Raw genomic sequence first — 66,054 nt, 5'->3', positions numbered from 1 at the left:
TTGTCGAAACTTTCGAACCAAATAAATTACCAAAAACCAAATAAAGAAGATAGAAGTCGTCGTGGCCTAACGGATAAGACGTCCGATGCATTCGTGTTGAGCGATGCACCGGTGTTCGAATCTCAGGCGGGTACCTATTTTTCTAATGAAATACGTACTCAACAAATGTTCACGATTGACTTCCACGGTGAAGGAATAACATCGTGTAATTAAAAATGAAACCTGCAAAATTATAATTTACGTAATTACTGGTGGTAGGACCTCTTGTAAGTCCGCGCGGGTGGGTACCACCGCCCTGCCTATTTCTGTCGTGAAGCAATAATTCGTTTCGGTTTGAAGGGTGGGACAGCCGTTGTAACTATACTGAGACCTTAGAACTTATATCTCAAGGTGTGTGGCGCATTTACGTTGTGGATGTCTATGGGCTCCAGTAACCACTTAACACCAGGTGGGCTGTGAGCTCGTCCACCCATGTAAACAATAAAAATAAAAAAACTGCAAGGTACAATTCAATTGGGTCAAACCCAATTGGGTTGACATAAACACTGGACTACAGTTTATGTGTCTTTAATAAAAATAATAATAATGCCCTTGTAGACTAACATACGGCCCACCTGATTGTGTGTGGTTACCGTTGCTCATGGACGTCAGCAATGCCAAGGGCAGACCCAAACCGCTGCCTACTTTTATGCCTGCCTGCCTACTTTTATTGTAATCTGATGATAATCATCGATATCTACACATCTATATATTTATATAAAAATGAATTGCTGTTCGTTAGTCTCGCTAAAACTCGAGAACGGCTGGACCGATTTGGCTAATTTTGGTCTTGTATTACTTGTGGAAGTCCAGAGAAGGTTTAAAAGATATATTAATATGAAAATGCTGGGAATTAAACAAAAATAACAATTTTTATTTCCCTTTGATGTGTTCCCCGTCGGACGGATTCCTTTTATTTGTTTTATGTTTATTTTATACAAAAGTTTAGGTCTTTTATTTATCGATTGAGGCACTACGAAGTCTGTCGGGTCAGCTAGTTTAGAATATTTTTATGTTCAAAATTTTCTCTTTTGCTTTATTGACACATTTTTAAGAGTGAAAAAAAGAACTCTTTCTAAAAAAAAATTGATAATGCTCCTTAATAGCTGGTGAACAAAACGAAAAAATCTCTTGAGAAGCCAGTACAGAAAAAGGTACTAAACTGTTTTAACTTTGCCTATTGATGTATGGATGTATTAAATTGATTCTGTTGTACGAACTATATACTATCCGTCTGTATCTGTATATAACTATATAACTTGTATATAACTATATAGAGATACAGACGATACAGACTAAGACATGCAGGTCATATTGACGAATACTTAATATGCTGCACGGTGATCGCTATTGCAGATTCTAGCGATTAAAAAAATCCCATGTTTATATCCAACATGATTGGAATAAGAATATTTGACTTAATCGCATTTGTGCTGGCACTGCTGAATTTAAAAAAATTGATGGTGAATCTGTTTAAATAAAATTATTTTTGCTTGTATATGCACCGCTTGAGCGCGACTGAATTGAGACGACTTTTAAAAATGTTAATAATAGACCAAATAAAGGTTTGAAGTAAAGAAAATAATAGCATTGACAAAACCTGTCCCTTTGTTTTATTTTGTTTTGTATAATAATAATGTCTGACCTATCAGCTGTTAGTATAGATATACCTTATATACACCTACTTTATATTAAGCGGTAGGCAGCGGTTTGACTTTGTCCCTGGCATTGCTGAAGTCCATTGGTGACGGTAACCACTCATCATCAGGTGAGCCGTATGCTTGTCTGCCTACAGGGGCAGTAAAAAATTAAATACCACGCTTCCAAGACGAACAAAATATATTTTACGTCTTCATTTTCTTTCCCCAAATTTTCTTGTATCATAATAAAACTCCATGTAGGTAATTTCTGGAAAGGCACAGAGACAGTCTCACAGCCCTGATATATTTAATTACTAGTAATATAATATTACATTACTATTACTAGTGTGTGGAAAACTATGCTCAATAGGCGGATAAAAAGTAACCTTTATTCTTTTGCAGGTTTCAAAGTATTTTCATGCCGTGTTACGTCAAAATCAATTCAATGGCTCGGGCGTGTAAAAGCAATAAACATAGCTATACTCGTATTCATAATATTGATGTGGATTATATATTATACCTGAAATTAATTCTTCTGCCAATCTTGGGAGTCTCGGCTTAATTGAAAAAACAGCTATTAAACTCTTCAGCGCAGAAAACGGAATTGAATGACTCTACGGCTACTAAATCTACGGCTCCTATTAAGGAAGTCAGTCAATCTCTCGGCGTATCTAAGCTAATGAGTATTCTCGAATGTATCGAATTTGATTGCAATATTAAAATTAGATTTGCAGTTGCTTAAATATAATTTTGCCTTCAAGAATAGTGAATTATACTTAATAGAAGATATACTTTTAGAAGTATTGTCTTCATGTCGATATATTTTATCCAAAAAGAGAATAATTCAATTCAGTAAACATTTCACATATAGGTAGATTTATTTCTTTTAATATTTGATAAGACACACAGACAATGCAAATACAGACACGAACAAAATGTTATTTTTATCATTCAGATGTTTTTCGAAGAACACTCGCTCCGATGTTCTTTGTCAGTTGTCTTTTTGCATTCTCCTCAAATAACCTTCTTCATAAATATTACGATAGCCGTTTTCAACAAAAACAGTGAATTTTGTATTATTTATTTTACACTTTTATTAACTAATCTATTATGATTGAATCCTGTTTATTGTAAATCCGCACGGGTAGGTACCTACCACCACCTATTTCTACCGTAAAGCAGCAATGCGCTTCGATTTGAAGGGTGGGGTAACCGTTGTAACTATACTGAGACCTTAGAACTTGTATCTCAAGGTGGGTGGCGCATTTACGTTGTAGATGTCTAGGGGCTCCAGTGACCACGCTCCAGTACCTACTTAACTCCAGGTGGGCTGTGAGCTCTTCCACCAATCTAAGCAATAAATAAAATAAAAAAATCCGAACGTGTAGCTATACGAGTCAGTAATAAATATATAAAGACTCTGGTTAATAATATTTTCAATAAAGATACTAACTCCAAACTATGTATAATCGACCTTGGATTCCGTGGTACAGTCAGGACTACTGTGGGTTTCCTTTATGGCAGCAGGCCGCTGCTTGGTTTTCTTATTGTAATATTAGGTGGATTTATGCTATCTGTATACCGTTGTAATACCATATATTTAAATACAGTCAGAAGTAATTATAAAAAAAAAACAATTATGTACGTTGTAACTATACTGAGACCTTAGAACTCATATCTCAAGGTGGGTGGCGGCATTTACCTTGTAGATGTCTATGGGCTCCGGTAATTTAACACCAGGTGGGCTCTGAGCTCGTCCACCCATCCATGCAATAAAAAATAAAAAAACGTTCTAGTATCGGTAGAGTGTATAAGTATTTTACCTATTTCTGTCGCGAAGAACTCAAGTGTATCATTTTGAAGAGTGCGACAAGTGTTATACATGCAATGCAATTGAAATTCCGATCTCAAGGTGGGTAGCAGCAATCGCGTTATGAAGTACACAGGCTCCGATAACAATGTAACACCAGATTGGTCGTCAGTTCGTTCACCCCTTGCATTAAAAAATGCACGATAACACCGACACGTCTTTGCTTACAACACACCCAAACACTAGGAAATAGTTATTTTTTTGTAATTTTATGGGTTTCATTTTAATAAAATAATGTTACTGCTTCCGTGTGCAATTTCATTACGGAACCCCAAAGTAACCAAATGCTGACATGCTGATCAAAATCACTGTTGTATTCCATTGGACATTCAGTACCTATCTACTTCGGTCTGTATTGATCTATCGATTTGTTACGTTTTTTTATATAGAAAAAAAATACATTACCTATTCGTTTCCGTTTAGTCCATCATAGATCGAGATACGCTAGTTAAATTACCAGTGTTTTTATAAATTTTATATTACACATAAAACAAATCCCGACGTCACTGTTGTGATTTTTTTTATTTTTTTTTTATTGCTTAGACGTGTGGACGAGCTCACAGCCCACCTGGTGTTAAGTGGTTCCTGAAGCCCATAGACATCTACAACGTAAATGCGCCACACACCTTGAGATATAAGTTCTAAGGTCTCAGTATAGTCACAACGGCTGCTCCACCCTTCAAAGCGAAACGCATTACTGCTTCACGGCAGAAATAAACGGGGCGGTGGTACCTATCCGTGCGGACTCACAAGAGGTCCTACCACCAGTATTAAAATCAGCTATTTCCGCTGAAAACAATATATAATATATTAAAGCAAGAAGTTGTTTTTAACGCATTTATTAGCTTAGTATGTACTTATGTTTGTTTACATGTCTGTCGAATCTTCGAATGTCATTTTCTTGAAGATTCGAACTGCAATAATTCTGTAACTTCGCTCTAGTTTTTTTTTTTTTTTATGATTGAAGGATTACTGGTGGCCCGGAGGCCTTTCCAGTTTCACTAGGACAGGTGGGCGAGCAAAGGCTCAGCCAGGAGGAGTGGGATTTGCTAACAGCTGCCCGAGCGCCTCCGAAGGAGACCTAACAACTCAAGAGTAGCTGCTTCGCGAATGAATCTACTACCGGATCGGAATCGCGACCCGCTGAAAAGATCCGGCGAGAAACTCAGCGAGCTGATTCATGGGTTAGGTTGCACGGCGAACTCTTTGTCGAGTTCGACGAGTACGGTTACCGAGGTCCCTAAGCCTGCTCCTAGAGCTGAAGGCGTCTAGTGTAAAGGTTATTGGATCTGATGGATCCGTAAGGACGTGTCTAGGGCGTCGACGGTGACTGGCTCCTGCATGATCAGGATTCGGGGAGTAGTCAGCGGCGGCTACGATAAGGCGATTATCATGACGCATAGCCTTATCGAAGTACCGTTCCGACGCTGATTTCATGTATTTCTGTATAGATTCGAGGCCCAGGTCGTCGTGTAGGTCAACGCTCCTCACGAACCACGGAGCTCCGACGGCTAATCTGCAAAAGCGGGATTGTAGAGATTGAAGGGTGTCTATGTGTGTGCGGGCCGCGTGAGCGAACACCACACTCGCGTAAGTCATGACGGGCCTTATGCAAGTTTTGTAAAGTGTCACCTTGTTCCGAAGGGACATTTTACTCCGCTTACAGATCATGGGGTAGAGTCTACCGAGAATAAACGCGGCACTGTCACGGACTGATTTTATATGCGGGCGGAATGTCATCGATGCATCCAGGGTAACGCCCAGGTACTTGACCTTCCTGGCCCAGGGTATGGATTGACTAAAGAGAGTAATCGGGGGTGTGAGATTCCTCCTCCTAATACGGGAGGAAATCCGTGTGGAGCTTCCCCTCTGAAATAGCACCGCAGGACTTTTCGCTGGGTTGATGTCTATGCGCCATTTTCGGAACCACTGTCCTAGGGCTAGGGCTGCGCTCTGAAGCTTCTTCGCGATTAGGGACTTGTTTCTACTGGAATAGTAAACAGTCGTGTCGTCGGCGAATAAAGCTAAATGGGTCGGCGGCGACCGGGGAATATCGTTAACGAATAAGCTAAATAGGAGGGGTGAAAGAATAGAGCCTTGCGGGACTCCAGCTGTGAGAGGTCGTGGGGAGGAGCGGGTTCCCTCGACTCGATATCGAAAAGAGCGGTTCGACAAGAAGTCCCGTATGATGAGCACGAGACTATCCGGCACACCCATGTTGAATAGTTTGAAAATCAAACCGTTGTGCCAGACTTTGTCGAACGCTTTTGCGACGTCGAAGAAGAGAGCTCCCGTGTATAACGGTTTTGGTCGATTAAGCCCCACAAGAATGTGCTCCGTGAGGCGGTGCACCTGTTGAACGCATGAGTGATTTGTACGGAATCCGAATTGTTCATCGATGAGAATGCCCTTGGATGAGACGAAGTCTCTGAGGCGTTTGTAGAGCAGACGCTCATACAGTTTGCCTAGAGACATGAGGAGGCTAATCGGGCGGTAGCTCGTCGGATGATTTTTTGGTTTACCGGGTTTATGTATGCCGATAACGTCCGCTTCTTTCCACACCGCGGGAAAGATACAGTTCGCCATAGCGGCATTGAAAATAGATGCCAACATCACGATGAGTTGGACGGGTAGAAGTTTAATAACGCGGTTAGATATACCGTCGGAACCGGGAGCCTTGCGAGGACGTAGGTCTTTGATCAAGTCTTTAACTTCCATCGGGGTGACGGGTGGTAACGCATCCGAGGGTGGCAAGGAGACTCTGCGTTCTACCTCACTGTCTACTAATTCTACATGAACAGGGTCCACGGATTGAGTGCTGGGCGTGCACTGGGTTTGCAAGGTAGTAAGACCTTTGAGAGGGCGCGAATCTTTCTAAGAAATCAGACCATCTGGCATCTCGGACTTCGGCGATGCGAGACTTTACGTCGCGTTGTAGGGCACGCATTCGAATTCGATTTTCCGCGGTAGGATACCTGTCGTAGGCGCGTATCGAGGCGTTCTTAGCTCTAAGGAGTTCCCTAATATCGTCGGACAATTTGAAGCGGTGAAGGAAGTCCTCCGCTACAACTTGCTTAGATGACCTATCTAATGTCGAGGTGATGTGTGACGTTAAGATGTCTATGGCTTCAGCGGTATCCTGAGGAGACGGGGTAGAGTCCGGGCTAAACGGGAGCGATGGTGGATCAGATTCAGCCAGGCTGATGCCCAGCGTGTGCCAATCCACCACAGTCCTCGTGACGGGAACGGAATCGGGAGCGCGACCGAGCTTCATAACGACGGGACGGTGGTCTGAATCTAACTCTGAAACTACTTCGATCGAGTGTAAGCGCAGAGTTACGTTTTTTAATAACGCTATGTCGAGTATATCCGGGCGATGCGCGATATTTAGCGGGTAGTGAGTCGGGGTTAGCGGAGCGACGATATCGAAGGCGAGATCATCGACTAACGCGTCAAGCCGCCTGCCATTCGGGGTTGTGGTGTGTGAGTTCCACCTGATGTGTTTACAATTTAGGTCGCCCGCCAGAATGACAGAGCTCCCCATGCCGAGCAGCGCCTCGATATCACTGCTTAGAACGATCTTATCCGGTGGAAGATAAACGGACGCGATAACGATCGGCGCGTGTCCCGTCAGTGAGATTCGGCACACTGATGCTTCGATATTACCGAGCGCGGGAGGATCGAGCGGAACGCAATGCAGGGCTCTTCTATAGTAAATGACGGTACCACCACCACGAGCAGAGAGCCTGTCGTTCCTAACCATGTTATAGTTCGCGATTTTAGGGTCACGGCGCGCGGGCTTAAGTAGGGTCTCCTGCACTAAAAAGATATCAATTTGATGGTCACGCAAAAAGTCAGAAACCTGATCACGTTGATTTGCGAGACCGTAAGCGTTAAAAAATCCTATCGTTACGGATAGGGGCTTTATTCTACTTGTATACGCCATTGATTACCGGCGGAGTGAGGGGAGGACGTACGTATTTAATGACGCGTATACGTCGGCGTATTCTTGCACAACGGCGATAAAGTGTTGTGCAGTGGAGGCAGCGCGAATGGCGTCGCCCAAAGCGTTAACGCGCTCAAAGTTGATCGACTGAAAGAAGTCGATCGCTAAAGCGAGATTGTCGGACGCGGTCGGAGGGCAAGTCGCGGGAGAGGGACGAGTCGCGGGGGCGGGACGAATTGCGGAGGAGGGAGTTGTAGCCGTGTTCGTGTACGGCAGCGGTTTCGCCCAGGCCGAGACACTGGGCACCGGCGCCGGAACGAACGCTGGCTTAGCCTGCGACACAGAGGGTGCCGAGGCTTTGATGTCTGGGCCGGAAGCTCGGAGGCGGTTTTGGCGGGCGACGCGTCTATTTATTTTAGGAGCTCGGGGGCATCCGCGGTAATTTGCGGGGTGACCCTGTGTTCGACACAGGACGCAGCTAGGCGGTTCCGTCGCGGTTTTTTGATCGCGAGTGCATAGGGCCGTGGCGTGATCGCCTAAGCACTTGACGCATCGGGGGCGCGCGTGACAGTTACGGGAAGAATGCCCGTATAATTGGCAGTTATGGCACTGGCTAGGTGTGCCTTTCTTGTGTGGGGTTTCGACTGCGATTCCGGAAAGGCTACAGACCGTTCGGATGTTGAATATTTGCTTACCCTCGGGGGTAGGCTGGAGGGCGACGAGAACCATATTATATGGCTCCCTTCCGCGGCCTGTATGCATGCGGTTTACGGAGTTAACCGGTAGGCCTTGTTCGAGAAGGTCGGCCTTAACGAGCTCGGCATCCAACTCTTTAGGGATGCCACGTATAACGGCACGGAGTTCGCGCTCCTCCTGGAGCGTATACGTGTGGAAACTTATACGCTCCTTACGGAGGTAAGAAGAGAGGGCCCTATGGTCGTCGGGTGTTCGAACCTTAATTTGAATGCCGTTCGCGAGGTTACGGGCATTCGTGAAATTGATATTTTTGGCCTTAAGGGCCAGGGAAACTCGTTCCCAAGCTGCCTTCTCTTGAAGGATTACCGGGGGAGGGGTCTGGGTTTTATTTTGTGCCACCGGACGCGGCGACGGAGTGGCACGGGCTGGAGGCGCAACAGGAGTCTGAGGGCGGGGGCGCGACGCGTTCGCGGCTTTGCTAATTTTAGCGGCCGCGGGAGCTCGAGACTCCGCGGCACGCTTCTTACCCTTTTGCACCAGGGTGAATCCATCCGTCGATGAGGCGGGGGCGAGGTCGACCTCCATCTCCGAGTCAGAGTCGGAGGACGAGGAGGCGGACGCAGGTGACCTACGAGTAGGTGTTTTGGAGGGTGCGACGGAGGCCGCGGATGATCGCGCTGCTGGAACGGTGACCACGGCGGACGACGCAGCAGTTTTACTCGCCAGTATAGGCGACGCGGGAACGGCAGGCACGACGGAGGCTGCGGTGCTCGATGCAGAAGCTTTGCACGCAGGTACAGGCGACGCAGGAGCAGCGAGCTCGGCGGAGTCCACGAGAGGGCTCGCGGTGTGATCGGCCTTGAAGGCCTGAAACTCGGAAGTGAGCTTTGGGTAGCGAAGCCGGAGAAATTCCGCAAATACAGCGTCCATGATGGCTACGTGCCCAGGTGGGGCTACCCTGGGTCTTAGAAAACACTCGCCTTGCGGCGAGGCCCCAACTTCTCGGACCTGAGCGGTTCTATTGAACACAGGTGGCGATGCGGCACGATTACTACAGGACAAAGAAAAAAAAAACACAACAAAACGGAAATAACAAAAAGAAACAAAACAATTAAACACTTCCAGGAAGACAGTTTGTCGGCAGATGTACCACGAACACAGAAATAACAAAAGGAAACAAAACAATTAAAAACTTCCAGAAAAAACACTTGGTCGGCAGATGTACCACGAACACAGGCCGCGCGAACAATGGCCGGGCTAACAAAAGCCGGGCGAACAAAGGCCGGGCAATCGAGTGGTCGATGAGCACGTCCGCACGTGACGGGTGCCTCTATCGGAATGTGATGCCACGACTCTGTCCACGTACCGCCATTTTATACTGTGGCGTTACGGAGTGTACCCTTCATTTTGTGATATTTATCAAAACAACATTTCATCATTTAAAATAATAATCAAAACCACCGTCTTAATATTACTAAAAGTCGTTATCCACGACATATATAACTATATATTTTTACGTAAATAATATTTTACAATAGCCAAATAGAGACTTATTGATCGTCGTTAACTTGACGACAATTTATTGTTCACGTTCAAGACCCCGTTTTGGATAAATCAACACACAATTCATCTGAGACATGAATTAAAAACGGCATTGTACTATACAATCGAAATACGAAATAAAATACTTAAATATGTGGCAAATTGAATATTTAGTTTGCATAGTCGGTTCTAGTGTAGGCCTGGTTGACCATATGGAGGATTAGGTCTCATAAAATTATTATTAATCAAAAGTTATCGAAGAGTCGAGAATCTGAGAAAAAGACAAAAAAAAATGTCACACGAATCCCCTTTAAAGCGTTTTGGTACGACCAATAATAACATAAAAACAGCCAAACAGATGTAGGTACCTGTGAGCCCAGCGTTACACAATACAACCAAGCCAAGAGCGTATTATGTATAAGTTTATCAATAAGGAAAATAACACGGAAAAACCCAGCCCTCCTTAATTCAAAGCACAATTCGTAACACGCTTGTTTTATTTAAGGCGTGATCTGATGAGACCTTTTGTCAAATAATTTGACAGAGTTCCGTCGCCCAGTTTAACCTATTAACCGATCTCCTGTCTTTGAACAATCCGAGTCCTAGCCTTTGAAGGGACGTTACCCTTAAGGTCTTACGGTTGGCGGGCTATCAGGTCGGGTTTTACAAGGCATGAGCAGAGCAACATACACTTTTCTTTCTAGGCTTTCTAATGCCATTCCCCAAATCGGCATAAGGAGGAGAGGCCCGAAACACAATAAAGGGGTCAGGAAATCAGAGAAAGAGAAAAGAAGAAAATCTTTATCTCTCATGCCCTGTCCCATACCACCTGCTCGGGCAAGATGGTGCTTTTGCACAAGTTGAACAATTTCCGCCACCACCACTTTTATGCAGTTCAGATTATTAGTACGTGCTCCATCGCATCCAAGTCGTATCCAGCATGAAAGCATCCAACCGCTGATCTAGTACAGGGTCTTTGAAGCAACCGTGCTCAGTCAGCAGTTTGTCCAGCAGCTTGTGCAGTTGGTCCTCGGTCCATGAATGAATCATGCCTCCAATACGGAACACTGATTATAGTTTCAGAGCTCGGATAACACTAGGACAGAGACGCACCAGCTAGGCATTAAGGTCAGCTCATTACTGGTAATCAGCAGTGTGCGCTTCCGTCTTCAGGATTCAACTCGGCGTCCTCATCAGGAACTAACCCCATACGGGAGTACCGTACAGGACTAGTGACCATTCCCAACAGGCTAGGGGCCAGGTCAACGAGGGAGTGCGAAAGTTTTAATGACTCTCCCGACTAAAGTCAACTCTAGCCTAAAAGTAAACAAAAACAATTACTTGCAAATTCATTCGGACCTAATTTTGTTTAGGGACTAAGGGATACTACCGTAATTAGGTAGCATGTGCTAATATAATCTAAAGTATATTTGACCGTTAATGCTCTTGGGAAATATTCACAAAACTGTTTTGGAGTTCACTTACGTTTTACCTTTATTTACCTAACAATTGCGTGTTGCTGTAGAAATTTTAATGAGGCTACAATGGTTTTGATGAGCTTTAAACGATATCAGGCAACTACCAAATATATATTCAGGTTTGACAGAAATATTGTATTTTATTAACCGGCTGCTTATATGATAAAACTAAAACTCTGCTAAGAGTGCGATGCGTTTCTCAAAACCTGACTTCAAAAACGCAACCCTTTAGGCCGCTAACAACTGCCCGAGCGCCTCCGAAGGAGACCTAACAACTCAAGAGCAATTGTTTCGCGAATGAATCTACTACCGGATCGGAATCGCGACCTGCTGAGAAGATCCGGCGAGAAACTCAGCGGGCTGATGCATGGGTTAGGTTGCACGTCGACCTCTTTGTCGAGTTCGACGAGTACGGTTACCGGGGTCCCTAAGCCTGCCCCTAGTATTAGAGCTGAAGGCATCTAATGCAAAGGTTATTGGATCTGATGGATCCGTAAGGACGTGTCTAGGGCGTCGACGGTGACTGGCTCCTGCATGATCAGGATTCGGGGAGTAGTCAGCGGCGGCAACGATAAGGCGATTATCATGACGCATAGCCTTATCGAAGTATCGTTCCGACGCTGACTTCATGTATTTCCGAATTGATTCGAGGCCCAGGTCGTCGTGTAGGTCAACGTTCCTCACGAACCACGGAGCCCCGACAGCTAACCTGCAAAAGCGGGATTGTAGGGATTGGAGGGTGTCTATGTGTGTGCGGGCCGCGTGAGCGAACACCACACTCGCGTAAGTCATGACGGGCCTTATGCAAGTTTTGTAAAGTGTCACCTTGTTCCGAAGGGACATTTTACTCCGCTTACAGATCATGGGGTAGAGTCTACCGAGAATAAACGCGGCACGGTCACGGACTGATTTTATATGCGGGCGGAATGTCATCGATGCATCCAGGGTAACGCCCAGGTACTTGACCTTCCTGGCCCAGGGTATGGGTTGTCTAAAGAGAGTAATCGGGGGTGTGAGATTCCTCCTCCTAATCCGGGAGGAAATCCGTGTGGAGCTTCCCCTCTGAAATAGCACCGCAGTACTTTTCGCTGGGTTGATGTCTATGCGCCATTTTCGGAACCACTGTCCTAGGGCTAGGGCTGCGCTCTGAAGCTTCTTCGCGATTAGGGACTTATTTCTACTAGAATAGTAAACAGTCGTGTCGTCGGCGAATAAAGCTAAATGGGTCGGCGGCGACCGGGGAATATCGTTGACGAATAAGCTAAATAGGAGGGGTGAGAGGACAGAGCCTTGCGGGACTCCAGCTGTGAGAGGTCGTGGGGAGGAGCGGGTTCCCTCGACTCGATATCGAAAAGAGCGGTTCGACAAGAAGTCCCGTATGATGAGCACGAGACTATCCGGCACGCCCATGTTGAATAGTTTGAAAATCAAACCATTGTGCCAGACTTTGTCGAACGCTTTTGCGACGTCGAAGAAGAGAGCTCCCGTGTATAACGGTTTTGGTCGATTAAGCCCCACAAGAATGTGCTCCGTGAGGCGGTGCACCTGTTGAACGCATGAGTGATTTGTACGGAATCCGAATTGTTCATCGATGAGAATGCCCTTGGATGAGACGAAGTCTCTGAGGCGTTTGTAGAGCAGACGCTCATACAGTTTGCCTAGAGACATGAGGAGGCTAATCGGGCGGTAGCTCGTCGGATGATTTTTTGGTTTACCGGGTTTATGTATGCCGATAACGTCCGCTTCTTTCCACACCGCGGGAAAGATACAGTTCGCCATAGCGGCATTGAAAATAGATGCCAACATCACGATGAGTTGGACGGGTAGAAGTTTAATAACGCGGTTAGATATACCGTCGGAACCGGGAGCCTTGCGAGGACGTAGGTCTTTGATCAAGTCTTTAACTTCCATCGGGGTGACGGGTGGTAACGCATCCGATGGTGGCAAGGAGGCTCTGCGTTCTACCTCACTGTCTACTAATTCTACATGAACAGGGTCCACGGATTGAGTGCTGGGCGTGCACTGGGTTTGCAATGTATCGGCCAGCAGCTCTGCTTTTTCGTCATCATCGAACGCCGCGAGTCGGCCTGAGGGGCCTACAAGGGGGGGCATAGTTACTACCGTATCCGATTTGAGAGTACGAGCTAAGCGGTAGTAAGACCTTTGGGAGGGCGCGAGTCCTTCTAAGAAATCAGACCATCTGGCATCTCGGACTTCGGCGATGCGAGACTTTACGTCGCGTTGTAGGGCACGCATTCGAATACGATTTTCCGCGGTAGGATACCTGTCGTAGGCGCGTATCGAGGCGTTCTTAGCTCTAAGGAGTTCCCTAATATCGTCGGACAATTTGAAGCGGTGAAGGAAGTCCTCCGCTACAACTTGTTTCGATGACCTATCTAATGTCGAGGTGATGTGTGACGTTAAGATGTCTATGGCTTCAGCGGTATCCTGAGGAGACGGGATAGAATCCGGGTTAAACGGGAGCGATGGTGGATCAGATTCAGCCAGGCTGATGCCCAGCGTGTGCCAATCCACCACAGTCCTCGTGACGGGAACGGAATCGGGAGCGCGACCGAGCTTCATAACGACGGGACGGTGGTCTGAATCTAACTCTGAAACTACTTCGATCGAGTGTAAGCGCAGAGTTACGTTTTTTAATAACGCTATGTCGAGTATATCCGGGCGATGCGCGATATTTAGCGGGTAGTGAGTCGGGGTTAGCGGAGCGACGATATCGAAGGCGAGATCATCGATTAACGCGTCAAGCCGCCTGCCATTCGGGGTTGTGGTGTGTGAGTTCCACCTGATGTGTTTACAATTTAGGTCGCCCGCCAGAATGACAGAGCTCCCCATACCGAGCAGCGCCTCGATATCACTGCTTAGAACGATCTTATCCGGTGGAAGATAAACGGACGCGATAACGATCGGCGCATGTCCCGTCAGTGAGATTCGGCACACTGATGCTTCGATATTAGCGAGCGCGGGAGGATCGAGCGGGACGCAATGCAGGGCTCTTCTATAGTAAATGACGGTACCACCACCACGGGCAGAGAGCCTGTCGTTCCTGACCATGTTATAGTTCGCGATTTTAGGGTCACGGCGCGCGGGCTTAAGTAGGGTCTCCTGCACTAAAAATATATCAATTTGATGGTCACGCAAAAAGTCAGAAACCTGATCACGTTGATTTGCGAGACCGTAAGCGTTAAAAAATCCTATCGTTACGGATAGGGGCTTTATTCTACTTATATACGCCATTGATTACCGGCGGAGTGAGGGGAGGACGTACGTATTTAATGACGCGTATACGTCGGCGTATTCTTGCACAACGGCGATAAAGTGTTGTGCAGTGGAGGCAGCGCGAATGGCGTCGCCCAAAGCGTTAACGCGCTCAAAGTTGATCGACTGAAAGAAGTCGATCGCTAAAGCGAGATTTTCGGACGCGGTCGGAGGGCAAGTCGCGGGAGAGGGACGAGTCGCGGGGGCGGGACGAATCGCGGAGGAGGGAGTTGTAGCCGTGTTCGTGTACGGCAGCGGTTTTGCCCAGGCCGAGACACTGGGCACCGCCGCCGGAACGAACGCTGGCTTAGCCTGCGACACAGAGGGTGCCGAGGCTTTGATGTCTGGGCCGGAAGCTCGGAGGCGGTTTTGGCGGGCGACGCGTCTATTTATTTTAGGAGCTCGGGGGCACCCGCGGTAATTTGCGGGGTGACCCTGTGTTCGACACAGGACGCAGCTAGGCGGTTCCGTCGCGGTTTTTTGATCGCGAGTGCATAGGGCCGTGGCGTGATCGCCTAAGCACTTGACGCATCGGGGGCGCGCGTGACAGTTACGGGAAGAATGCCCGTATAATTGACAGTTATGGCACTGGCTAGGAGTGCCTTTTTTATGGGGGGCTTCGATGGCGATACCAGAGAGCCTACAGACGGTCTGTGTGTTGAAGATTTTCTTACCCTCGGGGGTAGGCTGGAGGGTGACTAGAACCATATTATATGGCTCCCTACCGCGACCGGTGTGCATACGGTGCACAGAATTCACTGGAAAGCCCTGTTCTAACAGATCGGCCTTGACGAGCTCTACATCTAACTCTTTAGGGATTCCGCGTATTACAACACGGAGTTCGCGCTCCTCCTGGAGCGTATAAGTATGGAAACTTATACGTTCCTTACGGAGGTAAGAAGAGAGGGCCCTATGGTCGTCGGGTGTTTGAACCTTAATTTGAATGCCGTTCGCGAGGTTACGGGCATTCGTGAAATTTATATTTTTGGCCTTAAGGGCCAGGCAAACTCGATCCCAAGCTGCCTTCTCCTGAAGGATAACCGGGGGAGGGGTCTGGGTTTTATTTTGTGCCACCGGACGCGGCGACGGAGTGGCACGGGCTGGGGGCGCAACGGGAGTCTGAGGGCGGGGGCGCGACGCGTTCACGGCTTTGCTAATTTTAGCGGCCGCGGGAGCTCGAGACTCCGCGGCACGCTTCTTACCCTTCTGTGCCAGGGTGAATCCATCCGTCGATGAGGCGGGGGCGAGGTCGACCTCCATGTCCGAGTCAGAGTCGGAGCACGAGGAGGCGGGTGCAGGCGACCTACGAGCAAGTGTAGGTGTTTTAGAGGGCACGACGGAGGCCGCGGATGATCGCTCAGCTGAAACGATGGTCACGGCGGACGACGCAGCAGCTTTTTTCGCCAGTATAGGCGACACGGGAGCGGCAGGCACGACAGAGGCTGCGGTGCTCAATGCAGAAGCTCTGCACGCAGGTACAGGCGACGCAGGAGCAGCGAGCGCGGCGGAGTCCTCGAGAGGGCTCGCAGTGTGATTGGCCTTGAAGGCCAGAAACTCTGAGGCGAGCTGTGGGTGGCGAAGTCGGAGGAATTCCGCGAATACAGCGTCCATGATCGCTGAGTACCCAGGTGGGGCGGCCCCGGGTCTTGAAACACTCGCCTTGCGGCGAGGCCCCAACTTCTCGGACCTGAGCGGTTCTATTGAACACAGGTGGCAATGCGGCGCGATTACTACAGGACAAAGAAAAAGCACAACAAAACAGAAATTACAAAAAGAAACAAAACAAATAAATACTTGCAGGAAAACACTTTGTCGGCAAATGTTCCACGAACACAAAAATAACTAAAACAAAACAAATAAAAGCTTCCAGGAAACACACTTGGTCGGCAGATGTATCACGAACACAGGCCGCGCGAACAATGGCCGGGCTAACAAAAGCCGGGCGAACAAAGACCGGGCGATCGAGTGGACGATGAGCACGTCCGCACGTGACGGGTGCCTCTATCGGAATGGAGCCAGATCTCTAGATCCTCGCGTCTAGGAGTCTAAAGTCTGTCCCGGCTGGACAGTGACAAATTAACTCGGTGAGAGAAGAGCCTTCCTTTCACACTCCATCGCTCCTTTATGCGAGACGATAAACTCGCAAAATTTAATTATCGTCTTCCAGGAATCGACGCAGCCGAGCATCGTAGATATGACGTTTGGCAGCGACAAGTCACACTTGAGCTATGAATATTCGATGCTACTCCTCCCAGATGGAGCCAGTTGCGGCCGTATGTTACGCCGTCTCGTCGTGTCTCGTACGATGGTGATACTCTATCTTCGGTTGTTACTTCGATCGCCTACTACTTACAATAATCAATCGATCACAAGAATCTGTTAAAGGCAAAATCAAATCGTTGACTGCCGTGTTCTGTTCAAACCTTATTCCGGCAACACAGTACAAGATATCTAGTTTTGTACCCTGATGATGGTTACATTAAAACAAAACAATGACAAATCATGGTTACTGACTATAATATATCTCCGTTAATTTCTGAAATGGAATAATTCTTATCATTGCCAGAAGAGGTTTAAATTAAATAACTCTGCGTATGGAGAAAACTAGATGAAAAGAGACAAAAACAAAAAAAACAACATTCGGCCTTGGACGACCGTTGGGTACTTAAGCTAATTCAGTTTGCTGCTAACAAATCACCTTTAATAGCATTAATTGCTGTAAATACATAAGTGAACGTAGTAAATAAGGCAAGACCTTGCATGTCATTTAATACAATGATTGAAAACTTGACATGTAACAAATAGACCAATTCGATGGAAAATTTTGATCCTACATTATTCTCTATATGTAAAAATGAATTGCTGTTCGTTAGTCTCGCTAAAACTCGAGAACGGCTAAACCGAATTAGCTAATTTTGATCTTGAATGATTTTTGGAAGTCCAGAGAAGGTTTAAAAGGTAGATAAATATGAAAATGCTCGGAATTAAATAAAAATAACAATTTTGTTTTTCATTTGATGTGTCCCCCGTCGGACGAATTCCTTTTGTTTGTTTTAGGTTTGTTTTATACAAAAGTTTAAGTCTTTTATGTATGGATTGAGGCACTACGAAGTCTGCCGGGTCAGCTAGTAATAATATAATAAAATCATTTATTGGATTTCACACATATTTAGATTATTGCAGGAAAATAAATAAAAGAATAAAAAGAAAAAAAAGACAAAAAGGAGGTGGCTCAGCTAATGATGTTCAAAGAGGATGAATCGAACAGCGCTCATTTAAGGCTAGGTACGTGTGCACATAATTAAAACAGTGACTACTTTCCATTTTATTGCAATATCAATAAAATTTATGTTTAAAGAATACGTGTAAATTTAAAAGAATAAATAGACAATAAAAACCGAGACAAAGAACAAACAAGCCTGCTTAAACACACGAATATTTGCCTGATATGGGAATCAAACCCACGATTCTCAGCCCTCACCCTCGACCCAGCACTCAGAAGCGACAATTAGTTCGCCATCGAGTTAGTAAATAAAAACATTAGTGTAGGATTTTTTTAAATTACTTTTGCATAAATTTAATCGAACATAATTGTATAATATAATTGTATGATTAAACTTTAAGTGAGAACAAAGAATCTTAATATTTTGTGGATCGGATATCGTAAAATACATGTAAAAATTTTCAGGGAAACTGTGTGTGTGCATCGTAATATCTATATTGAATTGTATCTATCCCTATAAACGTGTCATTTCATAGACGAGTGAAAACGCTGATGGCCCGTATAGTGCTAAATGTCTATCAGAGCCAAGAGCAAATGTCTATCATATACTTCATAACGTAAATGCTTGAAACCTTTATTGGGATATGAGACCGAAGTCTGAATTGCATTGTGTAACCGTTGGCACACATTTTCAACGGAAACCATAAGGCTAAAAAAAATAATTAAAGACAATGATTACCTAATATAAAATAAAATGGGAATTAGCGAAATTGTAATATTGTAAAAATGGAAAAGATTATTTTTTTGCATTTGTTTTGAGTCCGTTCTCAGGCCAGTGGCTCATTTTAAAACCGGTGATGCAGCTACCAATTAACATTACATGACATTCACCAACATCATATTCAATAACTCATTTTTACGGTAAGAAAATCGGACAGACTTTTCCTTCCACGAATGAGTGAGACAACACTTAAGTATGTCTCAAATAGAACCATACATAACATATTAAGTAGGCTATGTATTGAACATAATAGGAGAATCCATATAAATTACAGAGGTTATGAACAATTAGTTTCAACTGATATCGTTGCTACAAAATATGTAGGTACGTGTTTTTTATTTGTTAAGCGTGACATTTTGTAGGAATATTTATTTATTACTGTATATTACAGTTGTAATACAGTCTAGATGCTATTTTTAGGTGAAGAGGAAATTGTCGAATAAAATCCCTTCTCGCTCAACAATCTGCGTCTGTGTCTTGGATGAGCTAGAACTCATACGAGCCAGACGGGAGGCAAGGTGACGGGTTTTTTTACATACTCAGAACTGAAAGGCTCAAAAGAAAAGTTTACTTACAGCTACCCGAGTGCCCTAAAAAGGCCTAACAGATCAAGGGCAGCTACTTCGCGAGTGCATCTAAAACAAGATGGTATTCGCGATCTACTGAGAAGATCCGATGAGACTATTATTATGGGCTAAATTTCACGTTAAGCTCTTTTTCGAGTTCGAATACGCTGAGCTGTGGTGATGTTTACTGCTGCTAATAGTACTGAGATTGGATCGAGTGGGTCCATAAGGACGTGTCGCGTTTCCAGCGAAGCGCATGTCTTCCCGCCATCGTGTCATGACTGGACGAATTTTCCGAATGGGAAATCCTCGATGCCACGATCGTCACTCGTCGGGCTATCCGAAGCCCACATCGCAATTTATATACTAGATTTTTTTACGGTTTTGTTATTTCCACAATAACAATGTCGAATAATACCTTTGTAAGCATGTGACCACAAAAACCATATCATTTGAAAAATATGAAAATAATAAGCACGAGATTTAAATATTATGTAAAACTATTTTTAGCTATGATTTTCTCCACAATCAATACACGGTTCTGTAGCCTTTTTTATTTTAATAAATGTTTACGTTTTTATTCTTGCACGTCATATAATATGTATACATATTATCTTCGAATATTTTTCCATTGTACAAATATGAAACGGTTGAACACACCTGAAACCAAACAATACAGATTATGTTTTATGGCTTCGCTTATGCCCTCGGGGTCTGATCTACTTAGTAGTCCAGTAACAGTCACCTCACTAACCAATTTAATGGATGCTTTGTAAGCAAATCAAGAAACAAAAAGAAGACAACAGTTCTGATTTTGCAAAAAAAACCGGTAACTATTACTTTTTAATTTTGAAGACTCTTTGATAGCAATACTCTAGAAGATTCTTGAAACTTATAATTTAAACGAAGCGTAGTGGTTAGAGTGCTTATGTACCGAATTGCCTTATCCGTCGCCTGCGACGGGAAAATGCCTGATGGTCACTTTTCCAGTGACCATCAGACGTTCCAAGTTGTCTACACCTCTGCGGGCAACGTGGCCAAAGTAGCGCATTATGCGTTGCAGACAGGTGTTAGACAGGCGTTGAGAGTTCTCCATTTAAGCTCTTGTAGGACCGAGATGTTCGTGATTGATAAATATACTTATACTAATATTATAAAGAGGAAAGATTTGTTTGTTTGTTTGTATTGAATAGGCTCCGAAACTACTGAACCGATTTAAAAAATTATTTCACTGTTGGGAAGCTACGCTATCCCCGGGTGACATAGGCTATATTTAATATATTTAAAAAAAATTAGGGATCCTCACTGAAACTCTAATAATATAACCCAATGTGTAAAAAAATTACCTAATATTCTTTACATCGCGTGCGCTACTTACTTCCCAAGCGAAGCCGGGGCGGGCCGCTAGTGTTTAATAAGATGTTTATTAAACCAATAAAATTTGCTTTCCGTTAGAGGTTCATAATGACAGAGGAACCAGAATGTCAGTTGCGTAGAAGGCGTTCGTCTGCTACTTCAAACATTCAATTAAATTTGGACGTGGGCTATCAAATCAATGAAGGTCAGCCCGCTGAAGATACGCCATCTCCGAGCACTGCTAAAATATTAGCAAAGAGATCCTCATCAGCGGCTTTTATGGAGTTTAAGAATAAGCAGCAGTCTTTTGATATCCAGGTACTCATATAAAATATGTACATATAAATAAAATTGGAGTGTCTGTTTGTAACATTGAAATAACCGCTTTTAACTAGATGCATATGAATATATATACGGTACATACACCAAAATAACATATTTTACAATTTTTGTCTGTCTGTCTGTTTATTCCGGCTAATCTCTGGAACGGCTGGACCGATTTTGACGAGACTTACAATAATTTGCTAAGAATATTTGCTATGTATGTAGGTAGAACAAAAACAAGTCATATTATTACGTTACAAAGGTTACATTTACCACACAATTTCCAAAATTTCTATTTATGTATATAAATAGCATAGCTATAAGGTCTGGGTGTGCTTATTAACTCGTATTCTTTCGGCCCTGATTGCAAAAGAGAAAAGAACACCAAAATATAATTGTTATGCCCACCAAATAACATAATTTAGGTAGATTGGAAATAAATCATTAGGTAGACAGATATTGTACAACTGACGGTTATATTATTTAAAACAGTCGCTTCCGACATAATATGAAAACATCGAGTATTTCTGGAAAAATATGGCAAATACATAGCGGGGTAATATGTCTATTCTAACAGGAATATCAACATCGACCAATCATATTATTATATACAGTTAATAAAAGATGAGTTAAAATATATAATGTTATAATATATTATACCATATCCAGCTTGAAGACGAACTGTTGATAGTTTTTATTCATTGTAAAATTATCTTTATTTCAGGATTTATGTTCGACTCTATATACATTTTTTTTTCATACATATTATTACAACTCATAGGCTACTACCAAACCATACTATCACAATAGGTTAACATACATAAATAGCACTACAAAGTAGCAATCAACTCAAATTATTTTACTAAATCTCCAGATCGAAGAATGTGAGGAGGAAGAAATTTTAGTGGATTCAGAAGACGAAGAAGAAAGCACAGTTTCTGGAATAAACCGGTCTCTCACACCAGTTCCCATACAAGACTTCGCCGCTAACGTCGTTTATACAGAAGGTTGGCTTAAGCAATACGCTGGCACTTTACTGAAATTCAATTCGACCATAGACTAAATCTAGAAGCAACAAGCTGTCAAAAAGTATAGTTTTTTTTTTTCTAACCCCGCATCTAATAAATCGTTGTGGATGTGTATTTCATAGACCTATATAGTAGGGACACGACATATTGTTCTATACGTACAATTGCTTATATAAATAGCACCCATTTTGAAGGCACATACATAAACATATATCTATCTCGTTCTTACTCAGCACTTTAACTCGCAGGAAAACAATATAACAGTATTTCAGTGCGTACATAAAATGAAACATGAATATACGTAAATATCTCCGTCTCCGTCTAATGAGGCCGAAAATCCGCCATGTTTAGCGCGCCAAATGTCATTGTCACGTCAGTTCGGCCGTCTGTTTTGGGTTGTACATTATTTATTGACTTTGATATCGATTTAATATGATTGATTATATAAAATTTCATAATTTATCATGCTTGAAACATACAATAATAATAATTAAAACGTGTTTTATAGGATCTCAAGAAAGTCGATGCCCTAAAACTATTATCTATATGTATTTAAATTCATTATGGAGCCCTCATCCGAAAAATCCATTTTTCGGTCGGAATCTATTGATCATGACACTAATCATAAATACCACTTTAAAATATGTCATCAAAACATATTTATTTTTACATATTCTGTTTAGATATTTCGGGAAAAAGGCTACCGACAAAATCTCTTCGGAACTATTTAAATAAAATAGTTTTATTCCGCAGTGAGTAAAACACTATTGTAAATTTGTTAAATATTTAATAATTAAGTGATTTTAGAGAGGAAGTGACAAGGAATGACGTTTGTAATTAATGAATAAATGTTCTGTAGGTGTTTTTTTTTTCACGCGGTCCCTTGATAATTTTAAAATTTGAATCACTCTCAAGCGAAAGTGATTCAAATGGTGCGGCGCACCTTCCTTGGGGTGCGCTGCGGTAGTATGTTACGGACTTTAGAGTCAGCAAAACAATTAAAATAGATTGTAATAGTCTAAGAAAAACACGTACTCAAAATACGATAACATTTAGCATGCTAGAAATGGGCTGATGGCTTTGAACTACGCCATATCTTTATGTTTTGCGACAAACGACAACTTTATAAAATAAGTGTAGCAACTTTTAAAAATCATCATATCGTTTACTTGGCAAATTCGAAGGACGAACTTGTCTTAGATTTCACCCATCTAAATCATATCATATTTGCACATAACAATATACCTACTTACTTCCCATTAAAGTATAAATTCTACAAATAAATAATACTCAACAATATTTAAAATAAAATGAGCCAAGAACGTTTATCGATAAAACCTGATAACATTGAAATCTTTTGTACAGCACTAAAGCCGCCATGTTTTGTGGCCAGATGACGTCACAGTGGCACGAAATTTTGGTTGACGTTTCATTTCCATAGGTTTCCTACTTCATTGGTGTATTTCCATTTTCCATAAGAATTAGAGAGGTAGGTATGTATTGTACATTGTCATTTAACGGCATAGGACTGTACCTGTTGCCAGCTAGTGACAGTAGTTTGTTAACTCATTTTGTTTTTATGGCGTGTCTCTGGGGGCAGTGTAACAACCCACAGGATGAAGAAAGAGTATTGAGTGGAAAAATAACCTTGGTCATTCAAGGCCATAACAGCAACAATAACATTCACATGGAAACTGCTAGCTACTACCATAGTAAATACTACCTTCCAAGATATAGGTAGTGTAAAAAGTCTGCAAAACGCCAAGAAACCGAAACCATAGGTTTTTTCGGGACGGAGGGATTGCTTTTCGCTTCGAAGTTATTTCAACTTCACCAGAATGGGTGAGCGAGCACAATCTCAGCCAGAAAAGTTAGAGCTTAGCAATGAAGGAAGCCTCTTAACTCAAAGGCAGCTAGTTTGCGAGTGCATCAACTATTGGGCCGAAATATCGACCTGCTGAGAAGAATAGGCGATAAACTCAGCTGATGCTACGGGTTAAGTGTAACGTCCAACTCCTCTCCGAGAACAGCGACCTGTGCTATGGCTGCTCCTAGTGTTAGAACTAGAAGCATCTATGTTTCAAAAGGTTTTAGAAAACTTATTGCCTAGTAATTATTTAGGTACCGACCTATTCCTGCCACAAGAGCCCTTGAGTTATTTTGATCGGATCTACTTAGTTTATTAGACCATTGTTTTGGTAGCTCTTCAAACTATCAATTTGCTTCAATTTGAGAATGCGTTATTATTATTTCAGGCCCTCAAGCTACTGATTTCTTGAGAGTGAAGACAACTGAAGGCGATTGCTACACTGATGTATCAGATGCAGACACCGAAGAAGAAGAAGAATGAGATCAAATCTGTTTTTATTCACTAAAAATTATTTATTATTTCATATCATATTATACAATTACTTACTTATTATTTATTGCAATGTAATTGTAATCGTAGAAAATTTAGTAAAACTCACCAACATTTAATATCAAGATACAAGTTTTAAACTTATTTAAATAAAGATAAAAATTATATTATGAGTTTTGAAAATATGTTATTATCATACTAACTGCCAAACCGCAGCTTCGCACGCACGCACTAATTTTCTTGCTTAACTTTCATATAAAAGGTATCTCTTCCCCAGGGATCAAAATATTTCCATACCCAATTTCGTCAGAATCGGCTCAATGGTTTTGGCGTGACAGACATTAGTTTCATATAAATAAAATGAAAACCTATTAATTTTGTAACATCCTATTTCAATGAAACAAATATTATATGCTGTCCTGTATTCATATTATGATTTTCTGTTCCGAATTAACCTCTGTATACTAATGTATACAAACTAAATAAAAATACATTCAGTAGTTCCAGAGATATGAGCGAACAAAGACAGAAAACACAGACAGAAAATTATTCTCAAAAGAGCGGTTTATTTTCTATTCCTGCTCCTTAGTTACCCTTTTTCTATTTTTAACCGACTTCAAAAAGAAGTAACTCCGAACCTTGTTTTTGAGTAAAAATATTAAATATTTTTCTTTTTTATAATGAATGCACATAAGGAGGTTAGAGGTAACGAAACTCTCTTTTATTAGTAAGAATTTGAAAAAATGTCCAACTGCAAGTTAATTGCAACTTAAAAAATCCACCAAAACGGCGCTATTAATAATAAGTCGTATGATATGAATATCGCAGTTGTAAACGGAGTGTATAGTGATGAATTTCAAAAATAACAGCCAAGAGAAGCTAAAATAGCCCCTCAAGGCTACCACCAGTGCTTAGGTTAAAAATATATTAACTTTTGGCGCTAAATTCGATACTACACCACTTGCTACGGGGGCGCCCTCCGCCTATTAATGGTTACTTTTCGACAGGTGCTTCTTAAGCACAAAGGTTACTCCTTAGTAATAGCCTCCGTAAATACACTACAGAACTTAGGATAATGTTGCCATAAATTAATTTTCATAACTAGGGATGCCAAACTGCACAGACTACATAAAAATACACTGATCACGTAACTTTATTTATTCATATAATTTATTAATATATACAATAATATCAAACTAATTTGATAATAGGAAAGTGTCTATGTACAGAGAAATCAAACTCGGGCGATGTAGTTGAGTCGGCTTTGTGTCCTCCCGCTAGTAGTTTTAAAACGACAAAATTTGTTTTGGCAACTTTGAGCAGATCTTGCACCTGAAAATAAATTTATTTATTTAATAATTACATTACTCTGTGGCCAGTTTACGCATATATATTTTTCAATGAGCTACCCTCCATGGGTTTTTCCGAGCGCTATTTCATATCATTCTTCAAACTAGATTAAATAAGTCAATATAAAAATAGATAAATAGATGGATATGAGAAATTTCATTAAAATTCATTCAGTCACTTCTGTAATTTAGTAAGCTCTAAGAAACAACAAAAGATACAAATTTCCACATTTAATGTAGATTATATAATTTTACAGTACACATTACTGCCACCCAATTGTTCTTTTTTGATATATTATGTGTTTTGGTATTGCTGGTCTAATTTACTTGAAACTTGATATTTATCATATGCATATCAAGAAAGGTTTTCGTCATAGTACCACAAAAAGGTGGTGAGCTAATGTACTTTTAATAAAACAGTGTATTTCGTACATTCAACGATGGTCAGTTTAGTAGGATGTTATTATATTTAGACTACAATACCATAGTATATTTCAGATATCTTCCTAAAATTTCAAATCTCGGCTTTTCATTATTCAGACTTTCATTACTTTGCCTAGTTGCCACTTTACTGGTGGTAGGACCTTTGTTAGTCCGCACGGGTAGGTACCACCACCCCGCCTATTTCTGCCGTGAAGCAGTAATGCGCTTCGGTTTGAAGGGTGGGGCAGCCGTTGTAACTATACTGAAACCTTAGAACTTATATCTCAAGGTGGGTGGCGCATTTACGTCGTAGATGTGTATGGGCTCCAGTAACCACTTAACACCGGGTGGGCTGTGAGCTCGTCCACCCATCTAAGCAATAAATAAAAAAGTAGGAAGGTTCACGTAACATAGGATCAAATAATTAGCTGTATTGTTGCTTTTTTTTAAACAAATCCTACAGAACCATTTCGATTACTGTAATAATAAAAATCTTACCTCTTGATCGGGAACAGTTATAGTTTCCAATAAGGAACGAGCCTGTTGAAAATGTTTGTAGCCACCGAGATACAGAATCACAGGGTTCTCGTACCTGCAATGTAACAAAACATATTATATCGAAGTGCGTATACGCGACATTTATCTTTGTAATTTAAGGTGCGTCAATATTTCAATCAAGTTCCATTTAAATGGCTAATAAAGTTTTCTTGTTACATTATCTTTTCCAACTTCTAAACTTTAAATGACTCTTGTAAAATTGGAAAAATGTCATTTAAACAAAACCATCTTTTACGCCTCGATATATTTTTTTTCCATCTGTACTGGGTGTTAGGAGAACGCTTCCGAAAACGAAGACAGAGAAGAAGTCATATTACTAATGACACCTCTGATGATGGGACGGAAAAAAACAATTCATAGCTGTTTGTTTTTTTAGTAGAGTAATGTGTTTTTTTATGAAACTATGGTTTCATTTATTGCTTAGATGGGTGGACGAGCTCACAGCTCACCTGGTGATGAGTGGTTACTGGAGCCCATAGACATCTACAACGTAAATGAGCCACCCACCTTGAGATATAAGTTCTAAGGTCTCAGTATAGTTACAACGGCTACCCCACCCTTCAAACCGAAACGCATTACTTCTTCACGGCAGAAATAGGCGGGGTGGTGGTACCCACCCGCGCGGACTCACGAAAGGTCTTACAAGCAGTAATTACGCAAATTAAAATTTCGCGGTTTTGATTTTTATTACACGATGTTATTCCTTCACCGTGGAAGTCAATCGTGAACATTTATTAAGTACGTATTTAATTAGAAAAATTGGTACCTGCCGGCGGGATTCGAACACCGTTGCATCCCTAGATACGAATGCACCGGACGTCTTATCTTTTAGGCAACGACGACTTCCATAATAAACCGTTTTAAAAATATATTTTTTTTTTAAATCAGGATCGATTTTTTTCCGTCCCTTCATGACAGCTGTCATTACTACTATCGTCTGTCTTCGTTTTCGGAAGCGGTCTCCTAACACCCAGCGTACACAGGTCGACGACCCGACGACCGATCCGTGCGTTACTCGAAAGTCGCCTCAATCGACTCGTGTCTTAAAGCTCAAAACTCACTGCAGCGGCTGCGTCATCTCGCAGAACTCGTGGTAGTGGACTTGGGGCGGACTCAGGCCCGAGAGCGGCGCGAACCGGTGCTTGTACCGGACCGCTTCGTTGTCGAACTCGGACTGCGGCTGACGGATCTTCCCTTGCAGCTTGAAAGCGACTAACGCCTACGGAAACAATCAAATTTATAGGGGGGTGACACTGAAAATGGTTAGAAAATCAAAAACTGACCAAACTAGTAAGTTATTCTCAATTTGATAGACAGATACAGTAACAGACTTTAACAATAAACTAAAGAGTATTTATGCGTGCGTGTGTGTGTGTGTGTGTGTGTTTGTGTCAAATATATGGTAGTGTGTGTAATGTTTTTTTTTTATTGATTTAATGTATTATTAATGTATAATTTAAAAAATATTAGCATTCTGCATTCCTTCTCTATGTTATCTATAAGTGTGGGAAATTTCATATTTCTCCATTTGCGCAATTTTCGTAAAAAGGGGTGCAAAGTTTTTGTAAGATAAGTTACGTAAGGTAATTACGATTACCTTAGTCGATTTTGTTTTCTTTTTTGTTTTTATTGTTTTATGGGTGGACGAGCTCACAGCCCACCTGGTGTTAAGTGGTTACTGGAGCTAATAGACATCTACAACGTAAATGCGCCACCCACCTTGAGATATAAGTTCTAAGGTATGCAGTATAGTTACAACGGCTGCTCCACCCTTCAAACCGAAACACATTACGCCCCATCCTTCAACCGAAATGAATAGCGACAGACCTTATAATATCCCCCGCACATGTTCTGCATGACTTGACACATGAGACCCTCCCTCGCGTAAGGGCGCGTGCGTTTCTTCTGTTTCCGTACACCGGCACGTTTCCCTTCTATTCTCTTGGTGGTCTCGTTGGCCAGCCCTTCGGCTCGTCCCAGGGCCGACACCAGCCAGCCGTACAGAAACTCGTACAGATACCTGCGAACACCAATACAGCAGTCATTTCTTTGTATGTACTAGTGGTCCCCCAGTGATCGAAATTCGACCTTCAATATTAATTTAAATTATAGGTTACAAATCTTTTTTTTTAAGAGATTTTATGACCTGGTAACTAAGACCTTTAGGTCATGTCTTATTTTAATTTGTATTCTTATTTTTATGAAAAATGATAAAATGGAGTGAAATGAAATGAAATGAAGATGATTAATTTGAGACATTAATCAACTGGGATGAAATTTAATGAAATGAGATGATATGGGATGAAATATAATCGCAGTAAAATGGTGGTCATTTACTGAGATTTTTTCAGTGGACTTTTTGGAGGAACCCGAGAAGTTACGTCCAGCAGCTTTGTTTCATTTTCCCACATTTGTGCACAGTTCACAGTTCACAGATATTAAACAGTTAATAAACCACCATTATCACACATTTAAACCTGAAGAAACACTAAATAGACAAAATAAAACAAATCACACAACTTCACTCCTCGCGTTCCCGCCAAAAAGTCCCCGGTTAAAAATCTATTCTCAATCTGACCACAGATTATAACAATTAATAAACAAAAAAACAAAACCAAAAGAGTATACATGGTAGTGTGTGTAATGTTTTTTTTTCATTGATTTAATCTATTTTTATGCTTAAAAAAACAATTAGCATTCTGCACTCCTTCTCTATATTCTTTATAAATGTGGAAAATTTCCTAATTCTCCGTCAGCGCAACATTTGTAAAGAGGGGTACAAAGTTTTTGCTTCATGTATTAAAATATATATATAAAACCAATGCTGTACAGTAAATTGTATTAGTTAATTATCGATACATTCGATATCGATTAATTGACATTTTGAATTATTCGATTAATATAAAGGTATGTGACATTGTCTATGCGCACAAAAACTACCAAAAAAAAGGTAATCGGTCAACGAGCACTACTGCGACCGCACCGTCACTTCTCTCACAGTAACCTTACGCACAACACCTGTGTACCTGTTGTATTGTCACGGCCGTTATTTCAAATATAATTTGGAAGGATAAATAAAACATTCATTTCGTTTGTACACCACTGCTTGCCTCCTCTTCCTCGCCAACAGACATTTTGAAATAATAAAAATCAGTTAATTTTGAGAGTTATAATTTCTTTTGTTTAATTTTTTATCGTCGATTAGGTAACTATTTTGGTAACGTTTAATCTTTTATTTTTATTTTGCTTAGATGGGTGAACGGGCTCACAGCCCACCTGATGTTAACTGGTTACTGGAGCCCATAGACATCTATAACGTAAATGCGCCACCCACCTTTCGATACAAGTTCTAAGGTCTCAAGTATAGTTACAACGGCTGCCCCGACCTTCAAACCGAAACGCATTACTGCTTCACGGCAGAAACAGACAGGGTGGTGGTACCTACCCGCGCGGACTCACAAGAGGTCCTACCACCAGTAAAATTTTAACTTCGACCTCATATCACGAGGTGGACTGACGCAATTCGTGTCCGTAACTCACCAGAAAATATAATGATATTCATGTACAGAGTACAGTTCCAGTTCTAAGCCGGAGAGTAGATACGCGATCATTACACGCAGCACGTGGTACAGAACCCAAGTGCTGAAGCACGGACAATCTCCAGTGCCCATGCTGCCACTCGTTATCGCGTCCACGCTCTCCGCCTGAAAATATAATTACGGAAAACTTATATCACGAAGTATGTACATCAAATTAATTAGCCGAGAATGTGATTTTAGTTAAATGAAAACGGCGCAGTGGATATCGTTCCAAAAGCCGAACGAGCAATCTCTTACTGGTGGTAGGACCTCTTGCGAGTCCGCACGGGTAGGTACCACCACCCCGCCTATTTCTGCCGTGGAGCAGTAATGCGTTTCGGTTTGAGGGGTGGGGTAGCCGTTGTAACTATACTGAGACCTTAGAACTTATATCTCAAGGTGGGTGGCGCGTATACGTTGTAGATGTTTATGAGCTCCAGTAACCACTTAACACCAGGTGGGCTGTGAGCTCTTCCACCCATCTAAGCAAGAAAAAAAAGATGTATTCCAACGTTAGCATGACTTATCCTTTTAAAATTCTAAGTTTCGTGAACCCGCAATGAACGAGAATGCAAAACTTAGGATTGGTATACGCATTTTCTGAATTATACATAACCACTGGAGGACGTTCAGTGTACTTGTGCAACTTTACCCAACAGCTACTTTTTTGTAGTACATTGCGTCTTTTTTTTTTATTATTTACTAACTGACACTTGACTTTTATTTTCGGCTGCATTCTTGAACATTAAAAACGAAGATTTTGAAAGCGGCATTTTCTTTCAAAAATACAGAAGAGGATACAAAAATTAACTAATTTATGATATGCCATAACTATTTTACTAATCACTATTTTCTGTTGTTTCATTAAAAGTTTGTGTGAAACTTTTGACTTGACTTGACTTTGAAAGTGAAACTTTTATTAGATCGTCTCAAACTTTTTCGTCTGTGTGTTGCATGTCGCGTGATGGTCGGCCGCGGAGTAGGGACAAAGTCAAAGGCGCTCGTCAGAGCAGCCAAGGCCAATATGGCGGCGCCTATAATTCGCAGCAGCTGACCGTGTAGTGTATAGACTATTACTCCTTTCTGCCAGTGCTCCAAGCTATTTTGTTTTTGTTTTTGTCAGTGTTTAATGTAAATGTTGTTTGTCAGTGTTAAATGTCTATAATGTGAAAAAAAAAGTTTCACTTTTACCGTGGTTTCATAAAACCACACATTCCTTTTTTTTATTCTAATTTTTTTTTTCGACAAGCCAGTTATTTTTTAGTGCCTTTACAGAAAATACGACCATACCTCTTCTTGCAAAGTAGCGAATTCATCGAGTAAGAGCACGAGCTTATCCCGCTGCCTGGCGCGGTTGTGTCCGCACACTTGCAGCAACACGGCGAACGGACGAACGCATCTCGTCAAAAAAGTCTCGACAACTTCTCGCGCCTTCAATACAAACATTAGTCTCAGTAGAACATGTCAACTGATTAATGGACCGTACCACGACTTAATATTACGGTTGTACGATTTTCTCAAAGTGAAAACTTATTTGGCATAAATGCGATTTGAAATATAATTTAACTATACAGTGAATCATTTCTCAATGTGACCGGTAGCATTCTTGTTGGAGTATCTATGGAGTCAAACAGTCAATTAACAATTGGTTGACTTGCTTACGACAATCAAAGAGTGAAAACACAGATCAATAAATTTAACAAGAAAGAAGCGAAGATTATTTTTTTACAAATTGCATCCTTAAAGCGGTGCAAAAGATTATGTACAAATATTTTATTTTCTTTGATACTAATTTGTATGGTCTGACTAACCTGCGGAGTGCCTGGCATCATTGGTTTATTAATTAAAACCGGTGGATTAACGAAATTCTTGATCGAATCTCTGAGGATCTCAATGAAGATGTGGTGGGGCCGAGGAGCTCCCGAGGGAACGGTTTGCGCGGTGGCGGCCGTCGTCGCCGGAGACGGACTCAGATACAGTAGCTGTAGTGCAGATCGCGATAAAATACAAGCGCGCTGACGGCTGAATTCCATGAAGAAATCCTGAAATATAGATAAAATATTATATTGAGCAGTTTTTAATAATAATAATATAGTATAATAATATATTCAATATAATATATAGTAAAAAAACAAAATAATAATATAGTATTGTGTCATAGTTACTAAATAGTGGTTGTAGTAGAACATATTACTTGTACATAAACCCTTATATCACTCTGGAAGGAACATTCAATAAAATATGGTAGATTGTTCTCAAAAAATTACCATATTTTTATCTATACACAAATCTTACTATATAATTTTGTAGACTTTTTGGCGGGAACGCGAGAAGTGAAATTGTGTGATTTGTTTTATTTTGTCTATTTAGTGTTTCTTCAGGTTTAAATGTGTAATAGCGGTAGTTTATTAGTGCACAAATGTGGGAAAATGAAACAAAGCCGCTGGACGTAACTTCTCGGGATCCTCCAAAAAGTCCACTGAAAAAATCTCAGTAACTGAGCATCATTTTACTGAGATTATATTACATTCCATATCATCTCATCTCATTTAATTTAATTTAATTTCATCCCAGTTGATTAATGTCTCAAATTAATCATCTTCATTTCATTTCATTTCACTCCATATTATCATTTTTCATAAAAATAAGAATACAAATTAAAATAAGACATGACCTAAAGGTCTTACTTACCAGGTCATAAAATCCCTTAAAAAAAATAATAATATAATTTTCTATTTACAACTGAACATTACCACTGCCGTGTGGAAGTTAGTGCAGGAGGTGATCTTCCAAGCGTGACGGAGTCTCGAAACGAGCTCGTCGAAATATTGAAGAGCTTCTATTCTTGGTTTGATGCGGGTGTACCGCGGAAACGTCGGAGGGAGGAGACGCTGGTTTATCATTGGCTCAAATCCCATTGGGTTCGGCGAATCGGCTAAAAAATAACATTAAAAGTTCATATATTACTCTTAAAGCAGCGCCTTGGCTGCTGTTTCTATCTTCGTTATTTCCCCGGAGCTGTGTTATGATGCATTCTTTTTCGAGCAAAGTTCAAGAAGTACTGGTGTTACTGTTGGTAGGACCTATTGTGAGTCCGCGCGTGTAGGTACCACCACCCCGCCTATTTCTGCCGTGAAGCAGTAATGCGTTTCGGTTTGAAAGGTGAGACCTTAGAACTGATATCTCAAGGTGGGTGGTGCATTTACGTCGTAGATGTCTATGGGCTCCAGTAAACACTTAACACCAGGTGGGCTGTGAGCTCGACCACCTATCAAAGCAATAAAAAAAAAGTATGGATGAGGTATGTATCAGACATCAGGTTCGTATCCTGCTCTATCTTTGCATTGCTGATATTCACCGGCAGCGATGATCAAATTCCATCTGATGAGTCTCATCTAGCACATTTCACATTCAAAATAAAAGTAGAAGAATAACTGCATTTTATTTTTAATGTCTTTTGGAAATTATAATTTTTCATAAACATTGATGATCGTTTTAATTGAATTCTCTTGCCTTATAACTACTTTATGAATTATTTTACTATTATTTTAGACATGGTCATCTAGTTGTTTATAGTGATGACTTCAACTTCCAAATCAATAAAGAATAACTAACGTCCCTATAAAAAATATACAAAGCTACGAGCTAAATGGCTTTGAAACGATAAATTGCACTTAAAGGATATCAAGTCACTTCATTTTTTTTAAGTAGATTTTGTTTATAAACATAAAACTAACAATGAAAGTTTTAATTCAAAATGTAATTAATTTCCTAATCGAATAACTAAACTTACAGTTCTCCACAGGCTGTGTTCCTTTGCCTGAAGTTTTAATGATAACTTTCATCATTTCCGAACAACCGTTCAACAGAGCGACGCAGTCGGCTCCCGACTTCGAATCACGCTTTGTTATCAATAGAAGAGCTTGGTAGAACATTCTAGTGAATCTTATTCTGGCCGCTAGTGCTGTCCAAAGGATATTTGCCTAATAAAATCATGAACAAATAGCTTAAATTAATTTTTTATACAATTTACCTTTCTTATTCATACTCAATTATTCTCACATGATTTTTAGAATTTGTATTGTATCACTATTCTATTTGTATTAACAATTATTTTTCCAAAATAAAAATAGTTTTACGTTCTATTGCTTCAACCACCTGCCGGTGTGCTTACCTCAGCTTCAGTATTCTTAGTTTTTTTGTTTAGTTCTTCTTCCTGCTCTCTGAGTAATGAAATACATTTGGATTCAGTAACTTCCAGACTGGCGTCGTAAGTATGACCTGACTGTGGATTTGAGCCTAAATAATACCCATATCCCATTGGCTGAAAATCTTCTTCTTCAAATACTTGAGCTCTGAAATACAAAAAAGATGTGTGAAATTAAAAGAATTAAAAAATCTATACACATTTTATATAACAGTTATATAAATTTCAATAGGTTTTAGGACACAATTCATGTAGAAAGTAAAGGTCAGACTGAAAAATTTACTTCTACTTTAGCCTTTTTTATGTAGCTAAGTATGTTGTGGCAAGCACACACAACTGAGCCTGGTCTTCAGCTCTCCTTGTACATTTCTTGCTAGCCGGTCTACCCAAATCATCTGTGATCGCCAACAAATCTGATCAGCATAGAGATCATAGGCATTTTCTCCATGAAAGAGTCCATAGATATCAAGACTAAAATATGGCCCATCATGTGATGAAACTCGATTTCTATTTTAACAACTACAGCTGGAGCCTACCATTCAAACGAACACATGACCATTTTGTAGCAAAAATAAGCAAAATGTTGGTAGCTGTCTAGGCTCACAGCCAATTTTCACTAGTAATTATGGATAGTTATAAGTAGTAGGTTTGATTATGACCCGTTGTATCCAATCAACACTTATAAAAAAAATTGTATTCGATTAAACGTTTTCACTGCCCACCCAGTGTAAAGTGGTTCTAAAAGCTCACTAGCCATTACAACACTAATGCCGCCACACATATTAGGAGATGTGGTCATTCTTGTTTGTATTGTATACTGGCTGTCCTATTTTTTAAATCTGAATGTGTTACAGCAAGAATGGGTTTATTCACCACTTTAATTAAATTGCTTGATTCAAGACACTAAGTGTCTTATCTATTAAGCCATAGAAACTTCAGATGCATTACTTGTCTAAATAATATAAATAAAAAAATCTTTGAATTTACATACATAGAAAAACAATAAAATGTCTTGCGACATTTTTGCAACTTTACAGGAGAGCCGATTAAAGTTTAAAATTTTGGAAAAAATATTATTACAAAAAAATATCCTCAGTTATTTAAATGCAGTAAAATAATTGAAGTTCAATTAAAAACATTGAATTGTTTATACTAATACCAAATAAAATGTACCTTTAATTACAAAGATAAACGTCAAGTATCAACCGAAATGTTGCTTAAACCAAATAGCCTTTCCCCCTTCTATATATAATAATAATAATTGCTTTCTATTGAAATCTTAATCACAAACAACAATCAAATCAAACTTACTGGTTAATACAATCTCTTATGCAATCCAACAGCTTGTATACTGCTATACAGAATGCCTTCAAAATTTTGTTGTTTATTGAATGTGGCTGATGTAGGTACAGATTAGTAAAAACGGTCTGAGCAAGAGAATGTCCTTCCAACCAGGAAACAATACATGCCATTGTTGCATCTATGATTCCAATCAGTTCATTAGGTTCTATGTTATCAATCTTCAACTTGTCGGCCTATATAAATAAAACTTTATATTACACAACTTAGTTTTTATAGTTAATCAGTTTACCACATCTTTTTGCTTATTACTTTGAACTCTGGACTTTAATATATATATTTCAGTTTCCAAAACATGATATAAAACTTAATAAAGATATTTGTCATTAGAGAAATAATGTCACAAATTTGATAAAGATACTGGTGGTAGAACCTCTTGAGAGTCCGCGCGGGTAGGTACTACCACCCTGCCTATTTCTGCCGTGAAGCAGTAATGCGTTTCGGTTTGAAGGGTGGGGCAGTCGTTGTAACTATACCTGAGACCTTAGAACTTATGTCTTAAGGTGGGTGGTGCGTCTACGTTGTAGATGTCTATGGGCTCCAGTAACCACTTAACACCAGGTGGGTTATGCGCTCGTCCACCCATCTAAGCAATAAAAAAAAAAGATACATTTGGGAAACTGTAGTTGTTTTGTAGAGAAATAATAATCAAGAAATGATTATGAAAGCCTCTGAAACATACTTACTGCAACAGCTTGATGGAAATTTAATGGTTTCGGAGTACCACGATTACACATCATTCCTGCATCCATTTTCGGGTCCATCATCTCTATTGCTGACATTGCTTCGAAGAGTCCAAAAAGGAGGCCATCATGAAGTAACTCTCCTAACTGCAGATCTATAAGTTTACAAAATTTCAGTACAGACAATCATGCTGTATTAATAAAACTAGACAGAATTTGGAAACATTATAAGGTTCACAGATTTAGTCCCTTGTGTATTAGGAAGGATACTTGCAAGGACTTAGAAAGACTTGTGTTTAAGAATAAGGTATGTATTGTTTTGCTCTCACCATTCTATTAAGTTTTACTATTAGCACTGTTAGTATTATCAGTGGATAAGCAATGCCACCTAATATCACTGTCTGTTAATAATTCCATCAAAGGAACTGTCAATTTAAATTTTACGATTTATGAAATGTTAGTGTTTCAAGTCTACGGATGTTATTACCTTTTATGTATTTAAAGAAATCAGATGTTACATCGACCCAGTTGTAGGTCACTTCAGGAGCAGCAGCCAGAGGCTCCATTGCTCTGGAATAGAATTACAAAAATATATCCAAATAAAAGCTCTTTTTATATAATTAATAAAACTAATACTTACGTTTGTAATGTTATTATATTACAAAATTAACATATTTTCTTCAACATTAGATTTACACCAGAAGAAAGATTTTTCAATCAAATTATGATATTGAAGGATAGTAATAATGTTTATAACAAAGAAGTTATAGTCACGTACGTATATATGTACTGAGATGAGATTTAATATTAGATTTTCTACATGAATAGGTAAATGTTGAACAAAATACAAAAAAAAAAACAGATTTAAAAGAAAATTTTAAACGATATAATTTGATTAGAATTTTAAAAGACGTGTTATTAAGAGAGCCAATTATAAAATAAACTTGAAAGGTACAATGTCTAACATAAAGACTAGAAAATATATAATAAAAACCGTATAAAACATGCATTTACCAAAAATTACTAACCCGTCACCATAATATTCATCATTATTATCGCTCATATTGGAATCCTTGTGGGATAAATAGTAAAATAATTAATTACCATGAATTTTCTAGTAGAATTTCAATTTGTACTTTGTCTCATTCCCCAATAGTAATAAATGTTCATAAATGAATTGGAATTTTTGGATTTATAAATAAAGAAATTGACAGTGGTAGTCGTATGGCAGTAGTATAGTAATGGTTCTATTTTTCTAACTGGAAAGGCAAAAGTATCATACCATACTGCGTAATCTTTTTTTTATGAAAAATGTTAATATGTAGTGAAATGAAATAAAGTTCATTAATTTGAAACATTAATGGGAATTAAATTAAATTAAATCGGATGAGATGGTATGGGATGAAATATAATTTGAGTAAAATGGTAGTTATTTACTAAGACTTTTTCAGTGGACTTTTTGGAGGATCACGAGAAATCACATCCAGCGGTTTTGTTTCATTTTCCATATTTGTGCATTTCACAGATACTATACAGCTAATAAACCACTTACAATTTAAATCTGAAGAAACACTCAAAGTTAATAGAGAAAATAAAACAATTCACACAACGTCGCTCCTCGCGTTCCCGCCAAAAAGTTCCCTAAGACTAGAATTTAAATCTGCCAAACTCTTTTTTGTCCTATTTCTATAATTGAACAGATAAAGGGACATACGTAGCCCATAGAAGAAATGTATTTTTCTTGGTTTTTTTTTTCAGTGTGGCAATCAAATTCTTGGAACATCATTATTTCAATAGTCTTGTTTTTTAAAGGCCAAAGATATTTAAAAAAGTATTTATTAAGGAATGCTGAAAAGGGAGGAATTCACTAGAATCACTAGATGAATTAAAAAAAGCGAATCTGCATTGATCAATTACTTAGTTGTGATTTTAAATATTTTTTAGAAAATGTTTAGTATAAAATTATTTAAATGCTTTTGTTTAAAATATACATTGTATAATAATTTAGATTTTATTTTATATGGGTACACTCATGATGTCTTTTTAAGCCAATAATGTAAATATTTTCTCATTTTCCATTTGTTTAAACGATTTAAAAAAACTTTCCTGCCTGAACATCAGTGATTTTAGTCAAAGATAAATTTTTTAGCCTACATTTTTATAAACTCTTGTACGACCCACTTAATAAACTGTACTCACATAATTTCATTAATCTATGATTTCAACTCGAAACTCGAGGAAAAGATAGTCTTAAGGGCTATATTTGGTTAATCTAGATTTTCTTCAAGCTTAAATGTGTGTTTAAGCGTTCAAGTTAAATAAAGGTGATTTATTAACTGCTTACCATCTGTGAAAATGCATAAACTCGGGAAAATGAAACCAAATCGCTGGGAAAGTCCGCTGAAGTCTTAGTAAATAGCCACTATTTTACTAAGGCTTTATTCCATCCTGTCTAATTCCGTTTCAATTAATTTCATCCCATTTGATTACAATCTCAAATAAATCGGCTACGTCTCATTTCGCTCCATTTTATTTTTTATACTTCCGAGTAGGTAATAATATGTGTTTATTTAGTAATTTTTAGAACTTGACATTAGCAATATGGTGCCCTTATTGCTAGAAGCCCATTGCTTTAATTAAAACAAGATGAAAAATATGTCATCACCTTGAAGAGCGGTAACAATTTTAATTAATTATGAAGTATTTAATAAATATAGATATTTTATCTATTTAAAGATTTTATAATAAGTAGATATTTATAAAGCTCAGCAGATCGCATAATAAGTGCTACATTCTTAAAAGTTTTTCCAGTTTTAGCAGCTTACAGTGGCTTGGCTGCTTGCTCCCTGTGGAATTGATGATGTCCATGAGCGACGGTGACTATTTACTATCAGTTAGACCGTATGTTCCTCTGCATATAAAGGCAAAAAAAGCAGCTTAAGAAAACAAAAAAAGAAAACTTAGAAAATAGAAATTTCTTATTCCGAATTCTTGTGTCTTTTTTTTATTTTTTATTTTTATTGCTTAGATTGGTGGACGAGCGCACAGCCCAGCTGGTGTTAAGTGGTTACTGGAGCCCATAGACATTTACAACGTAAATGCGCCACCCACCTTAAGATATAAGTTCTAAGGTCTCAATATAGTTACAACGCCTGCCCCACCCTTCAAGCCGAAACGCATTACTGCTTCACGGCAGAAATAGGCGGGGTGGTGGTACCTACCCGTGCGGACTCACATGAGGTCCTACCACCAGTAAAAAATGTCATATGCATTTGGATATATTATGCAACTTAACCCTCGAAGACACCCGCTGTGTTTTTAGCCGTATCTGTATAGCGGGTCGCGATTCCAATTCGGTAATAGATTCAGCGAAGGACTGTTCTTGTTAGGAAAGATGTACGTATGACTGCAATGTATCTCAGGCTGAGCCCCGTGATCTCCTCCACCATCAAGGTGAAACCAGAATAGCCCGTCGAGGCTACGGAACAGGGTTAGGTAAAAAAAACTAAGTCATTGGTAGCTTTTACCACTGATCGAATCCTAAAACTAAACGAAATTGTCGGTAGCTATAGGCATTTTAGAGAATGTTTTTGACATAACAGTAGCATAGCAAAGAACAGTACAATATGGATTCCTCGCATTTATTATTATTATTTGTGTTTAGGTTTAGGTGGATGGACGAGCTCACACCCCACCTGGTGTTTAACGGTTACCGAAGCCCGCAGACACCTACGCCGTAAATGCCACCACCTACCTTGCGACATTACTTCTAACGTCTCAGTTTTTAAAGAACAACGGCTGCCTCACCTTTCAAACCGAAACGCATTACTGCTTCACGCTAAAAATACTTGTAGGCAGGATGGTGGTACCTACCCGTGCGGACTCACAAGACGTCCTGCCACCAGTTCTATTAAATACCATTATCGTACGATAGACAGCACTTGCATGGTTACAAGAAAGGTGTTCAGTATCATAGATACTTTACGATAGTAAAAAAAGTGGAGCGACTGAAGATAGATATAAAATAAAACTTGGATATTTGAAAAATAAATAAATTTATTACTAAATATATTTGACTGTGTTAGTAAACATTGCTTCCGTGGTGGGTTGAGTATCGGTAATAGGATCGAAAATATCGTAGGCTACTTGGGTTGACTCAGTGCTGCTAGATGCACCTTCAACCAAACCAGGTGATATGTTAGTGCTACCACTGGGCTTTGATAGACCAACGCCGTTAAATCCCATGTCCATACAATCGAAATGTAGCACCTATAGATAAAAAAAAAATACAAACTTTATTTACTAGGTCAGTAAATCTCAGATGTACATTGATCGTTCGACATTCAAGAGCCCCAAGCCCCAGAGAACAGGATATTTTCCAGTTTTATAAGTGTCGGTAACAAATACACGAGGTAATAAGAAATATAATCAGATCCTGGGTACCTAATACTTTTAAGATACTCGACTGGAGACTCAGATTACTAGACGCAATCGAAAATTTTGGTAGCCGTAATGGTTTAAGTAATAAATCACCTGAAACAAATTTCTAGACCACGATGTTACGGTTCGAGCAAAGTTAATCCAAAGAATTCGAAACTCTGGCCTCTGGATCCCGGATAACAAATATTTTTAGCAATGATCAGTCGACTGGAGCACCAGATTACTAGAGGCAATCAAAAAGTGTCAGTTAAAAGTTGTCTGCATTTTAATAGTGGTGATGGTATGAGTAATATTTCACCTCAATCAATTTCCTAGACGATGTTACCATTCAAGCAAGATTAATCCATAGAATTCGAAAATCTGGCCTCTCAGTGTATTGTTGATACACCGGTATATTTCAACCATAAACAAACTGACTAGTTATACTTGACGGTGTACTAAGAGTAATTATTATTTTTCGAATAGTGATGACGAAGTTATTAGAAAGTTAAACTTTTCAGGAAACCTGCATAAAATCATGGACACGCATTGTAAAATGCACGCGCGACTTAACCGCGCATAAAATCGATATAAACGAAAACGCATCCAGTAAAATGTAAATGAATATGACCGATAGTTTTTTTTTGTTTGTTGAAAAAAAAATTTAAATCGCTATTTCAATTGCTTTTCTTAATGATGAGTTATTATAGTCAATATTAATTATACACTATACCATATTTTTCTTATGAAGTATACCTACGTAAATCGAAGCGTAAACAGATTTAAAAGTGGGATAATTTGATGAAAATTGACATGAAATGGTTGCAAGCTGTTCCAAGTTGACTGGTGTTACAGCCGTCAGACAATTAGTCTTCGACTTCATGTTTCAAGATAAGTCAATAACAAAATGAACAGAAAATCTTAAATAACGAAAACACTCACAACAACTGGTGCTTTGTCTATCCTAGTGTCCATATCCATACAAACGTGCAGTTTTTGATCCACGATTTTTATATCAAAAAGCCGCACACACATATCTACTAAGCCAGGAGGTAGATATGGTACTGGAATCGGCACGCAAAAAGGTGGTGGGTTGCGGGCTGAAAACAGCAATTATGTTATACAAAGCTTTTTCCTTGAAAATTATTTTTTTCTGAATAAAATATAAGGAAATCTATATATATAAAAATGAATCGCTGTTCGTTAGTCTCGCTAAAACTCGAGAACGGCTGGAACGATTTCGCAAATTTTGGTCTTGAATTATTTGTGGAAGTCTAGAGAAGGTTTAAAAGGTAGATAAATATGAAAATCGGACGTCGAACGGATTCCTTTTGTTTGTTTTAAGTTTATTTTATACAAAAATTTAGGTAGGTACTTTTATTTATCGATTGAGACACTACGAAGTCTGCCGGGTCAGCTAGTTGTTGAATAAAAATTGTTGTGTTAATTAAAACAGAATGACCTAATCCATGCACAAAATTAAAAGTGTTGTTTGCTGTATTTGAATTTGTAGGTAGGATCATTACAGTATTTATTATAAGTTCGAAGGTGAGTTCATAATTTTCTTCATAAAAGTGTTCTGAATTGATTACTGTGATCACATTTAGCGACTTCAAGCGCATGTTGTGGATCTTTTTACCTGAATAAGAGTTTCTTAAAACAGTTTCGTTGTTCATCTTAACCTCCAAGTCGATCATTGTTTCCGTTGGCTCGTATGTCAATATCGCACATGCTATAACATAATATAAAGTCAATAATAAATATTATATTATTATAATTCAACAGTGAATTATGTAACATGCTTTAACAAAAACTGACTTCAAATAGAAAAAAAGGGTATTCGAAAACAAATTAATATACACTAAAAACAATAATCAACGAAATCGGTTGGCGTGATATTTAATTATTGAGTTATTCATCTATTTGTCGCGCACGTACTTAATGCAAATTTAAGACTTATATGGTTTTTTCACGAATACCGTTATCAGAACTGGACTAAATTGAAATGGGACCACACGGGAAACGTCAGCTTTCTAATAAAAAAAGAATCATCAAAATCGATTCACCCAGACAAAAGTATGAGGTAATTAACATTAAAAAAAAATACATTCGAATTGAGAACCTCCTGCTTTTTTGAAGTCGGTTAAAAAGTAATTAATGATTAAATAATGAAGTCTAACTTACTTCGCCTGTCAAAATTAAAGGCGGGAATCCGTACTCCGGTACAGCAAGTGCATTTTAATTCTTCGCAGACGCACTTTCCACCCCGGAATGGAAAACGAAGTAACCAACCAGGTTGATACCAAGGACGTGGCATCATTTTTCTTATGGTCTATAAAAAATAAAAGTTAACATTATCTGTAATTATAACACCTACGGGTACATAATAGATTAGTAAAAAATTAAATAATGTTTACCTCATTAGTGTCAATATCGTAGTATACTGAAAAATCGGATACTTCCATTGTATTATCTGTTCTACTGCTTTTGAAAATTTGTCTACTCTTTTTTAATGTATTTCCTGTAAACATTATAGGAATATTATTATATCACTGATTATAATGAACAAATTAATTTTATTAAGTTTGAAAGTTACTCATTGATTATGAAACGTAATTAGCGACACAAACAAAATTCCAATTTAAAATATAACGTCGTGATCGATAAACACTTACCAGAAATTAAAAGAAAACAACATGGTAAAAGTAAAAATACTATCATTTTCCATTCCATTTCTGTTCGAAAGTCTGTTCCGACCAAACAGTGATTTGTTTCCGCCTCTAGGGACACAATACAAATGACCGTACCCCGAAAACCTACGTCAATATACAAAGTGACAAATTATCTGTATGCAAGGTATGCGTTGTTCGGACGCAACTGACTTGCGGTACTTTCTAGAGAAACTCCTGCGTAACGAATCGATATTACATACCACCACTGTACGTTGACAATGGAAATCAATTATTTCACTAAACTTTATTTCTCAATAATGATTAACACATTGAAAAACACAATTGTTTATTACCAAAATATAAATAGAATTTGATGAAAGTCTTAATATTATTGTTAACAAAGCTCGTTGGTAAAGTTTTAGCGTTCATCGTCATCATCATCAAATAAATCGTCTAAGAGCGATCGTACTACATTATCGTCGTATTCTTCGATGTTATCTTCTCCTGCGTCAATGACGGCGTCTACACCTCCATGAGGATCTGGTATAGGTATGCCTCCATTTTCATCAGGTTTTACCATAGCTAAGCCGTTTGCACCCATTCTGAAATATTGGTAAATCAATTTACAATTCCATGATTCAAAATCACGAGTAACTCCCGTCATCACAACTTAGTGCTTACAGTCATTAGTTATTTAATGCTTTCTGATTATGTAGTTGTAATTAATGAGTTTGTCATCTATGCAAAACATGGTTATAATACAGTCTTCAAATATACGCGCTTTACATCATATCGCGGACTTTAAAAAATTCAGACTTACCTCAAACAATCAAACGCCATGTTAAAGAGCTCGACCGACCTCCATTGTCCTGTCATCGCAAGACAAAAGTGAAAGTTTCTTCCGGGGAAGAAAACGTTGTAAAATTTTGCACACACTCTCAAATTTGTTAGCCTCGGAGGATTAATGCAAATAGGTTTTGGATTTTTACCTACAAATTTTTAACTTAATTTAAACCGCATACAGAGTTATTTTTGACCACAACAAATTCATGTCGTCGAACTTATTTTAATAGTAATACGAAATTGTACATAATATAAAATGTTCAATATTTACCTGACAAAGAATTTTCATACAGAATCCTATTATTCATTGACATAGCAACATCAAACGCGAAGTCTCCAGGATGATATGTCACTTTCATACATGCTTTTTGATTCAATAAATCCATTATGTACCCCGTACAACATTTGCAAACACCCAGAACACAGGAACAACGTCGTGAATCGCTTAAACTCCCATTTACATTTTGTCGACCTCTTAAAATGACTGTGCCATTATGCTGAAAAATGCTTTTAAGCACTGCCGCTCTCAGCAGATCGATGTTTCCATTTTCAGTAATGTTCTTGTTTTCAACTTCTAAAACTGCTAAAAAGTTTTTAAGAACGTTGCATCTTATATTTTCGAGCACGCATTAAAATTATTGTATAGTCGTATATAAAATTATATTTTCTTACCTGTCTCTGCTGTGTCTATGGCTATACTGATAATACCAAAAAATATAGTTAAGTATAACATTATAAAGCTCGAAGCGAAGGTACGCGCGCTCTTATCGTCTACTCAACACAGAATCTCGAATTCTCAAGCAAAGTTTCGAACCGGTTCACGCATACGCGATGCTTAACTTCCATGAAAACAAACTTTCACGTGATAAATTAGTTTATTGAATTGTATTTTTACTTGCTGATTAAGAATTTATTAACTAGTTTAATCAGTTCAACAGGATATATTTAACAGGATGATATATTTTAGGAAGGATCTTACTATTAAATTAAAATTCCATTTAAATTTAAAACTTATTATGAAATTAACTTTAACATGATATTGATACACATTAAAAACCTAACTATAAACTAATCTATTTTTCGTCCATCGAAAAAATCACCTATGGCATCTCCGATAGTATCTAATGGTCCTTCATCGTTCCCACCACCAAATAATCCATCTGAACCACCAAAAAGACCACCTTCATCACCACCAAAAACAGCTCCTGCTGCGTTTTCTAGAAAACCTCCTTCATCTTCGTTGTTACTGTTTCCAAATAAGCTAACCGGAGTAGGACCTGATGAAACAGGCTTAGGTTTTAGACCTGTTTGTAGACCTTTAGACCCAAGGCTAAAATAAAAAATAAATTTTCAGTGTAATGAACGAAAAATGGTAAGAACATGGTGCAAGCTTAACGTAATCGTAAAATTACGGTTGAAAATATAATTTTTGTGTTTTATAACAAATGTTACCCACCTAAAGCATCGAAATGAGGCTGAATAAATTGTAAACCCGCCAATATCAGCATTTATTTCAAGGCAAGCGAACGCATTCCTGTTTCTAATGCGAATATTTGAAATTTCTGCACAAACACGGACGAAAGGTGCTCTTCTTGGATTAAAACAAATAGGTGGAGGATCACTAGCTGCAACAACGATAAGGCAGGTGATTTTTGTTGTAATTTTAAAAAAAACTAGCTATTTAATATTTGTATTGCATCTGCATTTACCTGATACACGGCGTCGAACCACTGTATTATTATTAACACTCAGTCTTACGTCGAAAACAAAATCTTCAGGTACAAATGAAATATTACCACAGGTCTTCATTTTGAATCTTTCAAGTATAGCTCCAGTACAACAACCACATTGTCCAGAAATACATGAGCATGGAAATCGAATCACTTGCCCAACTACTTCTTGTTCAGGTTCAACATCAGTTGCTTGTGTGACAGTACTCACTGGGCTTAGAGAGCTTATTGATACAGGAGTGTCTTCAACAGGTTCCGGGTTATTTTGATCAGCTGGTGAATCTTCAACAAGGGTTGAGTCCACAGCTACATTTTCAGTATCAATATCGTCTGTTTCACCAGCAATTTCATTATTATCATCTTGTTGAACGTGTATCGGTAACACTATAGTTATAGGACTTCTAAGAATTGGTGTGGGATCGAAAGCCTGTTTCCAAACAATTTTGGGTATTTTGAATTTTATTTCATTGTAATCTTTTTCTTTATCCTTATCAAATTCGATATCACCTAAAAAGAAATGAGGAATATCAAAAACGAATCACACGAAAAAAAAAACACGAAAACCCTTTTTTTTAAATAGCATTACTGACTAACTGGCATAAGCTCGTCGTGATATATTAGACTGAGGATTATAAATATAATTTATCAGTAAAATTATTCACTTTGACTGTTTACCAAAAACGTTGGTCCTGATAATGGAGCTCGTCGCTGTACACACCTACCCCCCTTTTTTGCGGCAGTAGGTAATTATTTCTTTAATTCAAGTTGAAACTATAGTAACGAATTGCATTAATTACTAACTATTTAGGAGATGGCAAATAAATTTGACTCTTGGGAACTTTTAAGTCAATTAAATTACAGTCCCAGCAATACTATGGTAGGCAGGAGTCTCATGTGAGGATTCTTCTTCTACGGCCGGCATACACCGTAACGCCTAAAAAAGAGCGAATCAGAGTATTCTCTGATTCTTTGAACTGAAATTTTAAAATTAATTAATTAATATGAAATACTCACATTGATAAGCTTTGATAAATAAAATTAAAATAAACAAACGGAAATACATTATTTTAAAGACATTTGTCATGATGGAAATAACAGAAACGATTTAATGGTTCCTTGATTTATTATTTCTGATGCGACGATCAGTACACTACAAATTACAGATACATACACAGAGTATTTAAACAGTACTAACTATACAATAGTGCTGCGTACAGTTCAGAACAAGTTTCAAATTTTAATGTCAATGCAAGAGAAAGTTTACTTTAAAGTGATAATGAAATCGATGACTTTCGCTACTTGATGCGTGACTGGAATTCATGAGTGATATAGCTAGAAATATACATGTGGAGAAATATTATTTATAACAAACAATCAATAAATTTAATTTATTCATCAACAGGAGCAAATATTGTATTGTATTGTGACAGTAAAATCTGTTTTGTGTTATTTAAGGAAAATTTCTTTAAGAAAATTGCAAAAAGTATTATTGCAAATTTGACCTTTTCATAGTAGGAGTAGTAGTTTTTACATTTGTAATTCTGTGTTTACAACAAAGCCACGAGATAATTAGACTTATGTATAATATGAAAATTTCCCTTGTCCTTATTCTTTGCTACAGATCAGAGCTCACGGCCCACTTCGTGATAAGTATTCGTTCATAAACATAATAACTTTTAAGTTTTAACTTTTAGCTCACCTGTTCCGAAAGCTCGCTTATAAAATGTAGTAGCAGTTCCGATGTCCCTAAATAACTTATGTTATATTTTATTACATTATGTTCTTCTTTAACTGTGGAAGTCATTCGTGTACTTTTGTTAAGCTCGACACGCATTAATCATCATCATGATCTACCCAAGGATCTTCTTCATTATAAACAGCCTTTTGCCGAGGTTCGCTATTACGACCGATTTGGTGTTGCTTATACGATACAAATATGTACACGGGAGAACTTGTCAATTAAGCCAACTACTCTCCTAATCTGCGTAAAGGTACAATGTTAAACTATATGATTCGATAAGAGCAATAATAGCAATAAGATAATGCCAATTCCATTTCATCGAACGTCTTAAGTACATTAGTACCCTGTTAGCAATCCAATTAAACTTTATTTAATTATTATTTATTCGTTTACGTAATATATGTAACAATAGCAAAGTTTCTGGTTTTTTTTTTTGTGAAGGTGCAATGATTTCTGTCGGGCGGAGCTCGAGGACTCCGCTGAGAGGGAAGGATTTGCTAAATTTCAAGCATAGATATATTTCAACCTATTGATTTATATTTAAAAAATCATACTTATCCAACGATCAATCAAATGCCAATTGGTGACGACATATTTTAAATCTCTCAATTACATGTGTATATAAATTTATTGGTGGTAGGGCCTCTTGTGAGTCCGCGCGGGTAGGTACCACCGCCCTGCCTATTTCTGCCCTGAAACCGTAATGCGTTTCGGTTTGAAGGGTCAGACAGTCGTTGTAACTATACTTGAAACCTTAGAACTTATATCTCAAGGTGGGTGGTGCATTTACGTTGTAGATGTCTGTGGTCTCCAGTAACCACTTAACACTAGGAGGGCTGTGAGCTCGTCCACTCATCAAAGCGAACAAAAAACAAAAACAAAAAAAGTTATCACAATTACTTGGTTCGACATAATTTCGAATTAAAGGGAACTATAACGTAAATATCGAGTACTCACTGAAAAAGTTCAATTTAAAAGAATATCTTTAAACTGAAAAATGGTCAAAAACAAGGACATTCTTAAAAACTAAACATGGCAGGAACTGGGCAGGGTATTTGGCAAAATAAAAGTTGAGAGATGAATTTACCAAACAACTAAATAGCTGGGCCGAGAAGGTGGATACGCCATTATATTACAAATTACACCTATCATCTAAATAGTGCTAATAGTTTCTAAATAAAATGGCTATAGTGTAAAGATATGACAAAATCTATAGGTCTCCGTTAGTCGATTGACTAGACTTCAAAAGTAGAAAATAATTAAGAAAATGAAGGCATATCTTTATTCTCATACATGCATAATAAATAAAATCAGACAAAATCTATTTACACAGCTAGAAACATCCATTTTAAATTAAGGGCGGTAATAAAAGAAATAAATTAATAATTACATCTATTACTTAAACTAGTCCGAAATACTTCATGCCTCCGGCCATAAGTCTCTCATCATTTTGTTTTGTCTTCTTCGATCTTTTTTAATATTTTTGTTACCTGTATCAGATTTTCGCGTTAAAGCATCAAGCGAAATGACATCAAACATTTCATCATACTCATCGCCGTCTCTACCGTCACGATGTTTGTTTGGCTTAAGTTTATTCTGCCTCTTTCTGCCACCAAATATACCAAATTGATCACCGATATTTTCACCGATTTCAGTTAAATCTAAAACATCCAAATCCTCTAGTGCAAACTGTGGATTTCTGTTTTTCTTTTTGGGTAAGGTAAGGCCTTCATAATGAGAACCAAAATTATAAAAGTGTCCTCGACTTTCGTCTGCAGTTATTGATTCTTTTGTGGGTGAAATTTCTTCTGAACTTGAATCGAGACTTTGGACTATCTGTATCATATCATCGGTTACAGCTTCTCCTGATGTAACATCAAAAGCAACAGTTGATGGAGTTTTGGGAGTGAGCGTTTCTACCTTTTCGTATTTCATATCAGACTCTATTTTCGGTATGTTAGACTCCTTTTCATTATTTGGTTGTAATGGTGTGACTTGCATAGATGATAATTGACCGGTTATATGCGCTAAAGACATCTCCAAACTGGGATCTTGAATAAACTCAGTTACACTATTTGGGGTAGTTATTTTCATCGTTGGCTCAGCTTTCTGATCTATGATAGCTACAGGCTCATATTTTTCGGTATTTATACTGCTAATAATAGCTATGTTCTCTGTTGTTTGAACCACAGGTATATCGGATGCAATGGCTATTGGAGCTGATGTTGTAGTTGTGGAGATTGAGGTAGATGTAGATTCAGTGGTTGTCCGCCTTTGCGGACGCCCTCCATTGCCTGGACGTCTAGTGGGCCGGCGAGTAGTTCGGCGATTACCGTTGACTGGGCGAACTCTTACAGTAGTGGATCTGATTGGTAAAGGAGTTGTTGTTCGTGTTGGTCTTCTTGATGGGCGGCGAGAGGGTCGAGGGCGTCTCGTAGTTGTCGAAGTCGTAGAAGTAACCGCAGGAGCTTGCTTCTTTTTAATTTTATTGGGTTTTTTACCACCGGAGGAACCAAACAGATCACCTAAAATGTCTTCGCCCAAAAGACTAAACCCTGTATAATCTGCACTTTCTACATCGTTAACGGCATCTAGTTCGCCTAAAATAAGAAAAAAATTATTCTAATATTTTAACGGTTTTTTTTTGTTTTTTTTTTGTATTGCTTAGATGGGTGGACGAGCTCACAGCCCACCTGGTGCTAAGTGGTTACTGGAGCCCATAGACATCTACAACGTAAATGCTCCACCCACCTTGAGATATAAGTTCTAAGATCTCAATTATAGTTACAATTCGAAGTATTGTTACAAATAATTTGAAGGACCCAGTGTAGTAGTGTTTGGATAAAATGTATTGTAAGCTAACAGAGCTAGTTTTCAAAGCATCATAGCTTCCGATTTTAAGGGTGCGTCAATCTATATCGCTGGTATGATGGTCAGTAGTGCTAGAATACAACTGATACATTCACCTCACGTCTCAAGGTGGATAGCAACATTCACGATATAGGCTCCAGTAATCACTTAACACCAGATGGGCGTGAAACTGGTTCACTATCTAGAACGTAAAAAAAAATGATGATAAAAAAATATTCCATACGCACCTTCATCATCATCATCATCATCGTCTTCTTCTTCATCATCGTCATCAGCACCGAGACCAAAGTCGTCGTCGTCATCATCATCGTCATCATCATCCTCCTTTTCATCCTGAGGAACAAGCGGAAGAGGATCTGCCGGCTCCGACGTCACTCCACGGGGCCCAAACTTGAAGCATGACACTCTAACTGCTGCCTCCACAGTACTCTTTGCCTGCAGCTCTAGACCTAAGCACGCTCGAAACTCTTCTCCAGCTCGTGCAATATTATAGACTCGTCCACAGAACTTTGATATGCCTCCAGGTAACGGCATACAAACAGGACTCGGCTTGCGACCTGAAAGAAAGTTAAATATATTTTGAATTGTACAGTTTGATTAACTTTTGGTCAACGTAGAATAATTTCTCGATAGCACGAGCTTTGGTTTTGGTAAGTGAAATACGATTTAAAAAAAAACTTACTTGATAGAGTTCTGTTCGTGATCACCTTTTTACCGAAGCTCAGAGATACCGACATTTTATCGCCATTCAGATACATTAAAGTCGCACATCCTGCAATACAATTAAGTGCTTAAAACTTTTAAACACCAACAGTTTATTCGAAATTTGGTAAGTGGCTTTTATTATTTGCATACAAAAAAGTACACAATGTATCATAATATCATATATATATTACAATTTAAAGAATTAATTTTAGATGCGTTGTTTCTTTCCTCTGAGACAGAAGAAAGCCCTCCCTAGATTGGAGCTGTTGAATGCTTACTGTTTATCTTTAATTATGTCACGATGTCATCGTCATAGACATTTCATTTAACTTGTACACATATATGATGGTTAAACATTAATTTATTATAAAAAAAAGAACACAATATTCCTAACCTAAAAGTACATGTTATTATGCGCAACATGCTTCGTCAGAATAATCATATATTATAACTGCAAAAGAGTAAACATTTGTGGTTCTAAGGGTCGCCGCAATACTGATTTAGTCCTTACTGTTAGGGAGCCGTTAACCTTTTTCAAGCCTCGTTATTATTCTTTTTTTTTTTGTAATTTTTCTTTGGAATAAATGTTTATATTATTATTAGGGTCAGTTACGCCTAAACACCATATACCTACCGTTACTACAATTTACGTTTCGTCAAACGCTACTTTTTGTCTAATTCAACTTTTATACGCATTCGTTTTTGTTAGCTTTACAAATGGTCGTATTTAATTACATTGGATCAAACTACAATTTATAATTGTCAATTGTATTTTAATTGATCAAAATGTATTCTACTTATTTTACTTGTTTATTTATAATACTTTTTTTTAAAAGAAAATTACGTGAATAGCATGATGTATGATGAAATTAAAACTGCAAGACATAGTATAGGTACCTGGGCCATTCAAATTTATAACTGGAACGGAAAAATCCCGGCAACAGTTGCAAAACGCCTCGGAACACTTGCAATACTTGTTAATGCCATCATCATCGGGTTTGTCCTCGTCGTTTCTGTTCTGAATGCTTTTCCTTTGGTTTTGTTTTTCTGTTAAATATAAAAGGTGCGTGCTAAATAAAAACGTATTTAAAAAAATTTATACTCCAAATGCTTAGTTTCCTTTTAGCTTGGTCACTGAGCACACTGACAGATAAGAAAGAGAAAAGACAAATTAGGAAGTAATAAACTCTATAAAAGTTACAAATTCATGTACTCTCAACGTGCATAAGTATCCGCCGCGCCGTAACGCAACCGTTTTCTATTTAAAAAATTAAATGTTACATGTCCATTACTGCTCGAGTATTTATTATATCTATGAAACACGTGTTTTAATCCAAATCACTAAAAACTTCCGACTGAATAACGCGCAAGCCAGCACGCTAGACAACGGTTTGCGATGCATAAAAACTTGACTAATACATCGATACTGGCCACTTTCACGTGTTTTTCAATAGCTAACAAATTAATTGTTTTCAGCGGCTTTGTATTATTCCGGATGTTTTTAAGCGATTTTCTTTTGTTTCTAACACGGCTCACGGCACTCATCCGGATTTCAATTAGAATAGATGAGGTCGAAGTGCCAAGATTCTGAGAAAGCATACAAAATAGTAGGCAGCGGCTTGGCTCTGCCCCTAGCATTGCTGACGTCCATGAGCGACGGTGACCACTTACTATCAGGTGTGCCGTAAGCTCGTCTGCCTACAAAGGCAATAAAAAAAAAAAAAAAAATGACATGGTTATGCTATTTCTAGTTGCCTTCAATCAATAGATAAATTATAAACTATTATACTCACTGACACTTTTCGAGGCTGCGAATGCTAGCAGCACGAATATCAAAAGTAATTCAAAAACCAGGGAGAGCCTCATCGTGAAGCTTGACTCCCTGAGGCTTGGCCTGAAACACAATCGGAGAGATTTTAATTCTTAAATCAATAAATCTATCTAAACGTGTGATGAGTTCGTACAAGAAAAGTGACGCACGTTACTTCTACCTATGTTATGCAAGGCCTGTTTCTGTCCCGAAATAGTTATACATTTAATGCCCACAACTGGTTGATTACAAAATCGACCTCACGTCTCTAAGTGCTTGCCGATTCCGATAATCGCTTAACACCGGACAAATTTCAAACTCAACCCAAACACTTCAATAAAAAATTATAATCAATACCATAACATCACTGCATTTTAACGACACATAGTTTTCTGTGCGTTGATATCTTTTACACTAGGCAATGCCGTTACATTAAAATCTTAAGATTAATAATGAAAGCGATTATTTCATTACACTCTATAATATCAATATTGGAGACAGCACAAAAAAAACTTAATACAAAAATTATTGAATTAAAATAAAGTCTACGTAAAAATACACTGGAATTGGTTTACCTTAGCTCAAAATTTCCCTCGATTAAGTTTCCTTAGAAACTAGTTGTAGAGCACGTTACTGTCGCGGTCGTAATTATTAGAATTAAAACCGATAAAAACGCAGACGACACCTTCGTTACACCAACACTGATTTGATACAACCACACCGACTCCCAACCGGAGAAATGTTCGCTGACGTATAACATCGAGAAAGGAAAACTGTCTAACGGAAGTCTCTTTCACTCGTTACGTAAAAGAAAGAGAAGAAAGTGCGCTCAGTTGGGCGAATATGTAGAATTTAGTGTCAAGTTGAGCATATGAAGTTTCATTAAGAACACACATGGATTTGGCGACGCATTTTAAACAGGATGTACTAAATAAATTCTAATAGCATTTAACTGTTATAACAACAACTCTGATTTTAAAATAGAATGTAGAATCCGTAAAAAAAACACATTATTCTTCTCGTTTCGTATACTTCAAATACTTCAATCTGATATCCTTCTTAAATGTAAATAATACCTAATATTACGTAAACAAATATGTAAGTTTTACTTGAAACATGCTCTCCGAATATTCTAGAATCAAAAAAAAAGAAACAGGACGTTGATCTGAGATACTGTCTGGGAACAGCGAATTGGCATGCTGTCAACCTTTTTTTTATTAAGGAAAAAGATATTTCTAAAGGAATGAAACATGACATATTTACGGGATTCACTGTCTCTTTCACACACATACACACACACACACACACACACACACACACACACACACACTGCGGCCCGTTGACTAGAAGTTTTAAAGCTGCTTTCAGACTACGCTATACTATAGTGCCATCTAGTACAACAGCCTATATTTAGCCAATCATAATATATAGTACGTTACAGTGTGAACGTGTCCATAACAATGTATGGTGTGCAATATTGTTGTGCTATGGTCTATATACTATATACTATTATATTATAGCGCAGTACGAAAGCGGCTTTAACCTTGTATATTGTTTATCTGGTTGCGGCGTTATAGAAGCCAACCCAAAGTGTATTCGTTTGAATTTAGACGGTTGATAAAACTATTTTTGCTATCAAAATACATATTATATACATACACAAATATAATACATATATAAATAAAATATACACAAACATATATGTAAATCTATTGACGTTGCATACCAGAATTTTCTTAAATTTCATAAGTGGAGTACAGTGTTTATGAATGTGTAGTTTATGAGGCATTTGGTAAAATTGTGTTAAAGCTTTGCAAATGTTGCTATAATTTAATTAAAATGATACTAAGATGGCAAGGCTGTCAAGCATAACTCCAAATAATAATAGACGCGAACCCTGATGAAAATAAATTTATTAGTTTTAAAAACCGGTGATTCCTTCGGAATGAACTTTGGATAGCAAAACAAAATAGAAATAATGCCGTATTTGAAAAATACGAATAAAGTTCTTTTTTAAATGATAAAACAGCTTATTTTCAGAATGTAAGCACAAATTTGAAATATCATTGAACCTAAAAACTTCAAAGATTCTACTGGTTCATATAAAATCAATACCTACGTATAAAGGAATATGAACTACTTTTGTAACTGATATGGGCCTATACTGAAAGCAGCGCCTATTGTGAGCAACGATTCTATAACAATATTTTTTTATGAATGAATGTAGTATGCCCACGTTCTAATTAATTCAATACTATTAACACTTAATTTATAAAAAAACCCAGATTGAAATTTTAATATTTAAATGGTACTAGCCAATTTGCATAAGCGTCACTAGAATCGTCAAACTCCCGGTTGGGCGCCGGCGGCGACATGGTCACTTTCACAAGGAGAAAGTAAGTGCTTGATGATTTCTGTCCATTAAAATATTAATGTTTATTTAATATATTTACCTGCTTACTTAAGCTTCGTAATATTTTAGTCTTGTTAAAAATATATGGATAATTTATTTCCTGTTTTCCTATAGTGGATAGTACGAGTAATATTAGTAGTATTATTAAACCTCAAATTCCTGTCATAATATCCTGTCATGTCCATTTTACTGGCGGTAAGACCCTCTAGTGAGTCCGCGCGGGTAGGACCACCACCCTGCCTATTTCTGCCGTGAAGCTCCAGCAGCCGTTGTAACTATACTTGAGACCTTAGAACTTATATATCAAAGTGGGTGGCGCATTTACGTTTTTTTTTTTATTGCCCTTGTAGGCAGACGAGTATACGGCCCACCTGATGGTGAATGGTTACCGTCGCCCATGGACTTCAGCAATGCCAGGGGCAGAGCCAAGCCGCTGCCTACCGCTTAATACTCTCCATAAGCCTCGTTTGAAGAAGGACATGTCTTGCACAAAGCTTGAGCTCGTCCACAAATGTAGGCAATAAAAAAACTCTATCCTGACAGACCACTGTGTACTTATTAAATAATCGTATGAAAAATGCATCGAAGCAGTGCTTCTACAGATACGCTAATATAAATTGTTCACACCACTCTGACACGAAGTGATGGTCTGCGGGATATTTCTTTTTTATACCTACATATGCTGATAATAGCCTTGAGAGGCTATTTCAGCTTCTCCTTGAAGTGAAGTCACGGATAGGTGAGCTCACGAGGCTCAAAGCGGGAGTGTTACTAACACTGGCCCTGGCAAGAGCAATGCTTCGCAGAATCTACCATCGGATCGGAAACGCGACCCACTGAGAAGATCCGGCGAGAAACTCAGCGGGCTGTGTGGGTTAATTCACTCGTCGAACCCTTCGTCGCTATCGACGGGTTCGACGAGGACGGTGACCGGTGCTTGTGGTACCTAAAAGCACCGTTAATGGATCGGGAGGATCTGTAATGAGTAATTATGTGTTTAGGGCAATCTGCGGGATAAGACGCCCGGTATGTTTTTATCTAGCAATGTGACTGCGCCGATGTTTGAATCCCGCAGGCAGGTAACAAATGTTCCCGAATGATTCCCACGGTGAAAGAATAACATCGCGTAATATAAATCAACGGCGCAAAAACTATAATTTGCGTAATTATCGGTGTTAAGGAGTCTTTTGAGCCTGCATGGGTCGGTACCCCACCCTACCTATTTTTACCGTGAAGCAAAAATGCGTTTCAGTTTGAAGCAATAGAACAGCGGTGTACTCAAAACTGACAACCAACTAAGCAATTAATAAAAACAAACACACACACACACACACACACACACATACTCACGCTCCAAACTATGAACGCACTTTTTGACAAATCTTGTCTTATAATTATAAAAATATACTTTACTCAAACAGCACCTGTAACTCTGTTCGTGACCTAAGACTATCAAAGTAAAGTGATCCAAAAGTGGGGCACTGGTCCGATGGTGCACTTAGCTGCACAAATCAAGTCTATCTGTGGGTCAGACAGCTTTCTACGGAGGCGGAAAAACGTATTACAGCTTTCATCATGTCCTACGCAATTTTAAATGTATACACCGAATTACATATATTGAAAGTACAGCATCCGTCTTATCCGTATTAACATTACTACAAAAAAAAACAATGATAAAACATTTTAAGCTTTAGGATGAATAGAAATTATCTTTGAAAGGCGTTTAAGTACGCATTTCGATTTTGTTGTATATATAAAAAAAAGCAATTTCTGTTTAAAGAAAAAATATGAAATACATAAAATAAAAACAAATAAATTTAAAACCGTTGGTGTTTTACCCTCATTAACAATATTCTCGAAAGTTCCGGAAAATATCAAGCCCACAAAACCACACTCACAAATTCCTTATAAATCAGTAGCCGCTGTTATCCACGAGAGAAAGTCAGCCGACTAGTTTTCAAGCACCATTCACGGACCTCCCAAAGTAATCAAAATAAACCGATGCACATATACATTTACCTTCTATTTGAATTCGATGACTGAAAATCAAATATTAAAATCGTAATAAAAGCCCACCCCAGTCGCTTTCTCAATGCATTTCGGTGGTGCATATCATTTTAATACGATGCTTTAGTTAAATTTCACCTTCTATTGTGAGAGGTGAAACTGCGGTGGCGAGATCTTAGGAAAGGAGCAGTGTAGGCTCGGCTGTGGCGACGGTCGCCTCATTCGAACATTCCTCGCAAAAGCAACAATATCTGTCCTTCATTATAAATTGTGAATTTTAAAATTCAAATCTTATTTCGTTCTCGATTGGTGACAGCGTCAATATGTCGGTCAAAGTGGTGCTTTCGGTGCTATTCGTGATTGTCACGACGGCAAACGCCATGGGCCTATTAGGTAAGTACCTAATAGAAAACAAATATGTAACCATCAAACAGTTAGAGAAAGCCGGTTGTTGCTTAAATGAGCACGGTCCAATAATTATGAAATTTAAATAAAATTATGGAACACATAAAAAAAGGAAGTTTAAATGTATTGTCACTACATAGTATAAAACAAAGTCGCTTTCTCTGTCCCTATATCTGTCCCTATGTATGCTTAAATCTTTAAAACTACGCAACGGATTTTGATGCGGTTTTAATAGATAGAGTGATTGAACAGGAAGGTTTATATGTATAATAACATCCATTAAATAGTGGAGAAATCAATAATAAATTACAGTTTCCGAAGCGAAGCGAGAGCAGGTCGCTAGTAACGCACAAATAAATCACTTCCGCGAGCTCATCAGTCGTTTTGTACACGTTATTACAAATGTACATATAGAATAATATACAAAATCAAATAAACATAATACAAACATGATTTAATAATTAAGTTCTTTTTTTGTGTATGCAATGAAAAATTTCAACAAAATATGTATTATCAAAATCCTGAAATGCTATTATAATTATTTCAGTTTAAAAGAGTGATATTTGGAACTATTGCAGTAACAAATACATAAATATAAAACTAAAAACCCTCTTCAGAAGCAATGTATGTATTTTATTGATTGAGAAAAATAATACATAAAAATCTGTTGTCCTTTGTAATAAAAATCAAATATTCCAGAATGTTCGACTCAACTACAAGATTACTACTCGATTACATTACAGTTACGAAAGTCCCACTATACATTTCACTTATGATTATTTAACTGCAAGTCCAAATTTATCTTACATAACAATATACAAAGACGACCACAACCGCTAATACCAATTTTAAAAGGCCTGTCGTTGTGCCAACCAACTATAACAACTCAGACCATTAAATTTGGTTACAAAGTACAATGAACTAGAGAACATGGCAGGTATCTGAGCAGTGAAAGTAGAAACGCGGCTCACGAGAAAGTTTCTAAACGAAACATCGAATATACAAAAACTGGACAGATTTACATACGAATGTTGAATTTTTATAATTTTTTATTTATTTCATACATCAAACTCGATTCGATAACTTGCGAAATAATTTATCTATATCTATACTTTATACTTTCTATACTATATTACTATATAATATTATAAAGAGGAAAGATTTGTTTGTTTGTTTGTTTCGAATAGGCTCCGAAACTACTGGACCGATTTGAAAAATTATTTTTCCATTAGAAGCCGACATTGTCCCTGATGAACATAGGCTACTTTTTTAATTTTTTTTTTAATTTTTTTGTTTGTTGGTTTCATGTGTTTTTTAATGTTTCCGAAGCGAAGCGAGGGCGGGTCGCTAGTAATATAATATAATTTAACTTATTATTTTGTTTTTAAAAACTAGTATTTATTTATTTTCTTACGTACATATTTTCCTTGTGCAGTATTTCTAACTTTCTAATCTTGAAAATTAGGATTCTTGGATTCTAGTTTTTTTCCTTCCTATTATTTGCCAGTTCGCTGTCACAATTAATTAATTAGCCACTGTACATGCCGGTGAAGTAGTTTTGATCCAATAGTGCCCGTAATTATTAGATCAAAACTACTTTATGTTTTCTTCTATCTTTAACTTTTCCTAACATAAGCTACTTAAATGTTTCCGGAAACGGTATTTTTTTCTGAACCATATTTTCATCATCACTAAAAATTACATCCACTTACGAATCGGCTATGATCACAAAGCTTAGCATGCTCATGGAAAAAGACCAGCGGCCTAAAGTCTGTATACTATATGACTATATAATATATAATTCAATATAATACAATATATAAAGTAATTAATTAGTATAGTAATAATTATAGAATAGATTTTAACACGTTTCCTATCTAACCATATCACACCATTTTCCTATCTATTTTTTTTTTCATCTTTAAACATCTGTAATAGAAACCTCACACCATAAATTTTGCAGGGCAATTTCTAATCGACGTACCGGAACAACGCAATGACGAGTCTAGTAGAAACTGTTTGTGCAAGGGACAAGCCTGCGTTTGCTGTGTTAATTTTAATATGACATTCGTTGACGTGGGTGGACCAGGTATTGTATTTCTGTAAAATTTCCTCAATAATTAAGTAGAATAGTAATTATAAACACAATTTACTTTCATATCGTAGCTTGTATTTATGGTACCAACATTATCCTGGATTCTGTGATGAAATAATCACATGTGGTGGTAATAATAATTGTCCTGTAGCATCTAAAAAATCACTGCCTCAACAAGCGCTCGCATTGTGTGTAATAGAACCAGTTACTGGTCTTTGTTTTAGACACATTTTAACGAGGCAGTAAAAATAAATTTATTTTTCAGGTTGTGTCCACATGAAATATGTTTCGCCAGATGAAGGTTTCATGGTTAAGATATCTTACGGCAAAAACCTTATACACAGCAGTAAAATTCAAGGTAAACCATCACATTTTTCGATTACCATATAGTTTTCAAATTAATTTGTCATTTGCGTTTATTGGATATTTGTTCATAATTATTTCTTCATATTCATATTTTTATAGGGAGCAACCCAGAACCGATTTGTCTCCAAGTATTCGATAAATTAGCAGAAGTCTGCGCTAAATTTAGTGAGCTGGCACCTACTTCTGAAGGCATTCGAGGATGCTTAGAGTTAGAGCCCAGGATATTTTTGGTTCCGCAAATACAGTTTCCGATTGGCTGCTTCAAATCAACACCACAAGGAATGGAGATGTTGCCTCAACCTGCCGAAATATACACGTGGGTGCAACCTCTATAATTGTCTTCGAAATAAATATAATAAAAAATATGTGAATTTTATTTTGGAAATTATATTTTACAGTAATAAGGAAACCGAAGAAGAAGATGAAGAAACTGAAACAGAAGCTGCTGAAACTGAACAAGAGAGCGTCTATCAAAACATCGTACAGACACTCGAAGATGGAATCGCTTTCTTAGACACATTCTTGAATCCCAACAAAGGGAACAGCACCCCTGCAGCAGCATCTTCTACAGTAAAACCGGATAACTCCGCTGAATCTCAAAACAGACAGTCTAAATACTTTAAACATCCAAATCAGCTGTGATAGATTTAAAAGAACCTCGTTTTAGTACAAAAGGCAATTCCTATGTTCACTTGCCTATATTTTTTACCTTTCACAAAATCCTATTTATTGTGTAAGACTGCATTAATAAGAAAATTTATTCTAAGAAATAAAATATAGCTTTAGTAACGAGTTCCACTTTTTATTGTCCTCTATGAATCTTCAAAATTAGAAAGTAATCAGTAAAAACTGTAGAAAGCGTTTAAAAGTTGACCAGAGATTTAAGGTCTTGAACAAAATGTAATCTAATGAGTAAGAAGCTAAGTGCCCTCTTGTCGAGTGGTGAGATTACGCCGCGGTTCAACTTATGCAGACAGTTCCAAATTTTTTTAAACAAATACTTATAGCATTTATTATTTATTGCCATTTTAGGCAGACGCGCATATAGCCCACTCCTTTTTCCCTACCTAATGGTATCCTAAGAGGCTAGTTCATCTAGGCGTGGACCGGTAAGTGAGCTCGCAGGCCTAACCTGAGAGAATTGCTAACACTGACCATAGCTAGAACAGTGCTTCGTTAAATCTACCATCAGATCGGAATCGCGAACCACTGAGGAGATTCGCCGAAAAATTGATTATGCTGTGTCTATGAAAGCCCACTCCACTCAAGCGTTAAGTGGTTAACGTACCGAAATTCACAGATATTATAACCTAAATTCCATTACCCACAGAAAAGCAATGATTTTATATTACGAAGATAATTGGGATTAAAGTATGAAATTGCCGTTTTATTGTAGTTGGTACTTCGAATTGACATAGAACCTTCATGGTTTGAGATTTTTGAATGAAACTTTTTTCAAATGGTACCCATGAGGTTCTTCTTTTTAAAAATGTGCAACATTCGACTATCGACTTTCAGTTCTTTTTTTATTCAGCTTAGACAAGACAGATGGATATTTCGAAACTTCGAGTGATTTTTTAATACGAGTTCCGACGCGGAAGTAACGCTGCAGAAAAACCTCGAAATATCAATGTTGCGTTTGGAGAGGGGACTGCTAATGAACGCACCGTGCGATTTTCGTTTAAACGCTCTCGTGATGGAAATTTTGATTTGAAGAACGAACCACGCGGAAGACCGCCCACACGGGTAGATACCATCATCCTGCTTATTTCTGCGGTGAAGCATTAATGCGTTTCGGGGCAGAAGGTTGAAAGGTGGGGCAGCCGTTGTACTGTGAAACTCGGACTTGGAACTCATGTTTCAAAATCGGTGGCAGCTGTTTGATGTCTATGGGCTCTGATAACTACTTAACACCAGGTGGGCCGTGAGATTGTCCAGCCATCATAGCAAAAATAAAGAGAAAAAAATTTATTACACCTGACATTCCGCTACTGGAGAATATTTTCAGTTGGAGGCATACTTGGTCAATGGAAGAAGTACCTCACACTTAATGATGGAGTACCATTGATGTACAAGAATCTTTACTTTCTTTACTTTTGTGTTCTAATGGTCTTACTATGTTTGTTGCTGCGTTAAATTCAAAACTTTAACTAAAGCATGTTTTAGTGACGTCGAAAGATTAAATTTTATATCTAATCTACCTGCGGAAGTCCGAATGATTATATATTTTTTTTTTTATTCTGGACGATCCTATAGTATTTTGATGCGTTCCATGTTTTTAACTCCTGCGTTTCATGACTATCAATAAACCGGACCTTATTTTCTAATAATGTTCAAGCTTAGGAGCACGTGGTCTTTTACGATGTTACAAGGATGAAAAAGCTACAAATCGACTTTATTGAAAATATTATATTAAAATTATCTACAGTTAAGTATAATTAAACAGTAGACAATATTAAGTTTTTTTTTCAAAGATTCCGTGCATGGTGACATTCTCTAAGCCAATCTAATGTTAAATAATTACCGAAATAAGTAATTTGAAACTAGAAGGCATAAGCGGAGTGCTGTGGCGGCTTCAACAGCCAATGTTACTTTAACGTGCGAGCTCAAAATGCACTGCATTTGTTTACTACTTTTTTTTTTATTGCTTAGATGGGTGGACGAGCTCACAGCCCACCTGGTGTTAAGTAGTTACTGGAGCCCATAGACATCTACAACGTAAATGCGCCACCCACCTTGAGCTATAAGTTCTAAGGTCTCAAGTATAGTTACAACGGCTGCCCCACTCTTTAAGCCGAAACGCATTACTGCTTCGCGGCAGAAATAGGCAGGGCGGTGGTACCTACCCGCGCGGACTCTCAAGAGGTCCTACCACCAGTAAACTCAAAATTGATCATTGGCAATTTTGGTTTTGATTACACGACATTATTCTTTCATCGTAGAAGTATTTCGTGTATCGCTTTTTTAATGCTCTTGTACGCAGACGAGCATACGGCCCTGTACCAAACCGAGTATCTACACTGGTATCTTTTACTGGTGATAGGGCCTCTAGTGATAGGTACCACCACCCCGCCTATTTCTGCCGTGAAGCAGTAATGCGTTTCGGTTTGAAGGGTGGGGCAGCCGTTGTAACTATATTGAGACCTTAGAACTTAAATCTCAAGGTGGGTGGCGCATTTACGTTTGTAGATGTCTATGGGCTCCAGTAACTACTTAACACTAGGTGGGCCGTGAGCTCGTCCACCCATCTAAGCAATAAAAAAACACAATAATAAAAAAAAACCCTTGATCCAAATCACGGTATATGTAATGAAGATATAAATCTGTATATTTGGGTACAGATGATTCGAACGTAGAAATATGAGATTACAATAAAAATTCACATGTTCGGTAATATGCAACGCGTAACTGAAATACTTTTAATTGATGTTATCAGACAATCCTTGGTTATTGATAAGAAATCAGTAAAAATCATAATTCCCATTTATTGGTCCGATAAAACTTTTATAGTCTATTTTATTATTTTAAATGACAACAAATGTTAACTGGCTCTTGTTACTGTGTCTATGCACTTGAAAACAGCAAAAGAGTTTTGTGTAAAACATTTCAAAATCCAGACTGTTATGTATAAGTATAGAGAAGTACACTTAGTAAGAAATTAAGTATAAGGAAATACAGGCTTTTTTATTTTATCTTTTTTAATATAATTTATATATATTTATACATATGACAAGGTCGGCGCGACGGGTGCGCCCCACGAAATCGATCAACAACGACAGTGTCAAACCGGACTGTAAATTGCTTTTTAGTTAAAATAGTATAATTGGACGGTAATACACGTGCAAGCCTACAGTCCTGGTGGTAGGACCTCTTGGGAGTCCGCACGGGTAGGTACCACCACCCCGCCTATTTCCGCCGTGAAGCAGTAATGCGTTTCGGTTGGAAGGGTGGGTTAGCCGTTGTAACTATACTGAGATTTTAGAACTTATATCTCGAGGTGGGTGGCGCATTTACGTTGTAGATGTCTATGGGCTCCAGTAACCACTTAACACCAGATGGGCTGTGCCATCCATCTAAGCAATAAAAAAAAAATCCCTACCACCAGTAATTACGCAAATTTATAACTTTTTGCGGGTTCAATTATTAGTGTACATTGTACAATGTTGTCTCTTCAATGTGAAATTCGTTCGTGAGCACGTGCTAAGTACGTATTTTCTCAAAATTTTTTAAATCACTGATGGATTCAATGACCCTCTTTCGTTTAAGCTTTAGGCCTCGATGACAGTAATTCATTGTTAATAAACAATTTGACGATAGCTATAGAAAAATATAGTTATATCACGAGAAATGAATATGTCAGTGTAGTGATTTAGGTATGGATATTATCTTGTCAAGAAATCGGTAGTGATATAGTTATATACAGTAGTAGCCTCTTTTATTGCGATCATAAAGATATAATTTTATTATGAGGCTTTTACTTATGATATAAATAATAACTATGACAATACTACCAACTGATAATGAGAAAAATTTTCTTTTTGATGAGACCAAGGTTGCAAAACTGTATCTTATGAATAAGAAGCTTGTGGAGAGTACTTAACAGTAGGCAGCAGGTTGGCTAAGCCCCTAGCATTGCTGACATTCATGGGCGATGGTAACCACTCATCATCAGGTGGGCCGTTGCTCGTCTGCCTACAAGGAAAATAGAAAACAAATAAAAACCGGGGAAATTGAAAACAATAAGTGGATACAGTAGGTAAGTGTTACTGATACTTATCGATATCGAATGTCGGAATCTAAGTATGATTAAATCTCACTTTAAATTAAAAATCATGATTATTAAAAAACCTAATATGATAATTATACATTCGCAGAATTTAAAACGTTATTTCTGATTTGATTAAAATTACCTCTGTTCAAGCGATTTTATTGTTACAATTTTATTTAAAAAACTTTGTATAAATAGGATTTTCAGCAAGTATCCCTGGCACGATTTGCTTAAGACGTCATGGCCTAAAGGATTAAACGTCCGGTGCATTCGTATCTAGCGATGCAACGGTGTTCGAATCCCGTAGGCGGGTGCTAATTTTTCTAATGAAATACATACATAAGAAATGTTCACGATTGACTTCCACGGTGAAGCAATAACATTTTGTAGTAAAATCAAAGAACTTGGAAATCATATATCAAGGTAGGTAGCGGCATTTACGTTCTAGATGTTTATGGGCTCCAGTAACCACTTTTTTTTTTTTTTTTTTTTTTTTTTTTCCCACAGGAGAAAATCGCCGGATCCCCACCCGCGCGGCAGGTGGGGTATGTGGGAGTTGAACCTCACTAAAAACTCCTGCCGCTCACAACCGGCGCCCTACCTCGGACCGGGCCGGAGCCCAGTCGGGGCTATTGAAACGGCGGGACAGGGTTGACGCAGAGCACATTACATCCATCCCACCGTCCCACGGACGCCGGACCGGTGGCCGCCAGCGACACGACCACCGGTTCCCTCGTTCAGCGGGCCGAGAGCCCGCTTTGATGGCGCCGCGTTACACCTTCCCCCAGAGCGGTCGGGGGAACGCGGTCTACCATCACCCGGCTTCCTATTGCGGGTGAGCGTGCAGAGCACGCCACCCCACGTCTGGGTCCCTCCCCGCACAAAACGGGTGGGACCCCTAGCTCTTAGGGGGCCAGGTCACGGATAC

At 38.5% G+C, this 66,054-nt stretch overlaps 7 protein-coding genes across 9 annotated transcripts; 2 read left to right on the top strand and 5 right to left on the bottom strand.

Annotated features, from left to right (window-relative positions):
- Positions 1-19,727: 19,727 nt before the first annotated feature.
- Positions 19,728-24,291, top strand: LOC114241410 (uncharacterized). The gene is made up of 4 exons (XM_028172239.2): positions 19,728-19,886; positions 20,513-20,731; positions 21,612-21,744; positions 24,021-24,291. The coding sequence occupies exons 2-4, from the start codon at positions 20,522-20,524 to the stop codon at positions 24,113-24,115; spliced, it is 438 nt and encodes a 145-aa protein (XP_028028040.2). The 5' UTR covers positions 19,728-19,886; positions 20,513-20,521; the 3' UTR covers positions 24,116-24,291.
- A 985-nt stretch (positions 24,292-25,276) lies between these two features.
- On the bottom strand, positions 25,277-37,541 carry Naa35 (N-alpha-acetyltransferase 35). 2 transcript variants are annotated; one of them, XM_089727580.1, is made up of 14 exons: positions 37,386-37,541; positions 36,769-36,851; positions 36,285-36,436; positions 35,551-35,774; positions 34,207-34,387; positions 33,826-34,015; positions 32,786-32,967; positions 31,844-32,074; positions 31,323-31,463; positions 29,995-30,158; positions 28,282-28,474; positions 27,516-27,673; positions 26,395-26,488; positions 25,277-25,456 (listed from the first exon to the last, which is right to left on the bottom strand). In XM_089727580.1, exons 2-14 carry the CDS (start codon positions 36,845-36,847, stop codon positions 25,316-25,318), a joined length of 2,130 nt encoding a protein of 709 aa, XP_089583706.1. In that variant the 5' UTR covers positions 36,848-36,851; positions 37,386-37,541; the 3' UTR covers positions 25,277-25,315. The 2 variants fall into 2 exon arrangements, with proteins under 2 accessions (XP_089583706.1, XP_089583705.1); XM_089727579.1 differs by having other exon boundaries at positions 37,310-37,516.
- Positions 37,542-40,325: 2,784 nt separating this feature from the next.
- On the bottom strand, positions 40,326-43,578 carry LOC114241394 (uncharacterized). The gene is made up of 6 exons (XM_028172217.2): positions 43,376-43,578; positions 43,118-43,221; positions 42,885-43,032; positions 42,340-42,432; positions 41,643-41,800; positions 40,326-40,550 (listed from the first exon to the last, which is right to left on the bottom strand). The coding sequence occupies exons 1-6, from the start codon at positions 43,431-43,433 to the stop codon at positions 40,344-40,346; spliced, it is 768 nt and encodes a 255-aa protein (XP_028028018.2). The 5' UTR covers positions 43,434-43,578; the 3' UTR covers positions 40,326-40,343.
- Positions 43,579-43,701: 123 nt separating this feature from the next.
- On the bottom strand, positions 43,702-45,098 carry LOC114241305 (uncharacterized). Of its 2 annotated transcripts, none has more exons than XM_028172091.2 (4): positions 44,888-45,098; positions 44,487-44,798; positions 44,193-44,361; positions 43,702-43,974 (listed from the first exon to the last, which is right to left on the bottom strand). In XM_028172091.2, exons 1-4 carry the CDS (start codon positions 44,946-44,948, stop codon positions 43,791-43,793), a joined length of 726 nt encoding a protein of 241 aa, XP_028027892.2. In that variant the 5' UTR covers positions 44,949-45,098; the 3' UTR covers positions 43,702-43,790. The 2 variants fall into 2 exon arrangements, with proteins under 2 accessions (XP_028027892.2, XP_089583708.1); XM_089727582.1 differs by having other exon boundaries at positions 44,487-44,795.
- Positions 45,099-45,131: 33 nt separating this feature from the next.
- On the bottom strand, positions 45,132-47,300 carry LOC114241390 (uncharacterized). The gene is made up of 4 exons (XM_028172211.2): positions 46,960-47,300; positions 45,925-46,452; positions 45,672-45,840; positions 45,132-45,545 (listed from the first exon to the last, which is right to left on the bottom strand). Exons 1-4 carry the CDS (start codon positions 47,027-47,029, stop codon positions 45,284-45,286), a joined length of 1,029 nt encoding a protein of 342 aa, XP_028028012.2. The 5' UTR covers positions 47,030-47,300; the 3' UTR covers positions 45,132-45,283.
- Positions 47,301-48,945: 1,645 nt separating this feature from the next.
- LOC114241418 (uncharacterized) lies at positions 48,946-53,790 on the bottom strand. The gene is made up of 6 exons (XM_028172252.2): positions 53,648-53,790; positions 53,056-53,156; positions 52,160-52,309; positions 51,240-51,329; positions 50,785-51,114; positions 48,946-50,286 (listed from the first exon to the last, which is right to left on the bottom strand). The coding sequence occupies exons 2-6, from the start codon at positions 53,126-53,128 to the stop codon at positions 49,106-49,108; spliced, it is 1,824 nt and encodes a 607-aa protein (XP_028028053.2). The 5' UTR covers positions 53,129-53,156; positions 53,648-53,790; the 3' UTR covers positions 48,946-49,105.
- Positions 53,791-57,430: 3,640 nt separating this feature from the next.
- Positions 57,431-61,150, top strand: LOC114241425 (uncharacterized). The gene is made up of 5 exons (XM_028172259.2): positions 57,431-57,885; positions 59,861-59,986; positions 60,258-60,350; positions 60,458-60,674; positions 60,757-61,150. Exons 1-5 carry the CDS (start codon positions 57,816-57,818, stop codon positions 60,998-61,000), a joined length of 750 nt encoding a protein of 249 aa, XP_028028060.2. The 5' UTR covers positions 57,431-57,815; the 3' UTR covers positions 61,001-61,150.
- Positions 61,151-66,054: the final 4,904 nt, after the last annotated feature.

The sequence above is a fragment of the Bombyx mandarina genome, chromosome 05 (genome assembly GCF_030267445.1).
Source record: "Bombyx mandarina strain Sakado chromosome 05, ASM3026744v2".
NCBI classification, from domain to species: Eukaryota; Metazoa; Arthropoda; class Insecta; order Lepidoptera; family Bombycidae; genus Bombyx; species Bombyx mandarina.
The sequence above is the reverse complement of the archived record's forward strand: the minus strand, read 5'-3'. Positions and strand labels throughout refer to the sequence as shown.

What these genes read in the sequence shown, in the direction of transcription:
- LOC114241305 (XM_028172091.2), bottom strand. Translation starts at nt 44,948, where the DNA reads ATGTTATACTTAACTATATTTTTTGGTATTATCAGTATAGCCATAGAC. An exon ending in GTATGAAAATTCTTTGTCAG is followed by an intron (nt 44,362 to 44,486) that starts GTAAATATTGAA and finishes AAAAATTTGTAG; the next exon opens with GTAAAAATCCAAAACCTATT. An exon ending in ATGGCGTTTGATTGTTTGAG is followed by an intron (nt 43,975 to 44,192) that starts GTAAGTCTGAAT and finishes CCAATATTTCAG; the next exon opens with AATGGGTGCAAACGGCTTAG.
- LOC114241394 (XM_028172217.2), bottom strand. Translation starts at nt 43,433, where the DNA reads ATGGAATGGAAAATGATAGTATTTTTACTTTTACCATGTTGTTTTCTT. An exon ending in TTGTTTTCTTTTAATTTCTG is followed by an intron (nt 43,222 to 43,375) that starts GTAAGTGTTTAT and finishes TAATGTTTACAG; the next exon opens with GAAATACATTAAAAAAGAGT. An exon ending in ACGATATTGACACTAATGAG is followed by an intron (nt 43,033 to 43,117) that starts GTAAACATTATT and finishes TATTTTTTATAG; the next exon opens with ACCATAAGAAAAATGATGCC.
- LOC114241425 (XM_028172259.2), top strand. Translation starts at nt 57,816, where the DNA reads ATGTCGGTCAAAGTGGTGCTTTCGGTGCTATTCGTGATTGTCACGACG. An exon ending in AAACGCCATGGGCCTATTAG is followed by an intron (nt 57,886 to 59,860) that starts GTAAGTACCTAA and finishes TAAATTTTGCAG; the next exon opens with GGCAATTTCTAATCGACGTA. An exon ending in ACACAGCAGTAAAATTCAAG is followed by an intron (nt 60,351 to 60,457) that starts GTAAACCATCAC and finishes ATATTTTTATAG; the next exon opens with GGAGCAACCCAGAACCGATT.
- LOC114241418 (XM_028172252.2), bottom strand. Translation starts at nt 53,128, where the DNA reads ATGAGGCTCTCCCTGGTTTTTGAATTACTTTTGATATTCGTGCTGCTA. An exon ending in TATAAATTTGAATGGCCCAG is followed by an intron (nt 51,330 to 52,159) that starts GTACCTATACTA and finishes ATTGTATTGCAG; the next exon opens with GATGTGCGACTTTAATGTAT. An exon ending in TGATGATGATGATGATGAAG is followed by an intron (nt 50,287 to 50,784) that starts GTGCGTATGGAA and finishes TTCTTATTTTAG; the next exon opens with GCGAACTAGATGCCGTTAAC.
- LOC114241390 (XM_028172211.2), bottom strand. Translation starts at nt 47,029, where the DNA reads ATGACAAATGTCTTTAAAATAATGTATTTCCGTTTGTTTATTTTAATT. An exon ending in GGTTCGACGCCGTGTATCAG is followed by an intron (nt 45,841 to 45,924) that starts GTAAATGCAGAT and finishes TCGTTGTTGCAG; the next exon opens with CTAGTGATCCTCCACCTATT. An exon ending in GCCTCATTTCGATGCTTTAG is followed by an intron (nt 45,546 to 45,671) that starts GTGGGTAACATT and finishes TTTTTATTTTAG; the next exon opens with CCTTGGGTCTAAAGGTCTAC.
- LOC114241410 (XM_028172239.2), top strand. Translation starts at nt 20,522, where the DNA reads ATGACAGAGGAACCAGAATGTCAGTTGCGTAGAAGGCGTTCGTCTGCT. An exon ending in AGCAGTCTTTTGATATCCAG is followed by an intron (nt 20,732 to 21,611) that starts GTACTCATATAA and finishes CTAAATCTCCAG; the next exon opens with ATCGAAGAATGTGAGGAGGA. An exon ending in TAACGTCGTTTATACAGAAG is followed by an intron (nt 21,745 to 24,020) that starts GTTGGCTTAAGC and finishes TTATTATTTCAG; the next exon opens with GCCCTCAAGCTACTGATTTC.
- Naa35 (XM_089727579.1), bottom strand. Translation starts at nt 37,344, where the DNA reads ATGAGCGATAATAATGATGAATATTATGGTGACGG. An exon ending in AACACAGCCTGTGGAGAACT is followed by an intron (nt 32,968 to 33,825) that starts GTAAGTTTAGTT and finishes GTTATTTTTTAG; the next exon opens with CCGATTCGCCGAACCCAATG. An exon ending in TAACTGTTCCCGATCAAGAG is followed by an intron (nt 25,457 to 26,394) that starts GTAAGATTTTTA and finishes ATTTATTTTCAG; the next exon opens with GTGCAAGATCTGCTCAAAGT.